General features: G+C 45.8%; 3 protein-coding genes and 1 pseudogene across 6 annotated transcripts in view; 3 read left to right on the top strand and 1 right to left on the bottom strand.

Moving 5' to 3' along the window:
• LOC311119200 (uncharacterized protein) overlaps positions 1 to 8,982 on the top strand; it is a 24,617-nt gene extending 15,635 nt beyond the window's left edge. Inside the window, exons 13-17 of the mRNA XM_084157720.1 lie at positions 1,775 to 2,050; positions 2,711 to 2,822; positions 6,247 to 6,449; positions 6,534 to 6,683; positions 7,659 to 8,982. Coding sequence (XP_084013846.1) covers positions 1,775 to 2,050; positions 2,711 to 2,822; positions 6,247 to 6,449; positions 6,534 to 6,683; positions 7,659 to 7,739 — 822 coding nt within the window. The 3' untranslated portion in view covers positions 7,740 to 8,982. The remainder of the gene's footprint in view (positions 1 to 1,774; positions 2,051 to 2,710; positions 2,823 to 6,246; positions 6,450 to 6,533; positions 6,684 to 7,658) is intronic.
• Positions 8,983 to 12,326: 3,344 nt separating this feature from the next.
• Positions 12,327 to 28,927, top strand: LOC311122936 (alpha-1,3-mannosyl-glycoprotein 2-beta-N-acetylglucosaminyltransferase-like). Of its 3 annotated transcripts, XM_084158119.1 has the most exons (4): positions 12,327 to 12,672; positions 13,403 to 13,583; positions 22,905 to 24,218; positions 28,024 to 28,927. In XM_084158119.1, exons 3-4 carry the CDS (start codon positions 23,361 to 23,363, stop codon positions 28,723 to 28,725), a joined length of 1,560 nt encoding a protein of 519 aa, XP_084014245.1. In that variant the 5' UTR covers positions 12,327 to 12,672; positions 13,403 to 13,583; positions 22,905 to 23,360; the 3' UTR covers positions 28,726 to 28,927. The 3 variants fall into 3 exon arrangements, with proteins under 3 accessions (XP_084014245.1, XP_084014246.1, XP_084014247.1); XM_084158120.1 differs by lacking the exon at positions 13,403 to 13,583; XM_084158121.1 differs by lacking the exons at positions 12,327 to 12,672; positions 13,403 to 13,583 and adding an exon at positions 22,385 to 22,468.
• Positions 28,928 to 33,857: 4,930 nt separating this feature from the next.
• On the bottom strand, positions 33,858 to 50,707 carry LOC311117349 (spliceosome RNA helicase DDX39B-like; annotated as a pseudogene). Its single transcript has 11 exons — positions 50,649 to 50,707; positions 47,807 to 48,021; positions 47,293 to 47,420; positions 41,995 to 42,087; positions 41,717 to 41,901; positions 41,131 to 41,250; positions 36,216 to 36,347; positions 35,308 to 35,417; positions 35,003 to 35,148; positions 34,613 to 34,760; positions 33,858 to 34,408 (listed from the first exon to the last, which is right to left on the bottom strand). The product of its transcript is annotated as a spliceosome RNA helicase DDX39B-like (transcript).
• Positions 50,708 to 50,738: 31 nt separating this feature from the next.
• Positions 50,739 to 54,074, top strand: LOC311117338 (DNA-directed RNA polymerase I subunit RPA12-like). Its single transcript, XM_084157512.1, has 5 exons — positions 50,739 to 50,847; positions 51,078 to 51,201; positions 51,791 to 51,891; positions 52,280 to 52,389; positions 53,126 to 54,074. The coding sequence occupies exons 2-5, from the start codon at positions 51,084 to 51,086 to the stop codon at positions 53,148 to 53,150; spliced, it is 354 nt and encodes a 117-aa protein (XP_084013638.1). The 5' UTR covers positions 50,739 to 50,847; positions 51,078 to 51,083; the 3' UTR covers positions 53,151 to 54,074.
• Positions 54,075 to 57,500: the final 3,426 nt, after the last annotated feature.

Here is a 57,500-nt window from a genome sequence, read left to right as displayed (position 1 = left end):
TTTACATACACCTTAGACAAATACATTTACAACTCAGTTTTTCCACAATTCCTGACATTTAATCCTAGTAAAAATTCCCTGTCTTAGGTCAGTTAGGATCACCACTTTATTTTAAGAATGTGAAATGTCAAAATAATAGTAGAGAGAATGATATATTTCAGCTTTTATTTATTTCATCACATTCCCAGTGGGTCAGAAGTTTGCATGCACTCAATTAGTATTTGGTAGCATTGCCTTTAAATTGTTTAACTTGGGTCAAACGTCTCGGGTAGCCTTCCACAAGCTTCCCACAATAAGTTGGGTGAATTTTGTCCCATTCCTCCTGACAGAGCTGGTGTAACTGAGTCAGGTTTGTAGGCCTCCTTGCTCGCACACGCTTTTTCAGTTCTGCCCAAACATTTTCTATAGGATTTTGGTCAGGACTTTGTTGTCCTTACGCCATTTTGGCACAACTTTGGAAGTATGCTTGGGGTCATTGTCCATTTGGAAGACCCATTTGCGACCAAGCTTTAACTTCCTGACTGATGTCTTGATGTTGCTTCAATATATCCACATCATTTTCCTTCCTTATGATGCCATCTATTTTGTGAAGTGCACCAGTCCTTCCTGCAGCAAAGCACCCCCACAGCATGATGCTTCCACCCCCGTGCTTCACGGTTGGGATGGTGTTCTTCGGCTTGCAAGCGACACCCTTTTTCCTCCAAACATAACGATGGTCATTATGGCCAAACAGTTCTATTTTTGTTTAATCAGATCAGAGGACATTTCTCCAAAAAGTACGATCTTTGTCCACATGTGCAGTTGCAAACCGTAGTCTGGCTTTTTCATGGCGGTTTTGGAGCAGTGGCTTCTTCCTTGCTGAGCGGACTCTCAGGTTATGTCGATATAGGACTCGTTTTACTGTGGATATAGATACTTTTGTACCTGTTTCCTTCAGCATCTTCACAAGGTCCTTTGCTGTTGTTCTGGGATTGATTTGCACTTTTCGCACCAAAGTACGTTAATCTCTAGGAGACAGAACGCGTCTCCTTCCTGAGCGGTATGACGGCTGCGTGGTTCCATGGTGTTTATACTTGCGTACTATTGTTTGTACAGCTGAACGTGGTACCTTCAGGCGTTTGGAAATTGCTCCCAAGGATGAACCAGACTTGTGGAGGTCTACAATTATTTTTTCTGAGGTCTTGGCTGATTTCTTTTGATTTTCCCATGATGTCAAGCGAAGAGGCACTGAGTTTGATGGTAGGCCTTGAAATACATCCACAGGTACACCTCCAATTGACTCAAATGATGTCAATTAGCCTATCAGAAGCTTCTAAAGCCATGACATCATTTTCTAGAATTTTCCAAGCTGTTTAAAGGCACAGTCAACTTAGTGTATGTAAACTTCTGACCCACTGGAATTGTGATACAGTGAATTATAAGTGAAATAATCTGTCTGTAAACAATTGTTGGAAAAATGACTTGTGTCATGCACAAAGTAGATGTCCTAACCGACTTGCCAAAACTATAGTTTGTTAACAAGAAGTTTGTGGAGTGGTTGAAAAACGAGTTTTAATGACTCCAACCTAAGCGGATGTAAACTTCCGACTTCAACTGTATGACTGAGGAGAAACTCTGTCTTCTCTCTCTCGCTAACTGGGTCTTTCCCCTATCTCTACAACTCTCTCTATTTAACTTCCTCTCCCTCTCTCTCTCCCTCTCTCTTCCTCTGTCTCTCTCTCTCTCTCTCTCTCTCCACCCCCTCCCCCTCCCCTTCTCTCTCTGGGCGGTGTAGGAGTGCATCAAGCCAGTGCTGAGCCAGCAGGACTCTGGAGCCGGGGCTTTGGGCCAGATCGACACAGTGCACACTGGGAGAGGCAGCCAGAGAGAGAGCCAGATGGTCAGGGTTGTCCTCTACCACTGTGTGTCTGTCTCTCTGGCCCTGCTCTCTCCCTTCATGCCGTTCCTCACGGAGGAGCTCTGGCAGAGGCTCCACCTTCTCAGGGGAGAGGGTGGTGATGGCGCCATGGCTAGCTTGTGTCTGCAGCCATACCCACAGTCTGCACAACTGGTAAGAGAGTAGTAGGGGGGGGGGAAAGGGGTTCCTAGTCAGTTGCACAACTGAATGCATTCAACTGAAATGTGTAGTAGGAGATAATAATACACACACATACACACACACACACTCTATACCCATTATGTCCATACTGGTGTGCGGTTTATAGCACTTGTATAGCTATAAAACTACTGACTAGAAAGCTATAGACTTAATGAAACCCTATTGGCTATAGAGCTGTCAGGATCATTACAAACTTATGAGGCTTGGACACTCTTGGAAAACAAGGTGCTATCTAGAACCTAAAAGGGTTCTTCGGCTGTCCCCATAGGATAAGCCTTTGAAGAACTGTTTTTTTGGTTCCAGGTAGAACCCTTTTGGGTTCCATGTAGAACCCTTTCCACAGAGGGTTCTACATGGAATCAAAAAGGGTTCTACCTGGAACAAAAAAAGGGTTATCCTATGGGGACAGTTGGAGAAACCTTCGGAACCCTTTTTCTAAGAGTGTACTATGGTAATGTCATTAGTGCTGAGAAACTAATAGTCAGTCTGTGTTTTTGGTTTCTCTCCTTCCTTGTTTTGTTTGTTTTACCTCTTGCTCTCTCTCTCTCCTCTATCTCTTTTCCTCTTTACGACTCTTCTTTCTTTTGTTATTTCTGCTCAACTTCCTGCCAGGCACACTGGCACTTCCCCCAGGAGGAAGCAGACTTCACTCTGGTCCAGGAAGTGGTGAGGGTAGCCAGGTCCCTCAGGGCCCAGTGTGGCATGACCAAGGAGAAGCCTGACAGTAAGTCACTGTCACATCAATGTCACAACTCAACTGGATTGATAAATGCTATGTCTATTAGCTGGATGATAAATGCTATGTATATTAGCTGGATAGATACATGCTATGTCTATTAGCTGGATAGATAACTGCTATGTCTATTAGCTGGATAGATACATGCTATGTCTATTAGCTGGATAGATACATGATATGTCTATTAGCTGGATAGATACATGCTATGTCTATTAGCTGGATAGATACATGCTATGTCTATTAGCTGGATAGATAACTGCTATGTCTATTAGCTGGATAGATACATGCTATGTCTATTAGCTGGATAGATAACTGCTATGTATATTAGCTGGATAGATACATGCTATGTCTATTAGCTGGATAGATACATGCTATGTCTATTAGCTGGATAGATACATGCTATGTCTATTAGCTGGATAGATACATGCTATGTCTATTAGCTGATAGATACATGCTATGTATATTAGCTGGATAGACACATGCTATGTATATTAGCTGGATAGACACATGCTATGTCTATTAGCTGCATAGATACATGATATGTCTATTAGCTGGATAGATACATGCTATGTCTATTAGCTGGATAGATACATGCTATGTATATTAGCTGGATAGATACATGATATGTCTATTAGCTGATAGATACATGCTATGTCTTATTAGCTGGATAGATACATGCTATGTCTATTAGCTGGATAGACACATGCTATGTCTATTAGCTGGATAGACACATGCTATGTCTATTAGCTGGATAGATACATGCTATGTCTATTAGCTGGATAGACACATGCTATGTCTATTAGCTGCATAGATACATGCTATGTCTATTAGCTGCATAGATACATGCTATGTCTATTAGCTGAATAGATACATGATATGTCTATTAGCTGGATAGACACATGCTATGTCTATTAGCTGGATAGACACATGCTATGTCTATTAGCTGGATAGATACAGCGGGGAGAACAAGTATTTGATACACTGCCGTTTTCCTACTTACAAAGCATGTAGAGGTCTGTATCATTTTTATCATAGGTACACTTCAACTGTGAGAGACGGAATCTAAAACAAAAATCCAGAAAATCACATTGTATGATTTTTAAGTAATTACTTTGCATTTTATTGCATGACATAAGTATTTGATACATCAGAAAAGCAGAACTTAATATTTGGTACAGAAACCTTTGTTTGCAATTACAGAGATCATAAGTTTCCTGTAGGTCTTGACCAGGTTTGCACACACTGCAGCAGGGATTTTGGCCCACTCCTCCATACAGACCTTCTCCAGATCCTTCAGGTTTCGGGGCTGTCGCTGGGAAATACGGACTTTCAACTCCCTCCAAAGATTTTCTATTGGGTTCAGTTCTGGAGACTGGCTAGGCCACTCCAGGACCTTGAGATGCTTCTTACGGAGCCACTCCTTAGTTTCCCTGGCTGTGTGTTTCGGGTCGTTGTCATGCTGGAAGACCCAGCCACGACCCATCTTCAATGCTCTTACTGAGGGAAGGAGGTTGTTGGCCAAGATCTCGCGATACATGACCCCATCCATCCTCCCCTCAATACGGTGCAGTCGTCCTGTCCCCTTTGCAGAAAAGCATCCCCAAAGAATGATGTTTCCACCTCCATGCTTCATGGTTGGGATGGTGTTCTTGGGGTTGTACTCATCCTTCTTCTTCCTCCAAACACGGCGAATGGAGTTTAGACCAAAAAGCTCTATTTTTGTCTCATCAGACCACATGACCTTCTCCCATTCCTCCTCTGGATCATCCAGATGGTCATTGGCAAACTTCAGACGGGCCTGGACATGCGCTGGCTTGAGCAGGGGGACCTTGCGTGCGCTGCAGGATTTTAATCCATGACGGCGTAGTGTGTTACTAATGGTTTTCTTTGAGACTGTGGTCCCAGCTCTCTTCAGGTCATTGACCAGGTCCTGCCGTGTAGTTCTGGGCTGATCCCTCACCTTCCTCATGATCATTGATGCCCCACGAGGTGAGATCTTGCATGGAGCCCCAGACCGAGGGTGATTGACCGTCATCTTGAACTTCTTCCATTTTCTAATAATTGCGCCAACAGTTGTTGCCTTCTCACCAAGCTGCTTGCCTATTGTCCTGTAGCCCATCCCAGCCTTGTGCAGGTCTACAATTTTATCCCTGATGTCCTTACACAGCCAGCTCTCTGGTCTTGGCCATTGTGGAGAGGTTGGAGTCTGTTTGATTGAGTGTGTGGACAGGTGTCTTTTATACAAGTAACGAGTTCAAACAGGTGCAGTTAATACAGGTAATGAGTGGAGAACAGGAGGGCTTCTTAAAGAAAAACTAACAGGTCTGTGAGAGCCGGAATTCTTACTGGTTGGTAGGTGATCAAATACTTATGTCATGCAATAAAATGCAAATTAATTACTTAAAAATCATACAATGTGATTTTCTGGATTTTTGTTTTAGATTCCGTCTCTCACAGTTGAAGTGTACCTATGATAAAAATGACTGACCTCTACATGCTTTGTAAGTAGGAAAACCTGCAAAATCGGCAGTGTATCAAATACTTGTTCTCCCCACTGTACATGCTATGTCTATTAGCTGGATATATACATGCTATGTCTATTAGCTGGATATATACATGCTATGTCTATTAGCTGGATATATACATTCTATGTCTATTAGCTGGATATATACATGCTATGTCTATTAGCCTGGTATTGGGTAAGTCGCAACACTTTACTTCATGGATCTCACAGATTTAGTAGGTGACCACGCAGAGATTTGAGAGATGAACTATAATGGTGGTTTAATGTTACCATTGCATGTTCTACATAGTTATATAAGCTGAGTTGTACACTGGAGAGAACCTGATCTAAATATGTTCTATGATATGTAGCATCCCTCTGTAAAACTCTTTCCAACTGTCTTGGGAACATCATGATCACCATGTAAACAGAGGCAGTGTTCTCTCTATGTCACCGTCTGAGCATTACAGTATATGAATTAGAACTAGAGTTCCAGTGTATTCACCCAGGCAAGCCATTTTATTTGAACGGCACGTCATAACAGTGTCGAACATGACGAAGCCTAACAGAAATAAGGATCACGTTTCCTATCTGTTCGAGTCTAGGCTGGAGAAAATAACTGATCTAAATATGTTCAAAGATATGTAGCATCTGTCTGTCAGACTATTTCCAACAGGCAAGGCATGATTCTCTTAGAATGTATATGAATGATATCATAATCATATTTAATAATAAATAATAACCAAGAATCATAATCAACAATAATCATGTATACTAATTAATCATGTATGCACGCATGACTGTAAGTCGCTTTGGATAAAAGCGTCTGCTAAATGGCATATTATATTATTATTAATCATGTATACTAATTAATCATGTATACTAATAATCTTATTTCCTCTGTTCCAGTGTGGGCCGTGTGTTCACCCAGCCAAGCCCAGATCCTGCTCCACTTTGACCCTGCTGTACGGACCCTGGGTCGAATCACCAAGCTCCACCTCCACTGTCCTCAGGGGGCCGGCTCCCTGTCCTTCCCCTCTGCTCCCCCTCCTCCTAAAGGCAGTGCTGTGGGTGTGGTCGACCACTCCTGTCAGTTACACCTCAACATTCAGGTAATCATCCTGTTCGGTGTAATCGCACAGATTTCTAGAAATGGTCAACTGTAAAATGGTACTGAATTGTTTGCCTTCTTCCAGGGCGGTGTGAATGTGAGCAAACTTAGTCTCCAGCTCTCCCAACGCAGAGAGAAGCTCCTCTCTAAACTGGAACAGTCCATCTCTCGAACCCGGGTGCCAAACTATTTAGAGAAGGTTCCAGAGCGAGTGAGGGTGGAGACCGAGAACAAGGTAAGCTATAAATACTGGGAAGTTGGTGCGTGAGATGTGGCAAGGGTGTGTGTGTGTGTCATGTAACATAGACTGATAAAAGGGCCGAAGACGGAATGCCTCACACTCACTTGCCACAGTCTCCTGTGACCAACACAACAGAATGAGCTATGGCATGTTAGGAGATCTCCCTGGATGATGGAACTTTTAACTCTCATGGTTTGCTAGTGTTATTGATCCTTGTCTTTGTAATCATTGCTGATGCTTGTGATGGTAAAACAATTTGGGATCGATAAAATACTACATTTAAAAAAAAATCATTTAGCAGACGCTCTTATTTTTACATTTACATTTTTGTCATTTAGCAGACGCTCTTATCCAGAGCGACTTACAGGAGCAATTAGGGTTAAGTGCCTTGCTTAAGGGCACATAGACAGATTTTTGACCTAGTCAGCTTGGGGATTAGAACCAGCGACCTTTCGGTTACTGGCACAACGCTCTTACCCACTAAGCTACCTGCCGCCCCCAAGTACTACTGTACTTGACTGTAGTGCCGGTCCTCTCAATATGAAGTAGATTTACCATTTTAAATCAGGCTTGGACAACACGAGTTCAGTAGCTGATCATAACATTTTTAGGATGCTTAGTATGGGACGTTAGATAGTTCAGTATTGGCGTACCATAGAAAAAAAACATGTGCATGATCTCACAATAACAACCTTGTATTTGTCACGTGACCAAAACTTGCTTTCATCCTGTGATCAAATGTGTTGACATAAACTGGAGCAATGCCCGACATACCAACATGAAACACTCTTACGTCCCAAATGGAAACCTATTACGTCATAAGGCTCTGGTCAAAAGCAGTGCACTATGTAGGAAATAGGGTGCCCTTTGGGACGCAAACCATTGATGAGATGCTCTTGAAAGAGAAGTTGCTTTGTATTTCTGTTAATTATTCTGTCTTTATTCCCTCCCCGCGATGCATCTGTTTAGATCTCAGCCTTGGATCAGGAGCTGAGGAACATTGAGGAGCAGCTGTCAGCACTACAGGGACCTCCAAAACACAACAACTAAAAGACAGACAATGGATCCCAAATAGCAATCCCATAGGGCTCTGGTCAAAAGTAGTGCACTATGTAGGGTTTTTCACTAGTTATCACAGTCACAAAGTCAAGATTGGCTATATCATATTCATGAAAACAAAAATTAGTTTCTTTTTTTTTTAAACAATGAAGGTTAGAGTTAGGCATAAGGTTAGCAGTGTGGTTGGGTTAGGGGTTAGGTTTCAAATCCGATTTTAAGAAAATAAATTGTAGAAATAGGCGGGGTTTAGCCATAATTATGACTTTGTGGCTGTGGTAACTAGTGATGACCACTATGGTGGGAATTCCAAGGACCCTGGTCAAAAGCAGTGCACAGCGTAGGTAATAGGGTGCCATTTGGGACGCTGTCAGTAACAGAGAGAGAGATTACCTCCCTCTACATGGACAACATGACTGTCTGTTAATCATGGACTACCAGGTTTTCTGCTATTGAACATGCAAGAACTGCAAGCCTGGCCCTGGATTATCTACAGTAGTGACCCTACCACTGCATGCAGTGGTGGCCCTTGCTTGGAGTCAAGCCATATAGGCATGAATGTAAAATAATAAATTATTCAAATAATACCACTTGTGTCTGTCATCATAAAATGGCATACTCTATCCCAGGGTTCCTCAACTGGCGTCCCACGGGCCGAATTTGGCCCGCTGGTGATTTTATTTGGCCCCCCAAGTTTTCAGAGCAAAAGTGTTTTTATTTTATTTTATTGTGTAAAAACACCAGAAAAAAATCATCTCCAAGTGATTTTCATTTTGGAAATCTGTTCCAAAGTATTCCCACGTATAATAGAGAGATCTATGTGATCGTATACAAATATAAGCAAGGTTTGACATGATTATGTTTTAGTCAAATATTACACTGAACAAAAAAATTAATGCAACGTAAAGTGTTGGTCCCATGTTTCATGAGCTGAAATAAAATATCCCAGAAATGTTCCATACCTACAAAAAGCTTTTCTCTCAAATGTTGTGCACAAATTTGTTTCAAATCAAATCGTATTTGTCACACACGTGTTTAGCAGATGTTATAGCAGGTGTAGCGAAATGATTGTGCTTCTAGCTCCGATAGTGCAGTAATATCTAACAAGTAATATCTAACAATTTCACAACATATACCTAATACACACAAAACTAGTAAGGAATGGAATTTAAGAAAATATACATAGATGGACAAGCAATGACAGAGCGGCATGGACTAAGATACAGAAGAATATTATTATAGAATAGAATGCAGTATATACATATGAGATGAGTAGTGCAAGATATGTAAACATTATTAAAGTGACTGTAAACATTATTAAAGTGGCCAGTGATTTCAATAGGCAGTAGCAGCCTCTAATGTGCTAGTGATGGCTATTTAACAGTCTGATGGCCTTGAGATAGAAGCTGTTTTTCATTCTCTCGGTCCCAGCTTTGATGCACCTGTACTGACCTCTGGATGATAGCGGGGTGAACAGGCAGTGGCTCGGGTGGTTGATGTCCTTGATGATCTTTTTGGCCTTCCTGTGACATCGGCTGCTGTAGGTGTCCTGGAGGGCGGGTAGTTTGCCCCCGATAATGCGTTCGGCAGACCGCACCACCCTCTGGAGAGCCCTGCGGTTGCGGGCGGTGCAGTTGCCGTACCAGGTGGTGATACAGCCCGGCAGGATGATCTCAATTGTGCATCTGTAAAAGTTTGTGAGGGTTTTAGGTGCCAAGCCAAATTTTTTCAGCCTCCTGAGGTTGAAGAGGCTCTGTTGCGCCTTCTTCACCACACTGTCTGCGTGGGTGGACTATTTGAGTTTGTCGGTGATGTGTACGCCAAGGAACTTGAAGCTTTCCACCTTCTCCACTGCTGTCCCGTCGATGTGGATAGGGGGGTGAACCCTCTGCTGTTTCCTGAAGTCCACGATCATCTCCTTTTGTTTTGTTGACGTTGAGTGAGAGGTTATTTTTCCTGGCATCACACTCCCAGTTAGTGAGCATTACTTTCCCTGTTAGTGAGCATTACTCCTTTGCCAAGATACATTAATTTAATGTTCATTTCTCTACCATAAGCCGCCTCCAACATTGTTTTAGAGAATTTGGCAGTACGTCCAACCGGCCTCACAACTGCAGATCACGTGTAACCACGCCAGCCCAGGACCTCTACAACCGGCTTCTTCACCTGTGGGATCGTCTGAGACCAGCCACCTGGACAGCTGATGAAACTGTGGGTTTGCACAACCGAAGAGTTTCTGCACAAACTGTCAGAAACCGTCTCAGGGAAACTCAAATGCGTGCTCGTAGTCCTCACCAGGGTCTTGACCTGAATTGCAGTTCGGCGTCGTAACCAACTTCAGTGGGCAAATGCTCACCTTCGATGGCCACTGGCAAGCTTGAGAAGTGTGCTCTTCACTGGATGAATCACGGTTTCAACTGTGCCGGGCAGATTGCAGATAGCGTGTATGGCGTAGTGTGGGCGAGCAGTTTGCTGATGTCAACGTTGTGAAGAGAGTTCCCCACGGTGGTGGTGGGGTTATGGTATGGGCAGGTATAAGCTAGGGTCAATGAACACAATTGCATTTTATCGATGCCATTTTGAATGCACAAAGATACCGTAACGAGATCCTGAGGCACATTGTCATGCCATTCATCCGCCGCCATCACCTCATGTTTCAGCATGATAATCTACTAAACCTGTGTTTACCACAGACCTTATTTTCGGCGTTTATCCAAAAGCCCTACAAAAACGCCATTAATTTTCTCCATAGGCTTTTTCCAATGAAACGTGGTGGAGTTAGTGCCTACAAAAAGATGCTATGTTCAACCAGTTAGCAGGTCGGAAATGTCAGAGTTTCCTACCTCCGACTAGCACCTGAAAGCGGCATTAGAAGGGATCGCGTGGCGCACCATGACAACGTGGACGCGATTGGTCGACAGTCTGCTGGGCGGAGCGTTGTACGTTGCTCCATTGGAATTCTTATCTCCTCCTTGTCTAATATCTCTGTCAAAGCTCCTTTCAATTCAATTCAAAGGCTTTATTGGCATGGAAACTGGCTGTATCCCGGTTTCCACAGCTACAGTCAAAATTGGACGTAGAAATTCATGAAAACAACATTTAGCTTTTTGGTTAGGGTAAGGCATAAACTAGCAGTGTGGTGAAGGCTAGGTTTAAAATCACATTTTAAGAAAATAACCCAGACGCGCAAAAGCAACATCGCGAGACTTCCGGGAACGTTTGTGAAACAGACCAGAGTTTGGGGTTTGAGAAGTCAATAATTACATTTACATTTTTAGTCATTTAGCAGACGGTGAGTGCATACGTTTTCATACTGGTCCCCCGTGGGAATCGAACCCACAACCCTGGCGTTGTAAGCGCCTTGCTCTACCAACTGAGCTACACGGGACTGTTGTTAATTTTCTCGAAATCTAAAGGCACAACCTAGATTCGAGCTCAATTTCTTAAGTAGTTGAACATGTTCTTACTCCAACTTCGTCAAAGTGACACACACGTTTTCATTTTCGTCAAAAACTACTTTACATCAAACTTTACATGAACTCCTGAGTGGCGCATCGCAGTGCTAGCTGTGCCACTAGAAATCCTGGTTCGAATCCAGGCTCTGTCGCAGCCGGCCGCGACCGGGAGACTCATGGGGCGGCGCACAATTGGCCCAGCGTCGTCCAGGGTAGGGGAGGGAATGGCCGGCAGGGATGTAGCTCAGTGGGTTGTGGGTTTGATTCCCACGGGGGGCCAGTATAAAAAAAGTAATATGTATTCACTAACTGTAAGTCGCTCTGGATAAATAAGAGCGTCTGCTAAATGACTAAAATGTAAATGTAAAGGCTTTGACTGCCTGCACATGCGCAGTTCGGTGCGAGACGACCATTAGACCCTGACGTTTTTCTACGAACGATTTTAGCTGGCCAATTTCGCACCTGACATCGCCTACAAGTGTGATAGGCAGAAACTGCTTCTCCAATAGAAATCCCCTATCTTCATACTGTACTGTCTTTGGCCTGCTTGCTTGCTGACCACAGGCACAACAGGGGTGTGTATTCATTACGCCGATTATGTTACAAAACATTTTGCAACGAAAAAAAGGTAGGTCCCTCCCCGTTTTGTTTAGCTTTCTTGCCGTTTGGTTCTTATACGGTAAACGGTTTCCGTTGCAAGACGTAATGAATACAACCCAGAAAGATAGCAGAAAAATTGCCAATTTCGCCAGAGCGCCCCGCCCTTATGACGGTTGTCAGGGCACTTTGTTGCTAGGGAAAATTGTAAAGGGAATGAGGATGAAAGCCGAGGTTAGAAGGGATCCAGCTTTTGTCAAATTAACGTCAGATTTGACTTTTCGTAGCAGGTTAGGAGAATTTACGCAGCATGTTTTGAGAATTAAAATAAGGTTAGGAAAAGGTTTAGGGTTAGCTAAAATGTAAAACAAAACAACAACAAAAAAACTTATAGCGTTAATTTGACAAAAGCTGGATCCCTTCTAGCCATGACCAGGTTAGGGGGCTTGGCCTTGCTTAATGAGTCAATCCGGAAGTAGGGTGGAGCGTGTACAATTAGGTGGTGTCAAATGAAAAATACCATCAAGAGCCAGTGAAACACGCATACTGGCTTGGACGGAATTGGTAGGAGAACAGCGGTGAAAAGGACGATGCTTATCGCAAATTCACCTCTGTGAATTCCTATGTTGATATATATATAAAAAACTGAACACAAATGGCGGATCCAATGTAGTGAGCATTGGCAGTGAGGGGTGAAAGAGGGGAGGAAATGGGAACTGGACGTACAGTGAGGCACTGACACCGGTGGGCAAAACGGAGAGGAATTAAAGTGAGAGTAAAGACGATCCAACTGAAAAACCATTATTCGACATCCAAGCTGGCTTTCCAGATAGCAAGCAACACGTCCTACTGGGGCAAGGGGCAAATGACAAAAGGTGAGGTGGGAATTGTACTCTTGCTTAGCTAACGTTAGTTGTCAGAAGCTAGTTTGATCAATTGGACTTTATTTATCTAGCCGTGAGCTAGGTCGTTATGGAACTAGCTAGCTAACATTTGATTTATGAACAGCTCGATTGCTAACTTGGCTAGCTAGAATGTAAGCTAGCTAACGTTAACAATATGGAGATGTTCAAATATTGCCATTTCTAATTCAAATTGTGGTTGCAATGGTGTGCAGACATTCAGTCTCGGTCATGCAATCAATCACATGCACTAGTTAGCTGGTAATTACAGTGAGGGATCACAAGCTACCTAGTAAGTTAGCTTGCTTGCCATTTGGTCTTTGAAATTGTAAAATAGTTGTAAGTTGGTCACAACGTTTGTTATTCAAACGATTGTAGCCATTTTCTGATATTACATTATTAATTTGGGAATTACGTTTGCCAAGTTGTTGCTGTGTAAAATGTATCTTAGACAGGCAAGCGATAGTCGAACTACAATGTAGCTAGCTGTCAAAACAAAAGTAACGAAGTGACACGGATACAGTTCAGTTGCCTTGGCTGAATTCAGCTTGCTTTTCTTTCTCAAATACTGATGACCAGTTTTGTTTAGTATGCAACTCTTCTCTAGGACACGTATACTTTACTTTAATAACAAACCCGATTCCAGCTAGGCTAGTCTTCAGTTGAACTTCGACCTTCTAATTTTAGACTTTTAACCTACCAGGTACTTACACGTTTCAGTAAAGGAGGGCGTAAAAAGGAGGTTAACGTATCAAATGGCTCTGTTCGTGACAGTGAGCAACAATTCCCTCCCATTCCTTATTTTCTCCCACCCCCTTTGTCATCCTGCAAACTTTCTGATGTGTTGAAAGAGATACTGGGAGAACTAGACAGCTCTGCTTCAGGTACTGTAGAACAATACTTTTTACACCTTTTGGCGCCTCCTTTCAAGCCTGACTTTCTCCTTTGTCTTTTCTGTAACTTGTATCTTACAATGCTACCATAGATTGTGAAGTTATTGCCCTCTCCCTCTTTTAATTCCCTCTTTGATGTTTCTATCAACAAGTCTATGCTGTCTATTCCTCTGTCCTCGAACCCTGAAACCTCTAGTGCAGTACCTCCTTTTTTTTCTCTTTCTTTGCATTTTTCCCTCAACTGCTCCATTCCCTCGTTCACTCACCCTATAACTGTCTAGTGTTGCAATCCTACCATGTCTAGGCTACGTGTTTGAAGTCGTGTGTTTCTGATGTAATGTTAACATTGTGTGTGGTAGTGAGTGTCAGCTGGAATAGATTTACTGTAGCTCTTGGTGTCCCATGGTGAGATGGGTAGATTAGCCTCTGTTGAATTTGTTGCCGTTTTGAGCACCCAGGAAATGAGAGGTGAACCAATTAGCTCTCTGATATACATTTCCTGAAAGTCTAAAGTAAATGTAGTCCTTTAGGGAGAGGCGTTGAGCCATGAGGTCTTGCTGTTCATTTGAGCAATATGAGATGGAATGGAGTTCCATGCAATAATGGCTCTATATAATACTGTACGCTTTCTTGAATTTGTTCTGGGGACTGTGAAAAGACCCCTGGTGGCATTTCTGGTGGGGTAAGTGTGTCAGAGCTGTGAAAAGACCCCTGGTGGCATGTCTGATGGGGTAAGTGTGTCAGAGCTGTGAAAAGACCCCTGGTGGCATGTCTGGTGGGGTTAGTGTGTCAGAGCTGTGAAAAGACCCCTGGTGGCATGTTTGGTGGGTAAGTGTGTCAGAGCTGTGTGTAAGTTGACTACGCAAACAATTTGGGATTTTCAACACATGTTTCTTATAAAAAGAAAAGTGATGCAGTCAGTCTATCCTCAACTCTTAGCCAAGAGAGACTGGCATGCATAGTATTTATAACAGCCCTCTGAATACAATGAAGAGCAAGACGTGCCGCTCTGTTCTGGGCCAGCTGAAGATAAACTAGGTCTTTCCTTGCAGCACTCGACCACATGACTGGACAATAATCAAGATAAGACAAAACTAGAGCCTGCAGGACTTGCTTTTTGGAAGTTGGTGTCAAAAAAGCAGAGCATCTCTTTATTACGACAGACCTCTCCCCATCTTTACTTCCATTGAATCTATATGTTTTGACCATGACAGTTTGCAATCTAAGGTAACGCCAAGTAATTTAGTCTCCTCAACTTGTTCAACAGCCACACCATTCATTACCAGATTCAGCTGAAAAAAAAGAAGAAAAAAAAGGTATAGAACTTGTATTGTACCAAATACAACGCTCTTAGTTTTAGAGATGTTCAGGACCAGTTTATTACTGGCCACCCATTCCAAAACAGACTGCAACTCTTTGTTAAGGGTTTCAGTGACTTCATTTGCTGTGGTTGCAGATGTGTTGAATCATTGTTTAATGCCACTGGCAGGTCATTGTTAAAAATCGAAAAGAGTAGAGGGCCTAGTGAGCTGCCCTGCAGTACACCACACTTTACATGTTTGACATTAGAGAAGCTTCCATTAAAGAAAACCCTTTTGAGTTCTATTAGATGGCTCAGAATCCACGATATGGCAGAGGTTGAAAATCAATCAATCAATCAATTTTATTTTATATAGCCCTTCTTACATCAGCTAATATCTCGAAGTGCTGTACAGAAACCCAGCCTAAAACCCCAAACAGCTAGTAATGCAGGTGTAGAAGCACGGTGGCTAGGAAAAACTCCCTAGAAAGGCAAAACCTAGGAAGAAACCTAGAGAGGAACCAGGCTATGAGGGGTGGCCAGTCCTCTTCTGGCTGTGCCGGGTGGAGATTATAACAGAACCATGCCAAGATGTTCAAAAATGTTCATAAGTGACAAGCATGGTCAAATAATAATCAGGAATAAATCTCAGTTGGCTTTTCATAGCCGATCATTAGAGTTTAAAACAGCAGGTCTGGGACAGGTAGGGGTTCCATAACCGCAGGCAGAACAGTTTAAACTGGAATAGCAGCAAGGCCAGGCGGACTGGGGATAGCAAGGAGTCACCACGGCCGGTAGTCCCGACGTATGGTCCTAGGGCTCAGGTCTCTCAGTTGGCTTTTCATAGCCGATCATTTAGAGTTGAAAACAGCAGGTCTGGGACAGGTAGGGGTTTCGTAGCCGCAGGCAGAACAGTTGAAACTGGAATAGCAGCAAGGCCAGGCGGACTGGGGGCAGCAGGGTGTCATCATGCCCGGTAGTCCTGACGTATGGTCCTAGGGCTCAGGTTCTCAGAGAGAAAGAGAGAACGAGAGAATTAGAGAGAGCATACTTAAATTCACACAGGACACTGGATAAGACAGGAGAAGTACTCCAGGTATAACCAACTAACCCCAGCCCCCCGACACATAAACTACTGCAGCATAAATACTGGAGGCTGAGACAGGAGCGGTCCGGAGACACTGTGGCCCCATCCGAAGAAACCCCCGGACAGGGCCAAACAGGAAGGATATAACCCCACCCACTCCGCCAAAGCACAGCCCCCGCACCACTAGAGGGATATCCCCAACCACCAACTTACAATCCTGAGACAAGGCCGAGTATAGCCCACAGAGGTCTCCACCACAGCACAAACCAAGGGGGGGGGGGGGCGCCAACCCAGACAGGAAGATCACGTCAGTAACTCAACCCACTCAAGTGACGCACCCCTCCCAGGGACGGCATGAAAGAGCACCAGCAGGCCAGTGACTCAGCCCCTGCAACAGGGTTAGAGGCAGAGAACCCCAGTGGAGAGGGGAACCGGCCTGGCAGAGACAGCAAGGGCTGTTCGTTGCTCCAGCCTTTCCGTTCACCTTCACACTCCTGGGCCAGACTACACTCAATCATATGACCTACTGAAGAGATAAGTCTTCAGTAAAGACTTAAAGGTTGAGACCGAGTCTGCGTCTCTCACATGGGTAGGCAGACTGTTCCATAAAAATGGAGATCTAAGCCATAACACATACGTTTTTTCAACAACAGGTTATGGTCAATAATATCAAAAGCTGCACTGAAATCTAACAGTACAGCTCCCACAATCTTCTTATTATCAATTTCTTTCAACCAATCAGTAATTTGTGTCAGTGCAGTACATGTTGAGTGCCCTTCTCTATAAGCATGCTGAAAGTCTGTTAATTTGTTTTACAGAGAAATAGCGTTGTATTTGGTCAAACACAATTCTTTACAACCGTTTGCTAAGAGCTGGCAGCAAGCTTATAGGTCTGCTGTTGATGTGTATTTTTAATGGATTATCAGATAAAATTGAGTTAATCATGAACATATAGTTAACATTCTTTGTGGCTAACTGAATTGGGCCGTTTGTTTTTGTCTCTCTCTTCAAACACAGTGAAGGGTTGAATAGAGTTTGGGCTAGACCTTTGTCTCCTTGGTATCTTCTTGATTTGATTACAGCTTGAGGTTTGTGTAATTTAGGGCCTTGTCATGTTTAAACTAAACATGAGTGTGTGTGCAAGACAGGGGAGCGGGTGATTGGTTGGAGTAATAGTTCAGCCGTCCTTTGGGACAAAGGAAGTGGGCGGAGCAATAAAAGAGCGGGAAAACTGAAGAGGACTATATAAGATGGAGGGAGACCCTCTTAAGTGTGTGTGCCCCTCTGCAGACGGGTATCGGCTTTGTTGAAAACTTTAATAAAGTCATTTCTTGATGCAACAAAAACTCTGTAAGACCGTATTTGTAATAAAGTATGGTGGTTATTTTCCACAACACTGTTAGAACCAGTAAAGGCTGCTTTACCACTCTTGGGTAGCGGAATTACTTTGGCTTCCCTCCAGGCCTGAGGACAAAGACTTTCCTCTAGACTCAGATTAAAGATATGACAGATAGGAGTGGCTATAGAGTCAGCTACCATCCACAGTAGCTTTCCATCTAAGTTGTCAATGCCAGGAGGTTTGCCATTATTGATCGTTAACAATTATTTTTCCACCTCTCTCACACTAACTTTACAAAATTCAAACTTGCAATGATTTTCTTTCATTATTTGTTTTTTTTATGCATGAATATGAAGACTCACTGTTCGCTCACTGTAGCTAAGTATCTCAATAGTCCTTTCGTAAACACTTAGATTAGAGTGGTTAACGCTAGAGGCACACTACTAGACCGCTTCAGCTAACACCTGATATAATTCACAACTATCCATGTCGTCGATGCTATCCATCTGGTAAGGCTGGCTGCAATCAGTCACTAAAAAGCTACATAGTTTAATGCAACTTCATATCCAAATTCGGGAAAATGCAAAGTATGGATGGCAATGTTTTGTTTTGTTGGGGATTCCCCCTCTAGCGTTCTTCCTTCTTTACTTCTTACAGGGAACAACCGAACTCTGACCAATCAGCACGGCTTTGAATGTTGCTAGGTTTCTTGTGGGCGTGGTTTTGCACCAAGTTTGGCGTGAATAAAAAGGACGCACCTGTTCGCCCGTGTTTCTCTGTTTGTTAGATAGTGTTCTCTGTACCTGTTTCCCCCATGTCTCTCTGTCTGCTATATACTGTGTTCTCAGTACCTGTTCCCCCCATGTCTCTCTGTCTGCTATATACTGTGTTCTCAGTACCTGTTCCCCCATGTCTCTCTGTCTGCTATATACTGTGTTCTCAGTACCTGTTCCCCCATGTCTCTCTGTCTGCTATATACTGTGTTCTCAGTACCTGTTCCCCCCATGTCTCTCTGTCTGCTATATACTGTGTTCTCAGTACCTGTTCCCCCATGTCTCTGTCTGCTATATACTGTGTTCTCAGTACCTGTTCCCCCATGTCTCTCTGTCTGCTATATACTGTGTTCTCAGTACCTGTTCCCCCATGTCTCTCTGTCTGCTATATACTGTGTTCTCAGTACCTGTTCCCCCCATGTCTCTCTGTCTGCTATATACTGTGTTCTCAGTACCTGTTCCCCCATGTCTCTGTCTGCTATATACTGTGTTCTCAGTACCTGTTCCCCCATGTCTCTCTGTCTGCTATATACTGTGTTCTCAGTACCTGTTCCCCCATGTCTCTCTGTCTGCTATATACTGTGTTCTCAGTACCTGTTCCCCCCATGTCTCTCTGTCTGCTATATACTGTGTTCTCAGTACCTGTTCCCCCATGTCTCTGTCTGCTATATACTGTGTTCTCAGTACCTGTTCCCCCATGTCTCTGTCTGCTATATACTGTGTTCTCAGTACCTGTTCCCCCATGTCTCTCTGTCTGCTATATACTGTGTTCTCAGTACCTGTTCCCCCATGTCTCTCTGTCTGCTATATACTGTGTTCTCAGTACCTGTTCCCCCCATGTCTCTCTGTCTGCTATATACTGTGTTCTCAGTACCTGTTCCCCCATGTCTCTGTCTGCTATATACTGTGTTCTCAGTACCTGTTCCCCCATGTCTCTGTCTGCTATATACTGTGTTCTCAGTACCTGTTCCCCCATGTCTCTCTGTCTGCTATATACTGTGTTCTCAGTACCTGTTCCCCCATGTCTCTCTGTCCTCCTGCTGTAGGCCTATAGCTTGTTGTAAAATATCAGGATATTTCAGGATGTACCCTAGGCTAGTCTGGTGATGATGTGGTCAGGACCTGGACCTGTTGAAAGGATTATCTTGGATGCACTAAATAGTAAAACTCTGATCCCAGGTCTGCAAGATAGTTGACCATGTTTTCTGTGATATCTATGCCTTATTTGATGGAATTGGACTTTGTCATTTCAGCACATTTTCAGTAATTTGAAAGCTGTCCAAATATGATCCCTGACCTGGTTATGAAGCTTGGATATTATTTGGTCAGCTTGTTGCTATTGAAATGTTAACTCCACACGTATTTACAACATTCTAAATCCAAATAGAAAAGGTGCCACGTTTGTGTGAGCTGTGAGCTGTGAGGGAAAGCTTGAGTTCTTTTTAAATCTTCAGCATATTGCTTTTGTGCAGTGCTCTCTTCTCAAAAACCCATTTATTAGAGTGATTGGTTCATCAAGAACTGTCATAATACTTGACTGAATAATAGTGAATCATGACTCGGCTAGCCTATTTCTTCACTTTTAAAGCAAGACGAACCAACTTTAACAGCTAATATGTACCGGGTGTGCTACACGTGTTCTCAGCCTATCATACCATCTGGTATGTTGGTGTATGACCTCATGTGATCAGTTATTGACAACAAACCCTGTTCAAACAGAAATACTTTTTAAAAAATCGATCTGAATGAAACTTTTTAAACTTTTAAAATCTATGCCAATAATCAGTGTGATATAGACCCAGTCAGCCAGGAGCTGAGGATTGGGATTTATGAAGCTACCTAAGACTATTGAGAAGCACCCCAAGTCGATCCACTGAAATAGTGCACATTCAATCCCTCTGGTCCCTAAATCTGTCCCGGCAGGCAGACAGGCAGGCAGGCAGACAGGCAGGCAGACAGGCAGACAGGCAGACAGGCAGACAGGCAGGCAGGCAGGCAGGCAGGCAGGCAGACAGGCAGGCAGACAGGCAGGCAGGCAGACAGGCAGGCAGACAGGCAGACAGGCAGGCAGACAGACTGACTGTCCATATGCAGGTTTAATATATTGTTAGGGGGATTCTTGGGCAGGAAACTGTTTCCATTTTTTGTGAAATTGGGTCTGCATCCCAAATTGTACCCTATTCCCTATTATGTGCACTCCTTTTAGACCAGGGCCCAAAGATTCACTATAGGGGATGGGGTGCTTTTTGGGCGCTCCCAGGGTTTGGTGGCAGCAGCAGGTTGGTGTTTATAAATGGAAGTGTGTCGTGAATCTTAACGATGTAAACAATCTGGTTTCTGCTCATCTGGAGAAACCTGCCGGTGGTGATCCATAACGAGAGGTCCTGCAGTGTCTGTGTCCCAAATGGCAACCTGTTCCCTATATAGTGTACTACCTCTGACCTGGGTCCATAGGGGACCATAGGACTCTGGTCAAAAGTAGTGCCATCTGGGGAAACATACCATTTGGGACCCGCACAGTGTGTGTTTTTGTCTTTCCCAGAAGGCTGAAACTGCTAGCGCTTTCGTGCTGTGTTTGTTTCCATCAACAGAGACCATATGAGAGGGTCCAATTGTGATATTCATTAAGGGCTGTGTATTAGCTTCGAGTGTGATCAAATTTGATTTGTCACATGCGCCGAATACAACAGGTGTAGACCTTGGCGTGAAATGCTTCCTTCAGTCAGGACTACTGTTGCTACGGATGCTGGCAGGTGTACACTATATTACCAAAAGTATGTGGACACCTGCTCGTCGAACATCTCATTCCAAAATCATGGGCATTAATATGGAGTTGGTCCCCCCTTTGCTACTATAACAGCCTCCACTCTTATGGGAAGGCTTTCCACTAGATGTTGGAACATTGCTGCGGGGACTTGCTTCCATTCAGCGTCGAGCATCAGTGAGTTCGGCACTGATGTTGGGCGATTAGGCCTGGCTCGCAGTTGGTGTTCCAATTAATCCCAAAGGTGTTAGATGGGGTTGAGGTCAGGGCTCTGTGCAGGCCAGTCAAGTTCTTCCACACCGATCTCGACAAACCATTTCTGTATGGACCTTGCTTTGTGCACAGGGGCATTCTCATGCTGAAACAGGAAAGGGCCTTCCTCAAACTGTTGCCACAAAGTTGGAAGCACAGAATTGTTAAGTGCCTTGCTCAAGGGCACATCGACAGATTTTTCACCTAGTCGGCTTGGGGATTAGAACCAGCGACGCTCTTAACCACAAAGCTACCTGCCGCCCCATCTAGAATGTCATTGTATTCTGTAGCATTAAGATTTCCCTTCACTGGAACTAAGGGGCCTAGCCCGAACCATGAAAAACAGCCCCAGACCATTATTCCTCCTCCACCAAAATTTACAGTTGGCACTATGCATTCGGGCAGGTAGCGTTCTCCTGGCATCCGCCAAACCCAGATTAGTCTGTTGGACTGCCAGATGGTGAAGCGTGATTAATCACTCCAGAGAACGCGTTTCCACTGCTCCAGAGTCCAATGGAGCTTTACACCACTCCAGCCGACGCTTGGCATTGCGCATGCTTATCTTAGGCTTGTGTGCGGCTGCTCGGCCATGGAAACCCATTACATGAAGCTCTCAATGAACAGTTGTTGTGCTGACGTTGCTTCCAGAGGCAGTTTGGAAGTGAGTGCTTACGCGCTTCAGCACTCGGTGGTCCTGTTCTGCGAGCTGGTGTGGCCTACCACTTCGCAGCTGAGCCGTTGTTGCTCCTAGATGTTTCCACTTCACAATAACAGCACTTACAGTTGGCCCGGGGGCAGCTCTAGCAGGGCAGAAATTTGACAAACTGACTTGTTGGAAAGGTGGCATCCTATGACGGTGCCACGTTGAAAGTCACTCAGCTCTTTAGTAAGGACATTCTACTGCCAATGTTTGTCTATGGAGATTGCATGGCGGTGTGCTCGATTTTATACACCTGTCAGCAACAGGTGTGTCTGAAATAGCCGAAACCACTAATTTGAAGGGGTGTCCACATATGTTTGTTATCCCAGAGGCTCCCTGTGGAGCTGGGTGGATACATTTAAATCATTTGAATATGACAGAGGGATCCTTTGGTTACTGTCCAGTTAACAGGCTTTTAAAAATCTCCATTAAATAGAAAAGGTTGGTGTTAGCCTAAGTGTCTGGACATTAGGTCTACAATTGGGTTTAACACCAAACGCTACAACGACAGTCTGCAGAAGTGCTTTAGCTTTAAAATATGTGCTGACAGGATGTCCTGTTCCTCTGTGATACTCAGGCAGATGGGTCCTGTTCCTCTGTGATACTCCGGCTGATGGGTCCTGTTCCTCTGTGAAACTCAGGTTGATGGGTACATAATATGGTAATACATTCAGCTGTACACTGATCCTAATAAAGGTAGTGAAAATTAAGCTATTCCAGTACTGAACCTCACAGCTTGATTCATAAGCACGGACCCTGAACAGAGTTTAACATCTTGATTCATAGGCTCAACACACACAATCGTTTTATGGTGACACTGGTGCGCAATGATGAGGCAACAGCCGCAAGATTTGTGGTTCGACCATCCCCTACTGAACAGTTTGGGTCGTGTTCTGATTCTGCTCAATGATACAGTTGGCAATTTCTAGATAATAGAAAACTCCAGTAATAACCTAATCTGTCAAGAAATACACTGTTTTTGTGATCATATAGTGCTTGTTTATTTCAGACTGTTTCACTGATAGCAAAAAATGAGAACTGAAATGTACTAAACTGATGCTAACACACGTTGTTGTTCTCTCTCTCCTCTGTTTCAGGGTGATGGCAGAGGGATAACTGACTCTCAGCCCCTCCACCCCTACGTGACCCTGTTTCTCCTTTTTTTTTATCTGATCCAAACACCCCTCTCCTCTCCCCCTGTTTTTCTCAATTTCCTCTCGCCTCAACTCACTCTCCTGCCCCACTGTTTCATGGAGGAGAGCCAAACCAATACAACAACACACTGGGTTAATACACACGTCTCCATCCATCTGTCTCTGCAATAGAGGTTCTGGATCATTCTCCTGTCATGTTATCCGTCACACTCAATGATTGGATGAGCAGTAAGGATCATGTGATCGGACCTCTGTTCTCTCCACCCTTATTGGACGTCTTCTCTTTCTCATTTTTGTGATTGGTTTGGACCCTATTGGCTGTTGTCATTTCAACACTGTCCCCCCCCCTCCGCTGTTTTCTTCTCCTCACGGTAGTCCATCCTCTGATGTCATTGGGCCATGGTTCGCAAGAGAGGTTCCCTTATCTTGTGTGGAGCTTTCCTATTCGTCGCTTGCAATGGCTTGCTTCTCCTTTTCCTTTGGGGACGGCCTCCCATTGGTCGATTTGGGGAAGTGGGAGGGGCTGAGCCAGGGGGAAGGGAAGAATGGGGAGTGGCCAAAAGAAAAGGGGGTGGGACTAATCTGGCTGGCGAGGTGATCCGATTGGCAGAGGAGATAGAATCGGAACTCGAGACCCAGAAGAAACTTCTGAAGCAGATCCAGAGTCACAGGTCACTATGGGAAAAGAGGAAAGAGATGGGAAAAAGAGAGACGGATGGAGGGAAAATAGAAGAGAAAGGGAAACACAAACCGTCGCCACGGTTACCTCCAAAGGACGGCTCTGAAAACAAGGACCAAAGTCAAGAAAGAATTACACAGGAATTTGTTGCAGCAGTCCCAGACCCTAAAGTAGACACAAAACCGGACAATGACATAAAAGAACTGACCAACCACACCAAATTGGATGTATCTGTCACCATCCCACAAGTTGTCATTCCCATATTGGTTATCGCCTGTGACAGGGTGACTGTGAAAAGGAGTCTTGACAAATTGATACAATACCGCCCCTCTGCAGAACTCTATCCAATCATAGTTAGCCAGGACTGCGGCCATGCTGAGACAGCCCGCGTGATTGGCTCATATGGCAGTCAGGTGACCCACATTAGCCAACCAGACCACTCGGACATCCGGGTACGGCCGGAGCACAGGAAGTTCCAGGGTTACTATAAGATTGCCAGACACTACCGCTGGGCCCTCAACCAGGTGTTCAACACACTCTCTCACTCCACCGTGGTGATCGTTGAAGATGATTTGGAGGTAAGTGAACACTAACTGAAGTCCATACACCTCTGTCTGCATGCACTGTAATTGAGGAATGGATTTAAAGTGCACCACAGTCTGAATGTCTTGGACTCATTGATTAGAAGTGCCAGAGTTTCTGGTGACTTGTGGCTCAATAGAAGTATCTAGGAGCCTTGGATGTGGCTCAAAGGAGTCTATCTCCTGTTTTGTGTAGCGTGAGGCAGCTTGATGTACAAGGACACTCCCTGGACAGGACACTAGTGTATCGCAGGGCATTGGGTCCCATTTTTACAGCCTTTGGTAGGACTCGGCCGGAAATCGAACTCCCAACCTTCCAATCTCAGGGCGGACACGCTAACCACAAAGCCAGTTGGTCAGTATAGTATGTCTATAAAGCAGCACTGGATTCCTCACCTAGGCCTAATTGATGAATCCAGTGCTGCTTTTTAGTTACACTCCAACATCCAGCCCGACCCTGTGGCCTACAACAAAACATCAAGTACTCCATTTACAGCACTAAGCTTTAGACAACCCCCCCACCCCCCGCTCCCTGCAACAGGGGCAGAATATGCCTTCCGTCTGCCTGCTCTCCACGTTCCATAGGTTTAGATGGGAAGGTTACGTCATTCCATCAGACTCACATTGACATTTGGGATAACGATGATGAAAGTTGATCCTAAAATGTTCCTCGTTTGCACAGCACATTCATTGGGACAACCTGAAACATAGTTTTGCCTTTTTATTAAGATTTATATTAATCTAGGGTAATTACTAGTCTAGTGTGACCAGTGGTTAGCCACTTTGTTCTGTGAAGGTCCAGTAATGCACATCAACAAGACTCATTTCAGGGAAGCCTCTATAAGCGTCTGTATACCAAAATAACTTAGTCAAGCGTGCATACATCTTTTTTTGTTGTTGTATGGATGGTCCCAGTGGGAATCAAACCAACAACCCTGGCGTTACAAGCTCCATGCTCTACCAAGATGGCCAGAGAGGACCCGTTTGTCATATTTAGATCACTAAACTGACCTCAAGCCAGTAGGTAAATCATGCCAAGATGGCCAGAGAGGACCCGTTTGTCATATTTAGATCACTAAACTGACCTCAAGCCAGTAGGTAAATCATGCCAAGATGGCCAGAGAGGACCCGTTTGTCATATTTAGATCACTAAACTGACCTCAAGCCAGTAGGGGAATCATGCCAAGATGTCCAGGGAGGAGTGAGAGCGGTGCACAGTAGGAACAGAGAGAGGGAACAGGTCTTAATCACAGTGTCCAGTTCAGTGGGCCGCTGTAATCCTGGTTTGCGTTCCCAGATGAACACATTTTAACTGATTTTAGTGGATTTACCACGTTGACACCGAGCAGAGGGGCGTGAGGACAGATCCTTCCCATCCTGCACTGCCCCGCTCATCCGCCATCAATTCAGACCAAGGCTACGTCCCAAATGGCCCCCTATCCCCTATATACAGTGGGGGAAAAAAAGTATTTAGTCAGCCACCAATTGTGCAAGTTCTCCCACTTAAAAAGATGAGAGAGGCCTGTAATTTTCATCATAGGTACACGTCAACTATGACAGACAAAATGAGGAAAAAAAATCCAGAAAATCACATTGTAGGATTTTTAATGAATTTATTTGCAAATTATGGTGGAAAATAAGTATTTGGTCACCTACAAACAAGCAAGATTTCTGGCTCTCACAGACCTGTAACTTCTTCTTTAAGAGGCTCCTCTGTCCTCCACTCGTTACCTGTATTAATGGCACCTGTTTGAACTTGTTATCAGTATAAAAGACACCTGTCCACAACCTCAAACAGTCACACTCCAAACTCCACTATGGCCAAGACCAAAGAGCTGTCAAAGGACACCAGAAACAAAATTGTAGACCTGCACCAGGCTGGGAAGACTGAATCTGCAATAGGTAAGCAGCTTGGTTTGAAGAAATCAACTGTGGGAGCAATTATTAGGAAATGGAAGACATACAAGACCACTGATAATCTCCCTCGATCTGGGGCTCCACGCAAGATCTCACCCCGTGGGGTCAAAATGATCACAAGAACGGTGAGCAAAAATCCCAGAACCACACGGGGGGACCTAGTGAATGACCTGCAGAGAGCTGGGACCAAAGTAACAAAGCCTACCATCAGTAACACACTACGCCGCCAGGGACTCAAATCCTGCAATGCAAGACGTGTCCCCCTGCTTAAGCCAGTACATGTCCAGGCCCGTCTGAAGTTTGCTAGAGTGCATTCGGATGATCCAGAAGAGGATTGGGAGAATGTCATATGGTCAGATGAAACCAAAATAGAACTTTTTGGTAAAAACTCGTCGTGTTTGGAGGACAAAGAATGCTGAGTTGCATCCAAAGAACACCATACCTACTGTGAAGCATGGGGGTGGAAACATCATGCTTTGGGGCTGTTTTTCTGCAAAGGGACCAGGACGACTGATCTGTGTAAAGGAAAGAATGAATGGTGCCATGTATCGTGAGATTTTGAGTGAAAACCTCCTTCCATCAGCAAGGGCATTGAAGATGAAACGTAGCTGGGTCTTTCAGCATGACAATGATCCCAAACACACCGCCCGGGCAACGAAGGAGTGGCTTCGTAAGAAGCATTTCAAGGTCCTGGAGTGGCCTAGCCAGTCTCCAGATCTCAACCCCATAGAAAATCTTTGGAGGGAGTTGAAAGTCCGTGTTGCCCAGCGACAGCCCCAAAACATCACTGCTCTAGAGGAGATCTGCATGGAGGAATGGGCCAAAATACCAGCAACAGTGTGTGAAAACCTTGTGAAGACTTACAGAAAACGTTTGACCTGTGTCATTGCCAACAAAGGGTATATAACAAAGTATTGAGAAACTTTAGTTATTGACCAAATACTTATTTTCCACCATAATTTGCAAATAAATTCATTAAAAATCCTAAAATGTGATTTTCTGGAAAAATAATTCTCAATTTGTCTGTCATAGTTGACGTGTGCCTATGATGAAAATTACAGGCCTCTCTCATCTTTTTAAGTGGGAGAACTTGCACAATTGGTGGCTGACTAAATACTTTTTTCCCCCACTGTACTGCAGCACTACTTTTAAACAGGGTCCATAGGGCTCTAGTCAAAAGTAGTGCACTATATAGGGGATACATGTGCCATTTGGGATGCAGGCCAAATTAAACTGCCAGCTGGTTGAACAAATTGTCAGGAAACAAACTGCATCGGCAGAATTCGTCGTGAGTTACAGGAAATTATCAAAACAACAGAGTTGCTGCCATGAATCACCAGTTAAAAGCTTCTAGGCTAAACTTTGCACCCCTAAATCAAACATTGAGAAACTGAGGGGGAAAATGTACTGGGAAACAGTTACTTTTCTACATATTGTGACTACCAACCTGAAGACCCATTTATCATGTTTGCTTTGGCTAGTCATTTCGTGTTGACGTACTATTGGCATTGTATTAATCAGAAAGCCCAACATTTTGGACCCTATGGGTGGTTATCAGGCCTGCTAAGTTCTTGTCCTTTTTTGTCATTAGACTTGCATTGCATGGATTCATACTGCAGATGCAGTTTTCACAGCCAGTCGATTGTTGGCAAGAGCAGAAACAAACATGTTTGGTAGTATTGGTTATTGTTTGGCATTACAATGAGTGACAGAGTTGACATGATGTCACAAACAGATCTGGGACCTGACTACAGTTTTCATAATTGCATGACAAATAGTGATGCAGGATATATACTGAATAATTCCTTATAACTGGAAGGAAAACATACTAAAAGACAAGTTATCCTACTGTAAAACTGATCCAAAGCTTCTCTGTCCCGTCCAGGTGGCCCCTGACTTCTTCGAGTACTTCCGCGCCCTGCACCCCATCTTGACCTCTGACCCCACCCTGTGGTGTGTGTCTGCCTGGAACGACAACGGCCGAGATGGCCTGGTGGACCCTGGGAAGGCGGACCTCCTCTACAGGACAGACTTCTTCCCTGGGCTGGGCTGGATGCTGTTGAAGGACGTCTGGGCCGAACTAGAGCCCAAGTGGCCCGCGGCCTTCTGGGACGACTGGATGCGTCACCCCGAGCAGCGTAAAGAGCGCTCCTGCATCCGCCCAGAGATCTCCAGAACTATAACCTTCGGACGCAAGGGTGTCAGCTTGGGTCAGTTCTTCGACCAGTACCTACGCTACATTAAACTCAACACTGACTTTGTGCCTTTCACCAAACAGGATCTGTCTTACTTGATGAAGGAGAAGTTCGATGTGACCTTTGTGAAGGAGGTTTACAGCGCCCCCCTAATTAAGGTGGAGGAGCTACAACAAGGGGGTGGTTTGACGCGAACGGGTCCGTACCGGGTGCAATATTCCAGCCGGGAGAGTTTTAAAGTCCTGGCCCGTAACTTAGGGGTTATGGATGACTTGAAATCGGGGGTTCCCCGTGCAGGTTACAGGGGCGTGGTCAGCTTCCTGTCCCGTGGACGACGGGTCTTCTTGACCCCACCTGAGGGATGGACAAAGTACGACATCAGCTGGAGCTGAGAGGTTTGGACAGGACGTTAGTGTGAACGGTATCGAAGACCGACTCGAGAGAGGGGAACACCCTCTCAAACCAAAGAAAACAAAAACAAGGTCACATGAAGGAACTGAAACTAAACAAAACAGACAGGCTTGGTGGGTGGAAGGATTGGATAGAAGTAGGGTGGGTGGGTGGATTGGATAGAAGTAGGGTGGGTGGATTGGATAGAAGTAGGGTGGGTGGGTGGGTGGATTGGATAGAAGTAGGGTGGGTGGGTGGGTGGAGGAGAGGAGTAAGGCACTCCTTGTTTTATGAGTGAACCTGAATGCAGTGTGACACAGGGAACCTGAATGCAGTGTGACACAGGGAACCTGAATGCAGTGTGACACAGGGAACCTGAATGCAGTGTGACACAGGGAACCTGAATGCAGTGTGACACAGGGAACCTGAATGCAGTGTGACACAGGGAACCTGAATGCAGTGTGACACAGGGAACCTGAATGCAGTGTGACACAGGGAACAGCCCAGGGAATGAAACCACAAAGTCTCTCTCACAGAAAGTAAGAACCATTTAGTGCTTGGTTGTTCTCCTGCTAGAGCTGGTCTAAGAAAGGTTTACTGTTCGCTTCAACGCAATGTCTTAAACTAAATCTAAAGTTCTGGACAGCCACAACCACAAGTTTGATTACATTGATTGGGAGGCCTCAGATGAGATTTTTGTCTTGTTCCCCGTGTCACCAGGTCTTAAAAGGAGAGGCCAATCCCCTCTCTGGTCACGTCCCAAATCGTACCCTTTTCCCTATTTAGTGCACTACTGTTGACCAGGGCTCATAGGGAAAAGGGTGCCATTTGGGACAGCCTCGGTCTACATTCTACTCAGAGCTCTACTTTAAAAGAACTTGCAGTCAAAAAGTGAACGAATCTGAGCGGTCAAAATATATTAGTTCGGTTGGTATTAATTAAACGAGTATTATAAATATGATTATCTAATTTGGTTTATTCATAAAATGAAAAGTACAATAAATGTTTTTTGGGGAAAGGCTATTTTGGGAATTATTTTATTTAGCTATCTTGTAAATGGTTTATAAAGAGATCATCCTACAAAATAGTCAGAGGTTCGTACATTGCCATGCGGCGCACCAGTTTAACACATTGTATGTGACATTCTGTTGATGTTGGCTGCATTCCGAATGGCACCCTATTTCCTAGAAAGGGAAGAGAGCCATTTGGGATGCAAATGCTGACTATACTTGAGTCCTTTTTGAAATGAAGGGTCGGTTGTAATTCCATGACATTCAAACGGTGGTCATCTACAGTTAGGTTTGTTGAAAAACCAATGATTACGATTGTTTTTACATGTTTTTCTTATTTAATTTTGCGATTTTACATGATTGGTGTAACTGGGTGATACATGAAGAGAAGGGGGATTATTAATGTACTGGATTTAGTTCTGGGTTGATTGATTCATATGTCCTTATGGTGAGAAAAAAACACTGCCTGACGTGTTTATAACTTTAATACGTTGCAAATAAAACTGACTATTTTGATATTTGTCCACTTATCCATTGTGTCTTATCTTTTGAGTGTCAGCAGTTTTCCAGACTAGTGACATAACACTAACGGATGTAAGTTTTATTGTTCCTGGTCATTTTCCAACAATCCTTTCCCATTTGTGCCTGTAACCTCTGTCTGCGTCACAAATGGCACCCTATTCCCTATATAGTGCACTACTTTTGATCAGAGCCCTATGGGCTATATAGGGAATAGGGTGCCATTCAGAATGCAACCCAGTCTAGGCTATCCCTCCCCACTTCCTTTCCCAGTCCACTCTTATCCTGTTGACTTCCTGCCCTATCTTGCTTCCTGTTTCACAAACAGTCTGGTCACCTTACAATCCAGATTAGAAGAGCCTAGAGATCAATTGAGGTGCCTCAGCAAGCAGATTTAGACAAAGGAGGACAGTATTTAAGACTATTGGCCGACCCGACTGTGTTGATTCCCTGAAAAGTATTTATCTGAGACCTCAAAAGGATTATGTCCATAGTCTCTCTGGGCCATTTCAAATCAAGCCAGAGTCAGAGGCTAATACAGTGCCTTGCAAAAGTATTCATCCCCCTTGGTGTTTTTTCCTATTTTGTTACATTGCAACCTGTAACTTTAAATGGATTTTTATTTGGATTTCATGTAATGGACATACACAAAATAGTCCAAATTGGTGAAGTGAAATGAAAAAAATAACTTGCTTCAAAGAATTCTAAAAAAATTTAAATAAACGGAGAAGTGATGCGTGCATATGTATTCACCCCCTTTGCTATTAAGCCCCTAAATAAGATCTGGTGCAACCAGAAGTCACATAATTAGTTAAAGTCCAGCTTTGTGCAATCTAAGTGTCACTGATCTCAGTGTATACATGATCTGCCATAATTTGCAAATATACATACACACACACACCTGTTCTGAAAGGCCCCAGAGTCTGCAACACCACTAAGCAAGGGGCACCATGAAGACCAAGGAGCGCTCCAACAAGGTCAGGGACAAAGTTGTAGAGAAGTACAGATCAGGGTTGGGTTATAAAACAATATCTGAAACTTTGAACATCCCACCATTAAATCCATTATTAAAAAATGGAAAGAATATGGCACCACAACAAACCTGCCAAGAGAGGGCCGCCCACAAACTCACAGACCAGGCAAGGAGGACATTAATCAGAGAGGCAACAAAGAGACCAAAGATAACCCTGAAAGAGCTGCAAAGCTCCACAGCGGAGATTGGAGCATCTGTCCATAGGACCACTTTAAGCCGTACACTCCACAGAGCTGGGGCTTTACGGAAGAGTGTCCACAAAAAAGCCATTGCTTAAAGAAAAAAATAAGCAAACACGTTTGGTGTTCGCCAAAAGGCACGTGGGAGACTCCTCAAACAAATGGAAGAAGGTACTCTGGTCAGATTAGACTAAAATTGAGCTTTTTGGCCATCAAGGAAAACGCTATGTCTGGCGGAAACCCAACATTGGCAGGGACTGGGAAACTTGTCAGAATTGAAGGAATGATGGATGGCGCAAAATATAGGAAAAGTATTGAGGGAAACCTGTTTCAGTCTTCCAGAGATTTGAGACTGGGACGGAGGTTCACCTTCCAGCAGGACAATGACCATAAGCATACTGCTAAAGTAACATTTGAGTGGTTTAAGGGGAAACATTTAAATGTCTTGGAATGGTCTAGTCAAAGCCCAGACCTCAATCCAGTTGAGAATCTGTGGTATGACTTAAAGATTGCTGTACACCAGCGGAACCCAGTTTTACCTTGAAGAATGGTCTGTCTTATTTCTTGTTTGTTTCACAATAAAAAATATGTTGCGTCTTCAAAGTGGCAGGCATGTTGTGTAAATCAAATGATACAAACCCCCCAAAAATCAATTTTAATTCCAGGTTGTAAGGCAACAAAATAGGAAAAATGCCAAGGAGGGTGAATACTTTCGCAAGCCACTGTATGCCCAATAGCTTAGTTAACAACAAAAAAAAAAAATCTGAAATATACTTTCTTTGTACGTTACTATACTATAGGTTGGCCATGCTAAGACATGGACAGACCGGTAGAATTGCTGAGCGTCTGGGGTCGAAAGTGCTTCGTTAACACCGCTGAACAGAGTACCTGCCGTGATTTGCAAACCCATTCTGCATCTAGAAAACGGGAGAAAACGACAGAGGGGGCGATCCCTGTCACACACTGCGCCGACAGCAACCGAACGAACGGCCCCGCACTGCGCCGACAGCAAGCGAACGAACGGCCCCGCACTGCACCGACAGCAAGCGAACGAACGGCCCCGCACTGCGCCGACAGCAAGCGAACGAACGGCCCCGCACTGCGCCGACAGCAAGCGAACGAACGGCCCCGCACTGCGCCGACAGCAAGCGAACGAACGGCCCTGCACTGCGCCGACAGCAAGCGAACGAACGGCCCCCGCACTGCGCCGACAGCAAGCGAACGAACGGCCCCGCACTGCACCGACAGCAAGCGAACGAACGGCCCCGCACTGCGCCGACAGCAAGCGAACGAACGGCCCCCGCACTGCGCCAACAGCAAGCGAACGAACGGCCCTGCACTGCGCCGACAGCAAGCGAACGAACGGCCCCCGCACTGCGCCGACAGCAAGCGAACGAACGGCCCCCGCACTGCGCCGACAGACAACCGGTCTGGTGAGGTTTCTGCTTTAGGCTATAAGAGCTACTGTACTTTACGGCTTGTGTAGTCTGATCTAATGATGTGTAGCAGCCGGCGTGACAGTCTGATCTAATGATGTGTAGCAGCCGCCGTGACAGTCTGATCTAATGATGTGTAGCAGCCGGCGTGACAGTCTGATCTAATGATGTGTAGCAGCCGCCGTGACAGTCTGATCTAATGATGTGTAGCAGCCGGCGTGACAGTCTGATCTAATGATGTGTAGCAGCCGGCGTGACAGTCTGATCTAATGATGTGTAGCAGCCGCCGTGACAGTCTGATCTAATGATGTGTAGCAGCCGGCGTGACAGTCTGATCTAATGATGTGTAGCAGCCGGCGTGACAGTCTGATCTAATGATGTGTAGCAGCCGGCGTTGACAGGGTGATCTAATGTTGTGTAGCAGCCGGCGTGACAGGCTGATCTAATGATGTGTAGCAGCCGGCGTGACAGGCTGATCTAATGATGTGTAGCAGCCGGCGTGACAGGCTGATCTAATGATGTGTAGCAGCCGGCGTGACAGTCTGATCTAATGATGTGTAGCAGCCGGCGTGACAGGCTGATCTCACCAGCTATTTAAAAGGCATCAGTCCCGAGGTGATAAATGAAGATAACCTCCACTATAAACAAGCAGATGTTAACTTGGAACTACACTGTATACTTTGTCTGCATCCCAAATGAATCCCTATTCCCTATGTAGTGCACTACTTTAGACCAGGTCCCATAGGGCTCTGGTCAAAAGTAGTGCCCTCTATAGGGAATAGGGTGCCACTTGAGACGCAAGTCTTTGACTAGGGCTGTTTCGATATTCAGTCAGTGTAAGCCTTGGCAGGCAGTTTTGTTCATTTGTATATTTTCTGACTGTGGCACACACCTCAAGACAGACAATGACAGGACAAGATTAGATGTTGAGGCAAGAAGAAGCAGCAAGTCTGTATATCGAGTCAAACATTTATGAAGCCACATTGAGCGCAGAACAGCGCTTGTTTAGTGTCTCTCTCTACATCTTTACAAGTCATTCAATGTAACATTTTCCTCTTCCTTCACACTAGAAACTACCGCTTGGTAACTTGTCAACTATCTTCACAGGCTATAAAATGCAGCATTCACAATCCAAATTACAAGGTAAATAAAATACAAAAAAATAAATAACTCAAATATTCAGTGACAGCTACCTAGTCTAGATAAATACAACAAAATAATATTAACATCATTAAACAAATGGCATTGGAAAAGGCCTGACAATGTTCAGAAACGTCCCTTCTATCCACAGGGGGCGCTATTCTACAGTAGTCCTAATTTATTCATTCATTCATTCATTCTAGGGGCGAATGAATGAATGCCAGCAGATTAAGAAATTATTTTACTGTATTGTACTTTTCGATCTGATAATAGTTGATTTGACCTTTAGTTATCAGTGTTAAAGGTCAAATATAAGTCGCAATGTCTGCAGGACAATAGATCTGGTCTTCTTTACCGGGTCGGTTCAACTGAGGGCACAGAGGTAAAAAAAGGACAAGTTAAAGCAGAATATTCACCGAATCACTTGATAATATTCTATACTCCACTGATAAAATATAGATGTTTCTAACATAATACATTTCCTAATAAAGTAACAGATGACCAGCAAAGACCACTCCTTTTACTCTAGACCCACTGATAACCAAGACCGACCGGAACTAAGCAGCACTTACTGTAAGATGAGATGTCGATCTCGTCGGGCAGCTCGCTGATGTTCACCTCGAATCGGTCCTGGACGTCGTTAAGGGTACGGGCGTCCGTCTCATCAGACACAAACGTGATGGCCAGGCCTTTGGTGCCAAACCTGCCCGCCCTGGCAACCTGAGTAAGACGGCACACAAACAACTTAAGAGGGTTTTATAACTAAGTAAACCTTATGATGACCCCGGCTGCTACCGGTAAGACGGACAAACAAGAGGCCTTTGACAAAATAACCTCAGCGTCGGCGCGTTTGAGAGGATACTTCTGAGGAAGGCGAGGCACGGAACTGCTCATCTGGATCACGTCACGAGTAGTTATTTGACTGAGAAAAAGGACAGTCTTCAGTAGTCTACGGGACATACTCTGTACAGGTAAGTGTCAGAGTCTTCTGGCATGTCGTAGTTGAAGGCGATGTTGACCCTCTCGATGTCGATTCCCTCTGCCAAACAGGTTGGTGGCCACCAGGATACGTCTCTGGAAGTCTTTAAACTGTTGGTAACGAGAGAGACTGGGGAAGGAGGTTGGGGAGAAAGAGAAGAGGGGGTGGGATTAGTTTATAAAAAGATGGGTAATGACCATGTCAGATCAAACAATTATAGTATTAATGTTCTAAATAATACACACGAAACAGAACCAGAACCCCCATCCCCCCCCACCCCACACACACCGTTCCTCCTGGGGCATCCCGCGGTGGATGGCGATAGCCGGGAAGTTCTGCTCAACCAACAGCTGGGCCAGAGCCACACAGCGCTGCACTGACTTCACAAAGATCACCACCTATAATATACAATAATATCACTTCACACACTGGGCCAGAGATCACACAGCGCTGCACTGACTTCGAACCATGTGGAAACAACACACTGACTACACACACTAGATTTGACTAGTCACTGCATTTGCATTTTCCAAATTTGACTTGTCTTGTCAGCGTTTATGTTTTCTGTTATTTACCACGGTGGAACATGAAACACAGTACCTGGTTGAACTAAGACACTGACTAAACACACTATTTGCATACAAAAACTTTCCCAGCTAGTGGTTCCTTTTTTCCTCAGTTTCTCCTGCCATGTGCCTCTGTGGAACATCACGATTAAATTCCAGTACCTGGTTGAACATCATAATTAATTCCAGTACCTGGTTGAACATCATAATTAATTCCAGTACCTGGTTGAACGCCACTGTGGAACATTATAATTAATTCCAGTACCTGATTGAACGTCATAATTAATTCCAGTAACTGGTTGAACTCCACTGTGGAACATTATAATTAATTCCAGTACCTGATTGAACATCATCATTAATTCCAGTACCTGGTTGAACATCATAATTAATTCCAGTACTGGATTGAACATCAATTCATTCCTGTACCTGGTTGAACATCATAATTCATTCCAGTACCTGATTGAACTCCACTGTGGAACATCATAACTAATTCCAGTACCTGATTGAACATCATAATTAATTCCAGTACCTGATTGAACATCAATTCATTCCTGTACCTGGTTGAACATCATAATTCATTCCAGTACCTGGTTGAACTCCACTGTGGAACATCATAACTAATTCCAGTACCTGGTTGAACTCCAGCACGTCGAGGAGATCAGAGAGCTTCCTGTTCTTCTCGTTGTCCTTCAGTTTGACGTAGTCCTGCAGCAGCCCGTGGAGATTCAGCTTGGTCTCATCATCAACACAGATTTCCATCGGCTGGGTGGAGCAAGCAGGGGGTGGGACAGGGTGAGGGGAGGGGGGTTGGAAGGTAGGGGAATGAGGAAGACGTGTGTGGAGCGTTAACGGGGGGTTGGGAAGGGGACGGTAGGAGGGAAGGTGGATGTTTTAGGAGCGTTAACGGGGGGTTGGGAAGGGGACGGTAGGAGGGAAGGTGGATGTTTTAGGAGCGTTAACGGGGGGTTGGGAAGGGGACGGTAGGAGGGAAGGTGGATGTTTTAGGAGCGTTAACGGGGGGTTGGGAAGGGGACGGTAGGAGGGAAGGTGGATGTTTTAGGAGCGTTAACGGGGGGTTGGGAAGGGGACGGTAGGAGGGAAGGTGGATGTTTTAGGAGAGTTAACGGGGGGTTGGGAAGGGGACGGTAGGAGGGAAGGTGGATGTTTTAGGAGAGTTAACGGGGGGTTGGGAAGGGGACGGTAGGAGGGAAGGTAGATGTTTTAGGAGCGTTAACGGGGGGTTGGGAAGGGGACGGTAGGAGGGAAGGTGGATGTTTTAGGAGAGTTAACGGGGGGTTGGGAAGGGGACGGTAGGAGGGAAGGTGGATGTTTTAGGAGCGTTAACGGGGGGTTGGGAAGGGGACGGTAGGAGGGAAGGTGGATGTTTTAGGAGCGTTAACGGGGGGTTGGGAAGGGGACGGTAGGAGGGAAGGTGGATGTTTTAGGAGAGTTAACGGGGGGTTGGGAAGGGGACGGTAGGAGGGAAGGTGGATGTTTTAGGAGAGTTAACGGGGGGTTGGGAAGGGGACGGTAGGAGGGAAGGTGGATGTTTTAGGAGCGTTAACGGGGGGTTGGGAAGGGGACGGTAGGAGGGAAGGTGGATGTTTTAGGAGCGTTAACGGGGGGTTGGGAAGGGGACGGTAGGAGGGAAGGTGGATGTTTTAGGAGCGTTAACGGGGGGTTGGGAAGGGGACGGTAGGAGGGAAGGTGGATGTTTTAGGAGAGTTAACAGGGGGTGGGTTGACAGGGCATTTGATTTGACGAGTTGTGAAGGGTTTTGAATGGTTGATCCAGGTTTGTGAGGGATAGAGGAGTTGCGTGTACATATAAACAGTAATAAGGTAGATTGATACTTGTTCAGGATAGGGAAAGGGAAGAATACAGGGAGTGGAGGGTTCCCAGAGAGCAGTGGTTAGGGTGAGGAGGTAGTGGTGGATCAGGGAGACATGAGGAAATACAATGAAACAGAAGGGATGGTGAGTTAAGATGGACGCCAAAAGGTTTGAAGTTCACACAACCAGCCAGACAGACATGCACGCACGCAGGATCCCAATTCACATACTGATGCAACACAGACAGACATCGCTCACCCTCACCAGTCACTACTATCCACACAACACTTGCAAAAAGCAAAATGTCAAATGAAAAGCCGTAGTGATCAGACGAAATGGCAAGTTATTGTAAACTGTAACCACAAGCATTACATTAACGCTCTAATGTCCACTAAAACAAAAAGCCCTCATTGGCTGCTCCACTTGACGTAAGAGCGATTCATCTTCACATCACATTCATCTATCCACCACTTTGACTCGGTCTGTCTGGCAGCAGCTGTGTCTAATTAAACAATGGAGGGAACCATCTCTGTCAATTAGATGGGCTTCATGATCAATCAGGGACATCATTTACTGTGGGGCTGTACAACTTTGATCACAGATGGACTAAGTCATCAATCTAATTACATCAATGACATTTAATATAAATTATCCTCAAGTTTATTATTGCGGTCGTCTCACATTCACTCAGTCTGTCCTCTCAATCCCAGTCACTGTCGTATGTCATTCACTCAAAGTCATGTCAGTCAGTCAGTCAGTCAGTCAGTCAGTCAGTCAGTCAGTCAGTCAGTCAGTCAGTCAGTCAGTCAGTCAGTCAGTCAGTCCGTCCAACTGTAGCCTGTGTGTTTGAAGATGCTGCTTCTGTTAACGTGTGTGTTTGTCTATATTTCGTTATGCGTGTCCTGGATGCTTGTGAGAGTACGAGGGTTTATGCAGTGTGTAGTTGTGTGTCTGATATCCATGATCATGTAGTTGGAATGTGTCAAATAAAAACACTATTAGAATCAACATGTTGACGGGCTGTACTAAGGAAATGGTGCTGCCTTTGTTACCAGGCGAAGAGTTTTAGAGAGATGGATTTTCCTTTTCAGTTTTTCTGCTCGGTCTATTTTTCATATGACTGCAATGCTCTTCTATCCCAGGCTCGCTCTCCAAGCGTTTCAGAGTTACCTCATCGATTCTAGATTCACGGCAACACGAGACAGCTCTGTGTACCGTCTCCATCTAGTCACACATCTCCCTCTACTTTCTCTCTACATCTTCATCGCTTCCCTCCCGCGTCGATCTTCCTCATTACCATTCCTCTCTCTCTCTCTCTCTCTCTCCTTTCTTCACATCAGGGTGTTCTGCCTTGTTACTGCCTCTGTCTGTACAGTGTGTTAGACGATGGTTCATGTCTGTGATTTATTACCAAGGCATCCTGATGCTTGGGTAGCAGCTTAGGGACAGAATGGTGGCCATTTTTCCCTTGTGAGACGGGCCTCATGTTCCTACAGGGTTAATCGCCTATCTCCAGTTACCTCAATTCCATTTAATAGCAGACTGGCTGACAAAGAGGTAATGGAGCCATTTTGGCTCAGCTCAGCGGACCTAGGCAATTCCACTTTGTTGGGAAACTAATGAACTACAGTGGCCCAGAGAGACAGGCAGCTTCTACTTAATGAACTGCAGTGGCCCAGAGAGACAGGCAGCTTCTACTTAATGAACTACAGTGGCCCAGAGAGACAGGCAGCTTCTACTTAATGAACTGCAGTGGCCCAGAGAGACAGGCAGCTTCTACTTAATGAACTGCAGTGGCCCAGAGAGACAGGCAGCTTCTACTTAACGAACTGCAGTGGCCCAGAGAGACAGGCAGCTTCTACTTAACGAACTACAGTGGCCCAGAGAGACAGGCAGCTTCTACTTAACGAACTACAGTGGCCCAGAGAGACAGGCAGCTTCTACTTAATGAACTACAGTGGCCCAGAGAGACAGGCAGCTTCTACTTAACGAACTACAGTGGCCCAGAGAGACAGGCAGCTTCTACTTAATGAACTACAGTGGCCCAGAGAGACAGGCAGCTTCTACTTAACGAACTACAGTGGCCCAGAGAGACAGGCAGCTTCTACTTAACGAACTACAGTGGCCCAGAGAGACAGGCAGCTTCTACTTAATGAACTACAGTGGCCCAGAGAGACAGGCAGCTTCTACTTAACGAACTACAGTGGCCCAGAGAGACAGGCAGCTTCTACTTAATGAACTACAGTGGCCCAGAGAGACAGGCAGCTTCTACTTAATGAACTACAGTGGCCCAGAGAGACAGGCAGCTTCTACTTAACGAACTACAGTGGCCCAGAGAGACAGGCAGCTTCTACTTAATGAACTGCAGTGGCCCAGAGACAGGCAGCTTCTACTTAATGAACTGCAGTGGCCCAGAGAGACAGGCAGCTTCTACTTAATGAACTACAGTGGCCCAGAGAGACAGGCAGCTTCTACTTAACGAACTACAGTGGCCCAGAGAGACAGGCAGCTTCTACTTAACGAACTACAGTGGCCCAGAGAGACAGGCAGCTTCTACTTAATGAACTACAGTGGCCCAGAGAGACAGGCAGCTTCTACTTAACGAACTACAGTGGCCCAGAGAGACAGGCAGCGTCGACTTAATGAACTACAGTGGCCCAGAGAGACAGGCAGCTTCTACTTAACGAACTACAGTGGCCCAGAGAGACAGGCAGCTTCTACTTAACGAACTATAGTGGCCCAGAGAGACAGGCAGCTTCTACTTAACAAACTACAGTGGCCCAGAGAGACAGGCAGCGTCGACTTAACGAACTACAGTGGCCCAGAGAGACAGGCAGCTTCTACTTAACGAACTACAGTGGCCCAGAGAGACAGGCAGCTTATTTTCCTCTCCCAGCTTGGCCCTTGTCAGTGTTCCTCTTCGTTTGTCTTGGCTTGTGTTATTTGTTTGACTGAGGTTCTTTGGGATACTTCTTCTTTACATTAGCTTAATTAGGCTTTTCTCCTCTGAGTTGTACCTGTCGTTTGCCAAATGAGCGGTTACAGCTCCAGGGAGAACCCTTTCTATTAACTATAGTGCAGTGAGCTGTTGTTTTTTTTTTACAAGCAGCTTGGAGCAGAGCGTACTCACTCATGCCAGCCTGGTAAAACAGTTTCCTTAATAAATAAAAGGTGGGAGGTTGGCCGTGACAAATAGTTTTTGCTTGGCTAGATTATGAGATTGTTTAACTGCCTTTGAACGAAAGCGTCGTTCAACGAATGCTGCATAGGCTCGTCAGCATAGTGACATCAGGGGAGGTCAGATTCGTAACGTACAGACTGAAAAAACGGGGCCTATTTCTGCCTGACAGTGTTTAACTTCGTCATGAAGTTAAGATATACTGCGTACATTTCAGTTCGACAGCACAAGCTAGTCTATAAAGGAGACTCCGTTACCACAACGCATGGCATTTTGGTGAAAGGTGATCCAGTACACTACTACCGCAATGTCTTAGCGTACCGAGTTAGTGACCTTACTATGTCAGTGGGCTGACACTTCCCTTTATAGTGTAGAAAGACGTCGCTGTCTCTCTCCTGTCAGACTCCGGGGGCCGTGGGGGTAACTCCTCCTCCCCCCTCTTCCCCCCGTTCCACCAGGCAGGGCAGAACAGGGGGATGGGTGGAGGTCCGAAAATAAGGAGAGGCGTGGTGGACGCAGGAGGAGGCGTAATTACATCTTGCATGAACTTTCGGCAGACGGGGCGGATCTCTTTGCTCAGGGTGGCGCTGAACATCATGACCTGTTTCTCATGGGGGGGTCAGACGGAATATCTCCTGGACATCTCTGCGCATGTCTGAGGGAGAAAGGAGGGAGGGAATGAAGATTTGTAAATGTAGTTAGGTCTCCTAGACTGTAAATAGGGGTAGATGATGAATCAATAGTGAAAGAGATTGTGGTCCTCTGTAGCTCAGCTGGTAGAGCACGGCGCTTGTAACGCCAAGGTAGTGGGTTCGATCCCCGGGACCACCCATACACAAAAATTTATGCACGCATGACTGTAAGTCGCTTTGGATAAAAGGCGGCAGGTAGCTTAGTGGTTAAGAGCGTTGTGCCAGTAACCGAAAGGTCGCTGGTTCTAATCCCCGAGCCGACTAGGTGAAAAATCTGTCGATGTGCCCTTGAGCAAGGCACTTAACCCTAATTGCTCATGTAAGTCGCTCTGGATAAGAGCGTCTGCTAAATGACTAAAATGTAAATGTAAATGGCATATTATGATTCGTTAACGGTCTGCTGTCCAATCTTCAATGATTCAGACTCACCAAGTTGTTCCAGCATCTTGTCACACCCGTCCAGGATGAAGTGTTTGATGTGTCGCAGGTTGAGGGTCTTGTTGCGGATCAGGGCCAGGAGTCGCCCCCGGCGTCCCCACCATCACATGGGGACACTCCTTCTTCAACACCTCCCCGTCCTTCTTTATAGACAGGCCACCAAAGAACACTGCCACCTGGTGAGAGAGATTGGGACAAAACCAGCGGTGAAACACTGTGCAGTTATTATCAAGACTTAAGAGGGTCAGGGAGGTAATAACATTGTGTACCTTGATAGTTGCCATGTACTTGGAGAATCTCTCATACTCCTTGCTGATCTGAAACGCCAGCTCTCGGGTGTGGCACATCACCAGCACTGACACCTAAACAAAGCGAGAAGTGGGCAGGATGGGTAGTTAATGCATTATAAAGCTTAGTACTTCACAGCTACTAATGGACCAAGACTATGACAATACTAGCTCTATAAACAGTCCAGAAGACAATGAGGCAGAGAGAGAGAGAGCGAGAGATAAGGCCGAGCGAGAGAGCGATGAGGCCGAGCGAGAGAGCGAGAGAGAGAAGAGGCCGAGCGAGAGAGAGAGAGAGAGAGAGAGAGGAGGCCGAGCGAGAGAGAGAGAGAAGAGGCAGAGAGAGAGAGAAGAGGCAGAGCGAGAGAGAGAGAGAGAGATGAGGCCGAGAGAGAGAGAGAGAGATGAGGCCGAGAGAGAGAGAGAGAGAGATGAGGCCGAGAGAGAGAGAGAGAGAGAGAGAGAGAGGCCGAGAGAGAGAGAGATGAGGCCGAGAGAGAGAGAGAGAGAGAGAGAGAAAGATGAGGCAGAGAGAGAGAGAGAGAGAGAGAGATGAGGAAGAGAGAGAGAGATGAGGCAGAGAGAGAGAGAGAGAGAGAGAGAGATGAGGCAGAGAGAGAGAGAGAGAGAGAGATGAGGCAGAGAGAGAGAGAGAGAGAGAGAGATGAGGCAAGAGAGAGAGAGAGAGATGAGGCAGAGAGAGAGAGAGAGAGATGAGGCAGAGAGAGAGAGAGAGAGATGAGGCAGAGAGAGAGAGAGAGGGAGATGAGGCAGAGAGAGAGAGAGATGAGGCAGAGAGAGCGAGAGCGAGAGAGATGAGGCAGAGCGAGAGAGAGATGAGGCAGAGAGAGCGAGAGCGAGAGAGATGAGGCAGAGCGAGAGCGAGATGAGGCAGAGAGAGCGAGAGCGAGAGAGATGAGGCAGAGCGAGAGCGAGAGAGATGAGGCAGAGCGAGAGAGAGAGATGAGGCAGAGAGAGCGAGAGCGAGAGAGATGAGGCAGAGAGAGAGAGAGATGAGGCAGAGAGAGCGAGAGCGAGAGAGATGAGGCAGAGCGAGAGCGAGAGAGATGAGGCAGAGCGAGAGAGAGAGATGAGGCAGAGCGAGAGAGAGAGATGAGGCAGAGCGAGAGAGAGATGAGGCAGAGCGAGAGAGAGATGAGGCAGAGCGAGAGAGAGATGAGGCAGAGCGAGAGAGAGATGAGGCAGAGCGAGAGAGATATGAGGCAGAGCGAGAGAGAGATGAGGCAGAGCGAGAGAGAGATGAGGCAGAGCGAGAGAGAGATGAGGCAGAGCGAGAGAGAGATGAGGCAGAGCGAGAGAGAGATGAGGCAGAGCGAGAGAGAGATGAGGCAGAGCGAGAGAGAGATGAGGCAGAGCGATGAGGCAGAGAGAGTGAGACAGAGAGAGAGAAGAGGCAGAGCGAGCGAGAGAGAGAGAGAGAGAAGAGGCAGAGCGAGCGAGAGAGATGAGGCAGAGCGAGAGAGAGCGATGAGGCAGAGAGAGAGAGAGCGAGAGAGAGATGAGAGCGAGAGATGAGAGAGAGCGAGAGACAGATGAGGCAGAGCGAGAGAGAGCGATGAGGCAGAGAGAGAGAGAGCGAGAGAGAGATGAGGCAGAGCGAGAGAGAGCGATGAGGCAGAGAGAGTGAGACAGAGAGAGAGATGAGGCAGAGCGAGCGAGAGAGATGAGGCAGAGCGAGCGAGAGAGAGATGAGGCAGAGCGAGAGAGAAGAGGCAGAGCGATAGAGAAGAGGCAGAGCGATAGAGAAGAGGCAGAGCGAGAGAGAGAGAGATGAGGCAGAGCGAGAGAGAGAGATGAGGCAGAGCGAGAGAGAGAGATGAGGCAGAGCGAGAGAGAGAGATGAGGCAGAGCGAGAGAGAGAGATGAGGCAGAGCGAGAGATGAGGCAGAGCGAGAGAGAGAGATGAGGCAGAGCGAGAGAGAGAGATGAGGCAGAGAGAGAGAGCGATGAGGCAGAGAGAGAGAGCGATGAGGCAGAGAGAGAGAGCGATGAGGCAGAGAGAGAGAGCGATGAGGCAGAGAGAGAGAGCGATGAGGCAGAGAGAGAGAGAGATGAGGCAGAGCGAGCGAGAGAGATGAGGCAGAGCGAGCGAGAGAGATGAGGCAGAGCGCGAGAGAGAGAGATGAGGCAGAGCGCGAGAGAGAGATGAGGCAGAGCGCGAGAGAGAGAGAGAGAGAGAGAGAGAGAGAGAGAGAGAGAGAAAGATGAGGCAGAGAGAGAGAAAGATGAGGCAGAGAGAGAGAAAGATGAGGCAGAGAGAGAGAGAGAGAGAGATGAGGCAATAGAGAGAGAGAGAGATGAGGCAATAGAGAGAGAGAGAGATGAGGCAGAGAGAGAGAGAGAGAGATGAGGCAGAGAGAGAGAGAGAGATGAGGCAGAGAGAGAGAGAGCGAGAGATGAGGCAGAGAGAGAGAGAGCGAGATGAGGCAGAGAGAGCGATGAGAGAGAGCGAGAGAGAGAGATGAGGCAGAGCGAGAGAGAGAGATGAGGCAGAGCGAGAGAGAGATGAGGCAGAGCGAGAGAGAGATGAGGCAGAGCGAGAGAGAGATGAGGCAGAGCGAGAGAGCGATGAGGCAGAGCGAGAGAGAGATGAGGCAGAGCGAGAGAGCGATGAGGCAGAGCGAGAGAGAGATGAGGCAGAGCGAGAGAGAGATGAGGCAGAGCGAGAGAGAGATGAGGCAGAGAGAGTGAGGCAGAGAGAGAGATGAGGCAGAGAGAGCGACAGAGATGAGGCAGAGAGAGTGACAGAGATGAGGCAGAGAGCGAGAGAGAAGAGGCAGAGAGCGAGAGAGAAGAGGCAGAGCGAGAGAGATGAGGCAGAGCGAGAGAGATGAGGCAGAGCGAGAGAGATGAGGCAGAGCGAGAGAGAGAGATGAGGCAGAGCGAGAGAGAGAGATGAGGCAGAGCGAGAGAGAGATGAGGCAGAGCGAGAGAGAGATGAGGCAGAGCGAGAGAGAGATGAGGCAGAGCGAGAGAGAGATGAGGCAGAGCGAGAGAGAGATGAGGCAGAGCGAGAGAGAGATGAGGCAGAGCGAGAGAGAGATGAGGCAGAGCGAGAGACAGAGATGAGGCAGAGCGAGAGAGAGAGATGAGGCAGAGCGAGAGAGAGAGATGAGGCAGAGCGAGAGAGAGAGATGAGGCAGAGCGAGAGAGAGAGATGAGGCAGAGCGAGAGAGAGAGCGATGAGGCAGAGCGAGAGAGCGATGAGGCAGAGCGAGAGAGCGATGAGGCAGAGCGAGAGAGCGAGCGATGAGGCAGAGCGAGAGAGCGAGCGATGAGGCAGAGCGAGAGAACGATGAGGCAGAGCGAGAGAGATGAGGCAGAGAGAGAGAGATGAGGCAGAGCGATGAGAGAGAGCGATGAGAGAGAGCGATGAGAGAGAGCGATGAGGCAGAGAGAGAGAGATGAGGCAGAGCGAGAGAAGAGGCAGAGCGAGCGAGAGAGATGAGGCAGAGCGAGAGAAAGAGATGAGGCAGAGAGAGAGCAATAGAGGTGAGGCAGAGCGAGAAAGAGATGAGGCAGAGCGAGAGATGAGGCAGAGCGATGAGGCAGAGAGAGAGAGCGATGAGGCAGAGAGAGAGCGATGAGGCAGAGAGAGAGAGCGATGAGGCAGAGAGAGAGAGCGATGAGGCAGAGAGAGAGAGCGATGAGGCAGAGAGAGAGAGCGATGAGGCAGAGAGAGAGAGAGCGATGAGGCAGAGAGAGAGAGAGCGATGAGGCAGAGAGAGAGAGAGCGATGAGGCAGAGAGAGAGAGCGATGAGGCAGAGAGAGAGAGCGATGAGGCAGAGAGAGAGAGCGATGAGGCAGAGCGAGAGAGCGATGAGGCAGAGCGAGAGAGAGAGATGAGGCAGAGCGAGCGAGAAAGATGAGGCAGAGCGAGCGAGAGAGATGAGGCAGAGCGCGAGAGAGAGAGATGAGGCAGAGCGCGAGAGAGAGAGATGAGGCAGAGCGCAAGAGAGAGAGATGAGGCAGAGCGAGATGAGGCAGAGTGAGAGAAAGATGAGGCAGAGAGAGATGAGGCAGAGTGAGAGAGAGAGATGAGGCAGAGCGAGCGAGAAAGATGAGGCAGAGCGAGCGAGAGAGATGAGGCAGAGCGCGAGAGAGAGAGATGAGGCAGAGCGCGAGAGAGAGAGATGAGGCAGAGCGCAAGAGAGAGAGATGAGGCAGAGCGAGATGAGGCAGAGTGAGAGAGAGAGATGAGGCAGAGAGAGAGAAAGATGAGGCAGAGAGAGATGAGGCAGAGTGAGAGATGAGGCAGAGAGAGAGAAAGATGAGGCAGAGAGAGAGCAATAGAGGTGAGGCAGAGCGAGAAAGAGATGAGGCAGAGCGAGAGCGATGAGGCAGAGCGAGAGAGAGAGCGATGAGGCAGAGAGAGAGCGATGAGGCAGAGCGCAAGAGAGAGAGATGAGGCAGAGCGAGATGAGGCAGAGTGAGAGAGAGAGATGAGGCAGAGAGAGAGAAAGATGAGGCAGAGAGAGATGAGGCAGAGTGAGAGAGAGAGATGAGGCAGAGCGAGCGAGAAAGATGAGGCAGAGCGAGCGAGAGAGATGAGGCAGAGCGCGAGAGAGAGAGATGAGGCAGAGCGCGAGAGAGAGAGATGAGGCAGAGCGCAAGAGAGAGAGATGAGGCAGAGCGAGATGAGGCAGAGTGAGAGAGAGAGATGAGGCAGAGAGAGAGAAAGATGAGGCAGAGAGAGATGAGGCAGAGTGAGAGATGAGGCAGAGAGAGAGAAAGATGAGGCAGAGAGAGAGCAATAGAGGTGAGGCAGAGCGAGAAAGAGATGAGGCAGAGCGAGAGCGATGAGGCAGAGCGAGAGAGAGAGCGATGAGGCAGAGAGAGAGCGATGAGGCAGAGCGAGAGAGCGATGAGGCAGAGCGAGAGAGCGATGAGGCAGAGCGAGAGAGCGATGAGGCAGAGCGAGAGAGCGATGAGGCAGAGCGAGCGAGAGAGATGAGGCAGAGCGAGCGAGAGAGATGAGGCAGAGCGAGCGAGAGAGATGAGGCAGAGCGAGCGAGAGAGATGAGGCAGAGCGAGCGAGAGAGAGAGGAGGCAGAGAGAGAGAGATGAGGCAGAGAGAGAGAGAAATGAGGCAGAGAGAGCGAGAGAGAGAAATGAGGCAGAGAGGTGAGAGAGCGGCAGTGTGAGAGAGATGAGGCAGAGCGAGCGAGAGATGAGGCAGAGAGAGCGAGAGCTGAGGCAAAGAGAGAGCTGAGGCAAAGAGAGAGCGAGAGAGAGAGAGAGAGAGAGAGAGAGATTACTTGTCCAGTGACAGGCTCCAGCTGCTGTAGGGTGGCCAGAACAAACACGGCCGTCTTGCCCATACCAGACTTAGCCTGGCAGAGCACATCCATCCCCAGGATCGCCTGGGGGATGCACTCATGCTGAACTGAAAGGGAAATAGTCATCCAAAATTATTAATAAATAATAATGGTATAGTAATTACTTCATAATCAACTAAGTGACTAAATCAAAAACCCAATATACCAAATCATGATGCTATTACTTCCTGATTATAGTTTGAAAGTTGATACAGTACTTTGACATGATTAATCGTGGCACTTTGGCTTGAAGCTGGGATGTATTCACTAGGAACCAAACAGGCCAAAACAGAAAGGGACCTATCTGAACTACATGACCAATGAGAAACACTCAGATTCATCGTAAAGCGTTTTCCGTTGCAAACCATTTTGCTAGTGTGCACTAATGAATACGACCCAGATCTGTGATCTCTGTGATGTGGTGTGCAGCCCGTGGTTATAACCTAACTTGTACTCACCCTCAGAGGTTGCTCAAAGCCACAGACCACTATAGCCCTCAGCAGCTCAGGCTTCAACAGGAAGTCTCTAAAACCAGAGGAATGGATGGACACATAGGAGCCCTTCACACGCTCCTTCTTAATGGCCAGAATATCCTCTCCTGACAGATCTCCCACATCATCCTCCTCATAGTCCAAGAGCTCATTCTCCACATCCTGCTCAGTCATCCTGCTAGGTAGAGATAGAGTGAGGGAGGAGAGAGAGAGGGAGACAGAGACAGAGACACAGTCATAAGCACGTGCTGTCGGGTGGTCCCATCAACCTGTCAGTACATAACAAGGAGACGCTTTCAACCTACCAAGTATTCAGACCCCTTGACTACTTCCACATTTTGTTACGTTACAGCCTTGGAAATTGTCTTTCTGGGCCAGGCATTAGTTAAACTGCAATACCGAAGCAAAACTGTAGGAGCAGTCAAAACCATGCTGGTAGACCTGAAAGATGGTCGATTGACTGGGGTTTTAAATTGTCAGTGGTGAAGTCTTGCTGTATGTTATTCTCGAAGAAGAAAGTTGCTGATAATATAGAGTTGTTTCTGTATGGACAGCCTATGGGAGGGTTTCTAAGTACAAATATTTTTGATCTGTGGTTCAATGAGCGATATACAGTGCATTCGGAAAGTACTCAGACCCCTTGACTTTTTCCACATTTTGTTATGTTACAGCCTTATTCTAAAATTGATTAAATTGATTGTGTGTAGATTAAATCTACACACAATACCCCATAATGACAAAGCAAAAACAGGTTTTTAGACATTTTTGCACATTTATAAAAAATAAAGAACTGAAATATCACATTTACATAAGTATTCAGACCCTTTACTCAGTACTTTGTTGAAGCACCTTTGATAGCGATTACAGCCGTGAGTCTTCTTGGGTATGACGCTACAAGCTTGGCACACCTGTATTTGGGGAGTTTCTCCCATCCTTCTCTGCAGATCCTCTCAAGCTCTGTCAGGTTGGATGGGGAGCGTTGCTGCACAGCTATTTTCAGGTCTCTCCAGAGATGATCGATTGGGTTCAAGTCCGGGCTCTGGCTGGGCCACTCAATGACATTCAGAGACTTGTCCCAAAGCCACTCCTGCGTTGTCTTGGCTGTGTGCTTAGGGTCGTTGTCCTGTTGGAAGGTGAACCGTCGCCCCAGTCTGAGGTCCTGAGCGCTCTGGAGCAGGTTTTCATTAAGGATCTCTCTGTACTTTGCTCCGTTCATCTTTCCCTCGATCCTGACTAGTCTCCCAGTCCCTGGGTTTCATCAGACCAGAGAATCTTGTTTCTCATGGTCTGAGAGTCTTTAGGTGCCTTTTGGCAAACTCCAAGCGGGCTGTCATGTGCCTTTTACTGAGAAGTAGCTTCCGTCTGGCCACTCTACCATAAAGGCCTGATTGGTGGAGTGCTGCAGAGATGGTTGTCCTTCTGGAAGGTTCTCCCATCTTCACAGAGGAACTCTGGAGCTCTGTCAGAGTGACCATCGGGTTCTTGGTCACCTCCCTGACCAAGGCCCTTCTCCCCCGATTGCTCAGTTTGGCCGGGCGGCCAGCTCTAGGAAGAGTCTTGGTGGTTCCAAACTTCTTCCATTTAAGAATTATGGAAGCACCTGTGTTCTTAGGAACCTTCAACGCTACAGACATTTTTTCGTACCCTTCCCCAGATCTGTGCCTCGACACAATCCTGGAGCTCTACGGACAATTCCTTCGACCTCATGCCGTGGTTTTTGCTCTGACATGCACTGTCAACTGTGGGACCTTTATATAGACAGGTGTGTGCCTTTCCAAATCATGTCCAATCAATTGAATTTACCACAGGTGGACTCCAATAAAGTTGTAGAAACATCTCAAGGATGATCAATGGAAACAGGATGCACTGTAGCTCAATTTCGAGTCTCATAGCAAAGGGTCTGAATAATTATGTAAATTGTCATTAAAGGGTATTGTGTGATGAGATGTATTTATTTTTGAATCCATTTTAGAATAAGGCTGTAACGTAACAACATTTGGAAAACGGGAAGGGGTCTGAATACTTTCCGAATGCACTTTATGTGGACATGAAATGCCCCCATCATAGTGCATGAAGCACTATATATGTATATACTGTATTGTAGTCATGGCTCATCCTATATAACTAATGTTGTACACACCATTATGTATATATATGTATATACATTATATATGTATATTCCGGACTCGTTCTGATATTTCTTAGGATTATATGTGTATTTTTTAAATGTATTGCTAGGTATTTTTACTGCACTGTTGGAGCTAGAAACACAAGCATTTCGCTGCACCTGCAAATCTGTGTACGCGACCATAAAACATTTTTACATTTTAGTCATTTTAGCAGACGCTCTTATCCAGAGCGACTTACAGTTAGTGAGTGGATACATTTTTTCATATTGGTCCCCCGTGGGAATCGAACCGTGGCGTTGCAAGCACCATGCTCTACCAACTGAGCTACACGGGACGTTCATTTGTTGCTAAACTGTGTGGTGATGATGGTGATAATGATGAGAGGGTTAGGAAAACAAGTTTCATTTCATGTTAGCTTCATTTCCATTCATGACAAGTTGTGGAAGGAAACAAGTAAATGTACTCGTAACTAACGCTATTAATTAGGGCTGTTAGATTATCACGTGTGTCAACATGAGTAGCTAAACACGATCCGTGAGTTGGCTGGTCTAGCTAGCTAGCTTCTTTAGCTTGACAAGCTTTCTAGCTAGCTACTCTACACGATGTGCAACATGGAAAATGAACACACAATAAATATTTCAGATATATGTTTTGATTTCCTAGTGAGCATGTTTACCTTATTCGTGGTGAAGTGAAATGTAGCTACAGCGTTTGCAAATGAGAGCTATCGTTTTTAAATACGTAATCAACGTGCGACTGTGTGAGCATGCGTTGAATGTCCACAAACGGCGACCTGCGCATTTTGCTAGATACATTCTTCACGAAAAATAACAACACGTTGGAAACTTGCTCGAACATCGAGGTCTACAGAGAAGGTAAGACTGGGAACCGCGCTGAAAGTGGTATCGGGATACATTTTTGTTTGACAGCTAACGATGTGTTCAATTTTTTTAAATAAGTGTATTATTAGCTAAACACGTGTTGACTGGCAAGCTAAATAAGTGGCTAACTAGCAAGCAACGTAACTAGCTAGCTGTAACTTATGGACAACCCCCAAAATGTTGCTGACGTTGTTCACTGAAATATATATTTTTTTTTTCCAAAGCCAGTGATGTCGTGTTTCCGTGGAGATCCCAACTTTTGTCCTGAGTGTGGGAACGTACTACCTCTACCTGGGCTGCAGGACTCAGTCACCTGTCCACGCTGTGCTTTTAGCTTACCTGTCCGCGGTGAGGATGGGTTGTTTGTTGTCAAATAATATTGTAGCCTACTAACAGACAGAATCCTAATCTAAAGTGGGAAACAACTAGCCTAAGTGCCAGTCTGTTTGTGCTTTCATGCCAATTGCTTGTCACATCATCATTCCAAACATGTTTGGCTTGACAATTTTACATTTACATTTACGTCATTTAGCAGACGCTCTTATCCAGAGCGACTTACAGTTAGTGCATACATTATTGAATTTTTTCATACTGGCCCCCCGTGGGAATCGAACCCACAACCCTGGCGTTGCAAACACCATGCTCTACCAACTGAGCCCTGCCGGCCATTCCCTCCCCTACCCCTCCCGGTTGCGGCCGGCTACGACAGAGCCTGGATTCGAACCAGGATCTCTAGTGGCACAGCTAGCACTGCGATGCAGTGTCTTAGACCACTGCGCCACTCGGGAGATATGACGAGCAATGCAGTTGGCAAGAGCGCAAACAGATCTGGGACCACAATATTGTATTTCATCCGGACAGTTTCCTTTTATCAATTTGATATTTTCACAAGTATATGACCCATGATGTAACTATGTTTTTGTGTCATCTTTTTCAGAATTTTCAGGTCAAGAGATCAGGTCTTCAGTCGTCTTTAATCCTCTAGAAGTGTCCTCTGTTGCTGTGGAGGAGGAGGACTCAGAACTCAAGGGGGCTGTGGTAGGAATTTATTGCAATGATGTTCCTATTCATAAATGATCAATGGTCCCATTTTAATAATAATAATAATAATAATATGCCATTTAGCAGACGCTTTTATCCAAAGCGACTAACAGTCATGCGTGCATACATTTTTGTGTATGGGTGGTCCCGGGGATCGAACCCACTACCTTGGCGTTACAAGCGCCGTGCTCTACCAGCTGAGCTACAGAGGACCATTTTAATTTTTAAATGAAACATACTTTTATCAATACTCAAGAAACTCCATTTAGGCTATGTTCTGTCTGTAACCTCTATAGAAATCTACAGCATAACCGTGTAATAATAATACTATTATTTATCAATGTATGTTCTCTCTCTATAACCTCCTCAAACTCTTGCATTCTAGATTGACAGGCGCTGCTCTCGCTGCAATAAAGAGGGGATGGTTTATCACACCAGACAAATGAGATCTGCAGATGAAGGACAGACAGTCTTCTTCACCTGTATACACTGCAGGTAATGTAGAACCTATTACATCTCACTCAAACACCAATTCACCAAGGGCATTCTGAACAGTTCTCACCACCAGATTCATCAATCTATTCCATTTTAATAATAATATGCCATTTAGCAGACGCTTTTATCCAAAGCGACTTAGTCTTTTTTACATTTACATTTTTAGTCATTTAGCAGACGCTCTTATCCAGAGCGACTTACAGGAGCAATTAGGGTTAAGTGCCTTGCTCAAGGGCACATCGACAGATCTTTCACCTAGTCGGCTCGGGGATTAGAACCAGCAACCTTTCGGTTACTGGCACAACGCTCTTAACCACTAAGCTACCTGCCGCCCCAGTCATGTGTGCATATATTTTTACGTATGGGGTGGTCCCGGGGATCGAACCCACAACCCTGGCGTTACAAGCGCCGTGCTCTTCCTGCTGAGCTACAGAGGACCACATTATGTTGTTCTGCCCCACAGTGTGACAAGCACTTACCCCACAAACTGTATATCAGGGTTCTTCAATTCCGGTCCTGGAGGGCCGAAACAGTTCTGTTTTTTATTTCTACCTGGTAGTTAATTGCACTCACCTGGTGTCCCAGGTCTGAATTAGCCCCTGATTAGAAGGAGAGGATGAAAAACAGAGGTGTTTCGGCCCTCCAGGACCGGAATTGAAGAACCCTGCTGTATATAGTCCACATGTTTACTTATGACTGGATAAGTTACTTATTGTGATTTAATTTATGCATACAGATATCAGGAGAAAGAGGATTCCTGAGAAGAGATCGAGATGTTTCCCCATTTCCCCTGGACCTCCATCAGTATTCTTCTCAAATCAAATCAATTTTTATTGGTCACATACACGTGTTTAGCAGATGTTATTGCGGGTGTGGCGAAATGCTTGTGCTTCTAGCTCCGACAGTGCAGTAATATCTAACAAGTAATAGCTAACAATTTCACATCATATACCTAATACACACAAATCTAAGTAAGGAATGAATTAAGAATATATACATATATGGACGAGCAACGTCAGAGTGGCATGGACTAAGATACAGTATATACATATAAGATGAGTAATGAAAGATATGTAAACATTATTAAAGTGACTAAGATACCGGGGAATAGTATAGAATACAGTATATACATATGAGATGAGTAATGCAAGATATGTAAACATTATTAAAGTGACTAAGATACAGTAGAATAGTATAGAATACAGTATATACATATGAGATGAGTAATGCAAGATATGTAAACATGATTAAAGTGGCTAGTGTTCCATTTCTTAAAGTGGCCAGTGATTTCTAGTCTATGTCTATAGGCAGCAGCCTCTAATGTGCTAGTGATGGCTGTTTAACAGTCTGATGGCCTTGAGATAGAAGCTGTTTTTCATTCTCGGCCCCAGCTTTGACGCACCTGTACTTTTGTCTGTAAACAAGAATGTGTTTGATCAATGTAATGCAAACTTGAGATCTTATTGGAGAAAGCACAATTGGTATGCTATTCCTTGCCCTTCATTACTTGTAATGAGGCTTAGGATAGTTGCTCCGGGGTGCTAAGAATTTCAATCGCTTGCCTTTGCTGCATCAGTTTGATTGCAGCCGCAGTATTTTGAATGAGGTTTGAATATTGATGTTTGTCTGCAGAGATTTTCAAGTGTGATTTGTGTAATTAAAATAAACTCAGCAAAAAAAGAAACGTTCCTTTTTCAGGACCCTGTCTTTCAAAGATAATTTGTAAAAATCAGAATAACTTCACAAATATTCATTGTAAAGGGTTTAAATACTGTTTCCCATGCTTGTTCAATGAACCATAAACAATTAATGAACATGCACCTGTGTAACGGTCGTTAAGACACTAACGGCTTACAGACGGTAGGCAATTAAGGTCACAGTTATGATAACTTAGGACACTAAAGAGGCCTTTCTACTGACTCTGAAAAACACAAAAAAAAGATGCCCAGGGTCCCTGCTCATCTGCATGAACTTGAACGTGACTTAGGCTTGCTGCAAGGAGAGGACTGCAGATGTGGCCAGGGCAATAAATTATAATGTCCGTACTGTGAGATGCCTAAGACAGCGCTACAGGGAGACAGGACCGACAGCTGATCGTCCTCGCAGTGGCACAGGATCGGTACATCCGAACATCACACTTGTGGGACAGGTACAGGATGGCAACAACTGCCCGAGTTACACCAGGAACGCACAATCCCTCCATCAGTGCTCAGACTGTCCTCAATAGGCTGTGAGAGGCTGGACTGAGGGCTTGTAGGCCTGTTGTAAGGCAGGTCCTCACCAGACATCACCAGCAACAACGTTGCCTATGGGCACAAACCCACAGTCGCTGGACCAGACAGGACTGGCAAAAAGTGCTCTTCACTGACGAGTCGTGGATTTGTCTCACCAGGGGTGATGGTCAGATTTGCGTTTATCGTCAAAGGAATGAGCGTTACACCGAGGCGTATACTCTGGAGCGGGATCGATTTGCAGGTGGAGGGTCCGTCATGGTCTGGGGCGGTGTGTCACAGCATCATCGGACTGAGCTTGTTGTCATTGCAGGCAATCTCAACGCTGTGCGTTACAGGGAAGACATCCTCCTCCCTCATGTGGTACCCTTCCTGCAGGCTCATCCTGACATGACCCTCCAGCATGACAATGCCACCAGCCATACTGCTCGTTCTGTGCGTGATTTCCTGCAAGACAGGAATGTCAGCGTTCTGCCATGGCCAGCGAAGAGCCCGGATCTCAATCCCATTGAGCACGTCAGGGACCTGTTGGATCGGAGGGTGAGGGCTAGGGCTAGGGTCATTCCCCCCAGAAATGTCCGGGAACTTACAGGTGCCTTGGTGGAAGAGTGGGGTAACATCTCACAGCAAGAACTGGCAAATCTGGTGCAGTCCATGAGGAGGAGATGCACTGCAGTACTTAATGCAGCTGGCGGCCACACCAGATACTGACTGTTACTTTTGATTTTGACCCCCCCTTTGTTCAGGGACACATTATTCAATTTATGTTAGTCACGTGTCTGTGGAATTTGTTCAGTTTATGTCTCAGTTGTTGAATCTTATGTTCATACAAATATTTACACATGTTAAATTTGCTGAAAATAAACACCAGTTGACAGTGAGAGGAAGTTTCTTTTTTTGCTGAGTTTATTTGTCTTTAGAACATGTTTGCTTTTCTCCTTTCTACCATTTACATTTTAGTCATTTAGCAGATGCTCTTATCCAGAGCGACTTACAGTTAGTGAGTGCATACATTATTTTATTTTTCATACTGGCCCCCCGTGGGAATTGAACCCACAACACTGGCGTTGCAAACTCCATGCTCTACCAACTGAGCTACACCCCTGCCGGCCATTCCCTCCCCTACCCTGGACGACGCTGGGCCAATTGTGCGCCGCCCCATGGGTCTCCCGGTCGCGGCCGGCTATGACAGAGCCTGGATTCGAACCAGGATCTCTAGTGGCACAGCTAGCACTGCGATCTTTTGTCAACACTATCAGGTAATGACAGTGAATTTGCCTTAATAACATACTTAATGGTTACAAATGTGTAAATTAACAATGTATTATTTTGGTCATCTTTATTTATTAAAGTAAACACCACATTTACATTTCACTGTTGTGTTGAGTGCGGCAAAAGCAGTTGCTCCAATCAGAAGGCTCCCCCTTGTGGCGGTCTAAATCACGTGACCATCCGGCATGGCGTCAACTGTCTTTGTAAACTTGCTGAGGAAAGAAGATGCCGAATTTATAGATTTCTAGGAATTATTTAGGCCATTTCTGATAACCCTCAGGTAAAACATTCTCATCAATAAAAAATGGCGATGTAAATGCTTGTTTGAACCACAAGCACCCGTGTTAACACACTTTCTATATATAGTGTTCTTACTTTCTTGTGTTCTTATTTTTATTTCTCGTGTGTTTTTGTTCTATCATATGTTATTTTTAGTTTTACATTGTTATTGATTACTGCATTGTTGTGTTTAGAGTTTACAGGAAAGGCATTTCATTGTACATTGTGCATGTGACATTAACACTTGAAACTCTCCAGACTCTAGTCTAAAATGGGTTGATTTCCTTCTCTTTCTTCGGGGACCATGATCAGTGTGTCTCTGTGCTGTCTGGTCTCAGACTAGGGCACAGCCAGCAGCTACAGGGAGGCTTGCAGGGAAACGTTCTGAACCCCGTATTCAAAGACAACCCGAGGATAGCATTGCTAGGAGGATAAGTCAACTCTTTCTTTTGTAGGGTACTTAGTATCTACAGTACCACATGGGGGCTTAATATGCCAGCAGTAGAATTACCAAAGCTTAAACTTGCTAGTGAAAACATATATTTTTTATGGCTCGTGTTCAAATATACTCATGCTCTTCTCCTCCTCCCTCTCCTCTTTTCAGGGGTAAGTAGCGGGCAGACCAGGGTGACAGTCTGGGTCCTGACAGACATACCCGTGACGTGGAGAGTCTGGATAAGTATGCCTTGGAGCGCTGGGAGGTTATACTCCACTTCATGGTGGGCTGTCCCAGTGCTGCAATCAGCCAAGATCTGTCCCAGCTCCTCATTCAGGCTGGCCTCATGAGAACGTAGGTACCACCCCACTGAGGGACCGCTATGAACTCAGTGTTATACTAACACACACTCTTAATTTCTTGCCATTCATATTTTACTATTACTAGTTTACCTGTATTCGGGATAATTTGTGAATGACATTTCTCTGTTTCAAAGTGTTTTCACAATGAAAGTCTACCAAATATTCTTTTGAATTTCTATGTTCCTCTCTAAATCCCTCTTTCTCTTATCTCCATCCTCATGGATCCTACATCTCTTGCCCACCTCCAGTGAGGCTGGAGATGCCCCCTGTATCACCTCTGCTGGTTTCCGGTTCCTGCTCCTGGACTCTGCCTCTCAGCTCTGGTACTTCACATTTTAGCAGACGCTCTTATCCAGAGCAATTTACAGTTAGTGAATACATATCTTTTTATACTGGCCCCCCGTGGGAATCGAACCCACAACCCTGGCGTTGCAAACGCCATGCTCTATCAACTGAGCTACATCCCTGCCGGCCATTCCCTCCCCTACCCTGGACGACGCTGGGCCAATTGTGCGCCGCCCATGAGTCTCC

The sequence above is a fragment of the Coregonus lavaretus genome, assembly GCF_964263955.1.
Source record: "Coregonus lavaretus genome assembly, chromosome: 3".
Lineage (NCBI taxonomy): Eukaryota > Metazoa > Chordata > Actinopteri > Salmoniformes > Salmonidae > Coregonus > Coregonus lavaretus.
Note: the sequence above shows the minus strand (reverse complement) of the source record. Positions and strands in the feature narration are given on the sequence as shown.

Excerpts from the sequence above, each read along its gene's own strand:
- LOC311117338 (XM_084157512.1), top strand. The coding sequence starts at position 51,084 with ATGTCGTGTTTCCGTGGAGATCCCAACTTTTGTCCTGAGTGTGGGAAC. Across the intron at positions 51,202-51,790 it reads TTTTAGCTTACCTGTCCGCG|AATTTTCAGGTCAAGAGATC; the intron begins GTGAGGATGGGT and ends CATCTTTTTCAG. Across the intron at positions 52,390-53,125 it reads TTCACCTGTATACACTGCAG|ATATCAGGAGAAAGAGGATT; the intron begins GTAATGTAGAAC and ends TTATGCATACAG.
- LOC311122936 (XM_084158120.1), top strand. The coding sequence starts at position 23,361 with ATGGTTCGCAAGAGAGGTTCCCTTATCTTGTGTGGAGCTTTCCTATTC. Across the intron at positions 24,219-28,023 it reads TCGTTGAAGATGATTTGGAG|GTGGCCCCTGACTTCTTCGA; the intron begins GTAAGTGAACAC and ends TGTCCCGTCCAG.